A 60,948-nucleotide genomic window follows, 5' to 3' on the forward strand; every position below is an offset into this window, starting at 1 on the left:
GCCCTCTGTGCAACACGAAGATGTCCAAGATTTGTTCACCAACTGTGTTATTCCTATTTCCCTTGCCATATACGAGGGGGTGCTGATAAGTCTTTGGCTTTGTGTTCTTTTTTTGTTTCTATGGTAACGAATGTTACATTACATGAAAGCCTTATGTGTCTAATATAGGTTTTCAAAATGTTGTGTTTGTAGCTTATAGCAACAGTGATCTCGGCGCGCGGGAAAACAAAATGGCGGAGTCTAAGGCGATATTCACAGCAAATGAGAGCAGAGGAGGGATAAAATTCTTGTTTCTGCAAGGAAAGTCCGCGAGGGATCTTCATGGTGATATGTCGCAGACATTGGGGGATCAATGCCCTTCATATTCTACAGTTAAGAACTGGGTTGCCAAATTTAAAACGGGCCACTTCAGCACCAATGATGAGGAACGTCCTGGACGACCGAGAGAGGTGGTTGTTCCGGAGATCGTCGATGCTGCGCACAACCTCATACTGGAGAATCGGCCAATGTCAGCTAAAGGAATAGCAGACATCATGGGGATTTCTTGTGAACGTGTTTGTGTCATTATCCATGAACATCTGAACATGAAGAAGCTATCTGCAAAGTAGGTCCCCAAATGTTTGACAACAGATCAGAAAAGCATGTGAGTGAAAACTTCCCGGTCCATTTGTCAGCGTTTCCAGACTGATAAGAACTTCCTGGATCGACTGGTCACTTTGGAGGAGACCTGGATTTATTTGTATGACCCTGAAACCAAGGAGCAGTCAAAAGAGTGGAGGCGCAGTGGTTGTCCTCGCCCAAAGAAGTTCAGCCACTAAGGTGATGGCATCTGTGTTCTGGGATAAGGAGGGCATGCTGCTAGTGGACTACCTTCAAAATGGTTCCACCATCAATGCAGGGTATTACATTGAACTTTTGGACCAATTGAAGGCAGCTCTGAAGGCCAAAAGGCACGGCAAGCTGTCCAAAGGAATCTTGTTCCTGCAAGACAACGCCTCCGCTCACACTGCACAAGCGACCACGGCAAAACTGGTGGAGCTAGGCTTCCAGCTGGTTGACCACCCACCTTAATCACCAGATCTAGCTCCCTCCGACTATCATCTATTTCCAAACCTGAAGAAACATCTCAAGGGGACCAAACGCCACACCATTTCTAATGCCATGGCTGTTACGGATGATTGGTTTGAGGCACAACCGAAATCCTTCTATTGACAAGGCTTACAGAACTTGGAATACCGATATAAGAAGTGTGTTGGCATCAGTGGAGAGTATGTGGAATAAATATAAAGTTTCATCTTCCTATCTCATTTCTTTCTGGGTAAAGCCATCAGCAGCTCATACATGAGGAATCTTACAGCTCAATAGCTAAACAACATAACAACAGACACGTAATACCATATAAGAAGGGTTTTGACCTTTGGCTCTTGAGTATCTTACCAGAGGATTCCCAAATTTTGAGGTCATCTGATGTTATCTTGGAACCTTCTTTATTCCAATTTACACTCATTAATAGCAGGGCAGAAAAGTGGTTCATATGTCTGGCCCTAAAATTGGAGCTTTGGGTTCCAAACCTACCTAATGGAGTTTGTATGCCTGACTTGCCGTCACCTTGGTTTCCTCCCATTGAACTAGTTTTGCTTCTCATTAAGGAAACATATTCGCATGTTGACTTGTTTTGTGATCATATTGATCATTCTATATCTCTTTAATACAGATCTTTGAGTAGGGTTGTGCATAGAGGAGTGGCAGCCCATCAACCCAATAAGATCATCATACTATTCCTCTTCCTGGTTAAGGACCCAATTTCATATTCACTCACCCATCACATATCATTTGTAGAAATGAAGAATAGTGTGGCTATTGGACAGGTTTCCCACTTTGCCAACATTGTGATGGCTTTGGTGAGTAGGATTCTTGCAAAGTTCCACACTTCCCATGGTTCGAAGGTTTGAGACAAAAATGGACTCAACCATGGTGAGACAGTAGGACTAACAACTTGTTGCCGCCCCAATGAACCCATCTGCTGTAGTAGAGTAGGGTAGTAACAATTGTTGCACTCCTCACTTGGATGATGATTAAGGATGGTTGTAAAATGGACCAGGGGATCAGGAACACTCCTCAGTGAAGATTTTCAACTTGACTCTTACTTATCGAGATCTGATGTTTGATTTCAATGTTCCCTTAATTTTCTTAAGCGATGTACAAAGGTCAATGTCCTTGTAAGTTGATGGTCATAATTTGGTCATTTTCAGATTTGTGTTATTTTAGAAGATCTGAAGGCCATTTATCAGGCATATGATGACTACTATCAGTGATCAAGATCCGAGTCCATGAAATTTGATTGGGTGGAATAGAAATTTGTATTGAACATACCTTATGAGCCATTTAACGTCTACACGTTCCAGTACATAGCATAGTTTTAACTGCTTACTTGTCATCTACCCCATTGTCTCAACCCAATTCGATTGCCAGCTCTACAAGACCAGCTCATACCTGAGAACCAAATGTTTCATTTAGCTGAGAGCTCAGAATTCTTTGATGTTGATAGAATAACTTTCACAGGACACTGATTGATAAATTAGGATCGAGGTCAAAATTGTATCGATTTGTAATAACCTAGAGGGCATATCTGTAATTACTCTGTGATATTGTTAGAGGAGAATTGCTCTGGGGTCATGGTCACTTCATCTACAAGGACATATTTGACAAGACATTATCTTCACACATCAAGGCACATACCTCCAGAGATGATAGGAGGACTAACTGCATATTGGGATGAGTCAACATTACAACCTTTATAGTATATACTCAGAATATACCTCTCTCTTACCAGACGAGTCATTAGTATTTTGATGGTGAGCTTGGTGTGCCATGACTCACTTCTCACTTAACATTCTCTTCAATACATCAGAAATGGAAGAAGTATGTAAATAGGATGTGGTTAGCCTAACTAAAAGAGGAGTTGTACCTCTTAGTCCATAGGACAGGCAGAATTAAGCAATTTATAGCATTATAGGACTTGGTGCACATATAAACTATTTGAAGAGATCTGGAAATAGTAGGCTAAATTGACTTAAAGTGATGTTCTGGGAATTTACTTTTGATTGCCTATCCTCAAAATAGGTTCTCAATAGTTGGTTGGTGGAAGTCCTTTGCTTGGGATCCATACCGATCATCTGATCCTTGGGCTGGAAGTGTAATAGAAGGCATCCCTCCCATAGATTTTAATGACAGTGATGCCTTCTGTTACACTTCAATGTGGATGTCTGGCTTGGCAGCACTGACAGCGGGCCTAAGGACTACTGATGACCTATTCTGAGGATAGATCATCAATAGTAAATTTCCAGAAACACTCTTAAGTAACTTTTTGTCCTTCTAGTCATCTTTTTGTTTCAATCTAAATAGGTCCAATAATCTGTGTTAATTAAAATCGTAAAAGGAGTTGTCCCATGAAATGAAATTTTTCTCCTATCTGCTTGTTGGGGGCCAGCATGTTCGGACCACCATCAATTATGAGAATGGGGGTCCCAAAAAATCCTGAATGAGTGGAAGGGAGCAGTGGTCACACATGCCCAAAGGAAACTGTCGAGAGAGAGACGAGCACATGAACTCTTCAGCAGTCCTATTAAACTGAATGGAGCAGCAGTGCACATGCATGAGTGATGCTCAATTCATTTAGGTACCTTTAGGTCCTCCATTCTCATAATTGGTGTGGGTCCTACCAGTTGGACCCCCATCAATCGGATATCTATTTCCTATCCTGTAGGTAGTGAGTAACTTTATTTTGTTGGACAACCCCTTTAATATATCTTTCGAGTGGCTGGAGCTCCAAATCTCCTGCTTCAGCTTAGAATTATAAATTGAAATTTTGGCTACCTTCAGTTGCTCCCAAGGGCAGTAAACTCCTCTGCACCCCTAGTGGTGACTGCCAGACCTTTATGGTTCAATGCTATGCCAGTGCAGTCTCAGCCCTGACCAACTTAAGTGGTATTAAGAGGGTCAGTGGGTAATGTTCTTCCTGCCCCCGCCCCCCAACCAATTTCCTCATTTTACAGTTTAACCACTGAGGTCTACATGCTACAATTACCGGCACTAAGCCAGATTCCATGTTACTGGCCATTATTTTAATATACGTATTACATTTGCACCCAGTTATTGCATACAATTTGACAATATATTATGTTTTTGAGGGTTTAAATGCCAGGATGAAATACACAAAAAAGAAAATCCAAATGTTGATGAGACTATTTGTTATATGATGTCCTTGTTATTTCCTTGAAGGTCATCCATTACCATAAAAAATGCCTTATTCCTTCCATGCATTCTCGCCTATTACAGACTCGTATATTCCGAGATTCACACCGATCCCATTTTTTTTTTCACATCAAGGTTACTGACAAGTAATATATTCACTCTATTATGTTATTACAGAGATAAATAATTTGGATTCGCATTGAACTTCGACCCCTTACCTTTTCCCCCGTTAGACACATCGTTTGGCTACATTTAACTGGTCTGGCCTTTCCCTGGCACAATTCCATTAGGACCATGGCTCGTACTTGGCATCAGGCAATTTATTTATGGAGATGGGCAGGTGGAATATTAAAATTTAAGACCACAAAGGGAGGCGAATTAATGGTGCATTATTTATTAGCAAGAGGGACAAAAACGGTGAAGGCGAAAACTAAATAAAAAACAGAAGATGTAAAGACTCCATAAATAGTCCATAAGTGAAATGAAGATTTTATCATTATAGTCTTGGGTCGGATAGGGGATGTCTATGGAAGGGAAGTGACGGGAGAATTAAGAAGTGTAGGAAGGAATCTAACGATCCGATATAAAATACAGTATATTATAATCTGATGTCTTATAACGTAGATCTATGCAATTATGACCTAGGTTTTAATCCATCACCAATAAAATAGTGAATTTTAATTACAATTGCAGAATTCTTGGAAATTTTGACTCCTGATTGCTTCTTTTACTTCTGTTCCAGCAGTTTTCATCCATTTGTTTGGTAAGGACTGGGATTTCATTAATGGATATACAGCAGGGAGCATTAGTTTATTATGGACTCTGTTTAGAAAAAGTTCTGATACCCATCTATCAAAATGAGAAACTGTGAACCAGGCACCGAAAACTAAGCAGTTTATATACTACTGAACTCTAGGAACTGGGGCATTAGGTCGCTGGATTCTAGATACTGTCAGGATCAGTTGATGACTGCATCGGTCTGAAGCCCTCAACCACTAGACAACAGGGACTGAGGCACCTGACCGCTAGCCAATGGATACTACGCCATACAATGGCAGGCTATCCAGATCTTAAATCAGTTGGGATATAAAGGCCCTTTTACACACAAAGATGATCGCTCAAAAGATGGCTTAAACTACTACTTGGTACTAATGCCTATTAGTACCAATTAGTAGCGTGTGAGCCGCTGGGAGCTGTATTCAGAGAACAGACCACCCGCCGTTCTCTGAATAAATTCACTTTGTTCTGCCACAGGGCTGATAGCTGAGACAATGTTATCAGCACTCCCTGGACAGAACACAGCGTGCGGTCTGTTTTATCAGCTCTTCTGCCAAACGATGGATTTCATGCTGAACCGAAAATCATCATTCAACAGAAAAGTGGAAGATGGGCACATTTACACCCAATGATTATTGCTCAAAAGATGGCTTTTGATCAAATTTTGAGCGATAATCGTTGTGTGTAAAAGGACCTTTACTTCTGGTATCCCACTGATCATCAAAATGGATGACCACAGTATTCCAGCCTTCCGGTCATTCCTCTATGTTGGAGAGGAAATCTACCGGCCTAACGTTTTTCACCTATCCTGTGGACAGTAGATGCATGGTGATGGCTGGAATACCCTTTAAAGCTCAAAACCACACACACAACACCAAGGATGTTGCCAAGTGTTTTGAATTTGTGGGTGCCTAAAGTTTGTGTTCCACTACTTAATGTCAAGTATGACCTCCTCAGGCTTCTCACTGACCACATATAGATGCCCCTGTAAAATAAATAGCACATGTAGAACCCTATTTAATCCACTTTTAAAGGGAAAAGGACCTTAATTAATGAATAAGTAAGTGAACTGTCCCACGTCTTGGAACTGATGAGAAACTCCTAATATCCATAATTTCATCATGCAAAACTGCTGATCTATATAAGTGACTAACTTCAAGTCCGCTTATTTATAAGGGGGAGGCAACAGGGGGAGACGGCAATAAAACATCCATATGACCATTATTATTATTATTTTAATGCCATTTCCAATGTATTCAGTTATTTAGATAAGAGGACACTTAGTAAAATTAAAAAAGATGCATAGTATGATCTCACGGCCTAATTGAAAAGACTAATTTAACTTTGTATTAATGGACCTTGGCATTTGGAGATGGGTTGTCTGGTGGGCGACCAGTAAGAACTCTGTATTTAATAGCACAACATTTTTTTTTTCCTGGGTTTATTACAAAAAAATAAAATTGGGAAGGGCTACATGCATAATAAATACATATATAATTTTATAGGAACCGGGTATTTTTAATATTCCTGCATACCAAAATAAAAATATTAACCCATTTCAATAAAACTTGGACGTTAAAAAATGATTATCCTCGTTCCACTGAACAGCAATAAGATGATGACACGAGTCTAAATGCCCTTTACATGGGCCGACAGCAGCTGTTTAAACCAGTGCCAATCAACAAGACTGGCACTCATCTCTACATAGGCCAATGCCAGCTGTATGGGAGACAAATAATGGTTAATAGAATCATTTCTCTCCATTATACCGTAGTATCATCATTATCGGTACATTGCCTGTTCCCACAGGTATATCTGCTGCCAAGAACGATAATTTTTCTCTGCAGCCTAAACGGGACGATCAGTCAACTAACAGGCATTTGCTTGTTTGTCGGTTGATCGTTGGTACATTTGCATATCCCTACGATCTGGCAAATGAACACTTGGACCTGATCGTCGGCCCACGTAAAAGATTCTGCATGCACATTTACCCTGCAGCTGTCATATGTGTATGTGGAGGACTTTTTCTGCCCTGTGCATGAACATTATAGGGGTTGCCACCTCTTGACTATTGGTGGCCTATCCTCAGGATAAGTCATAAATAGTTGATTGTCGGTGGTCCGCCGCTCGGGATCCCCTCACTGGGCCACGGACACTGTGATCAGGCAGCAGATAGCCCCGTACACATTGCAGCAGCCCAAGTTGGTTATGCTGGCACTATTCCCATTGAATTCAATGGGAAAAGTGAGGATAGGTCATCAATAGTGAAGAGGTGGACAACCACTTAATGGTTTTCGCCTTGCGCATGATACTAAAGCAATTGCTTTTGATATAACCGGTATTGCCTTTGAAGGTCTTGCCTTTGATTTACTTTTAGAATAGTAGGATGTTATCCTTGTCGTATGAGAAAGTGCATTTGCATGGGGCATATTATTTAGAGTGTTGACCCCTTACGAAGCATTCCCTCTTTGGTGACCGCCATTGTATAAAGTATTAGAATGTTGGTCAGACTGGAGATACATTGACCATATAAAGTAAGAGGAATTAAGGCAAAGGCAATGTGTCTAGAGGGCACATAGCTTTTTATACATTAGGTTTATGTTGACCAAATCCACCAATTTTGGTGGGAATGGCTAACGATGGAGGCTTCCTGACTCTCCCTGGAATAGCAGATGTCAGGGGAGAGAAGTATCTGGCACTTGTATTTGTTCTCAGGAAGATAAGCCACCGCCAAAGGTATCTGGCAGCGGTTTATTTCCCTAGCTCCATTTACAACACATGCACGCTCAACCAGTCTTAGCACGCCTATGGGGTGGTTGGGAAACAGAGCTCTTGGCCAATTAAACCTTCAGCGAATAACTATCTATGGCCTGCTTAAGAAATGTTAAGGATCATTGATATTTTCTATAACCAATAGTCAACCTTCAAAAGATGGCAAGTGGAATTCTACAAACATCCTTCCTTCTCCTTTTTGCTCTTAATTGTTGAGCACCAAATATTGTCCTTTTTGACTTTTGGGTTCTTCAAAATATTGAAAGAGCCCCTCTCCAATCTTAAAGGCAACATTGATTAATCTCTTGATTGATAGGTCTGCTTCTGTGCCCTGCTGTCACACTTCATTCGCTTTTGTTTCTATACTGCATATAGAGCCTTTGTGAAATTAACCTACATAATGACTTCTCCTAATTCTGCCTTTTGTTCATATAATGAGCCCTTATAGGTGGGCAGTCCTTTTATGGCTCCAGGGACCTCCAGGGGTGGAATGGTATAGTATTGTGTTTAAAGTGACAGTACATGCAACACAACACAGGAACGCCGACTATTATCAGGCAAGCTCCCATCTCATTGTCACCTTTTTGAGATCACCAAAATCTCTTTTCCTTAAATTTATGGCCCAAGTTGTGTCATGGCCAGAATAATGCACTGCAGGGAACCCGGCATGTGGTTAACATCTATCTTGTAGACAAGACGCATTATTGCAGCATGGAATTATGTCTGTGTGATTTACTGAGGTTTTATTCTAGCTCAAATTTACATTTTCTACATCAGGGGCCATTGCATCCCAGTTGACCCCTTAATGTCGAAGCTATTTGTATAATGTCACTTTACTGGTTGGCTGAATGTCGTGCCTCCTATGCTCTGACCTTTCAACATATAAGTGGGGGTTAGGGTTTACAATGATGGGCTCAGTTTCAAAGTTTGATTATTAGTTTAATGTATGATAATATCTATATCCATACACTGAGACGTGTGACCAGTATATATTAGCACCCACCAAAGGCTTAACTTGAAGCTTCTGTAAAATCTGTGATGTCAGCCTTCCATCAACTACGTAACATTGATAATACTAATGTATTGTTATGTGGCAGAGGGGCCTTTGGGACTCTTCTAGCACCAGGATCTGATTACAATGGCTGACAATGCACCCTGTATAGTTATGGTCCTGATGCCTACCTAGAGAGCAAGTCAACTTCAACCCGACAGGTCATCCAACTGTTGCATCACCATGGTTGGGCTGGCCTAGCAGAGTACTGGACGCTCGTATGGTTGGCCCAGGTTGCGACAGAATAATGAGCCTCTAATATAACAAAGACCCAAAGATCTAGTGGAAAGTATCTCTTCTGAAAGTGACTACAGAGAGTCTAATTTGTATATGGGTTGATTTTAAAATTGCCTTCAAGACCATATTGATATGTCCAGACTCCAGATATTGATGACTTCCACAAAGACTGTATGGATGGAGTGTGGGCCCTAAGAATTATTTCCTATAGTAGGCCCAAGATGCCCTTGTCCGACACTGAATTTGGCCATAGGAATGCTCAATGTATATTAACCAATTCAGGCCATGCTGCTTGTTGCAACTTTTTGTACAATAGTTGGGACCGCATTGTGTGTCTTGTGGCAATTACTGTAGGTAACACCCTCAGCTATACCACCATACAGACATATCAAAAAATTGTATCTGAGGATCAAGTATTTATTGTTCTTGTTTCACCATCTGAGAAGTACCCATGTGTGTGCCTCGATCAACCTTCTGTAAAAACCCATGATGGCGAGGTTTTGCCTATAGCAACAGATTAGGCTCGTGTTGCTAGTGGATCTCCTAATATCTGACAAGGTTTTCTTTATTCCTAGTCCCTTTGATGGTATTCAAAAATGACATGACCAAATATGATAAGCGATACATTGTATCGAGGCCTCGTAGGAAAATGGTACGATACGAATCCGCCACCGCCGCCAATAATCTCCATTTTCTGCATTTCAAGTCAGCTTTCCCCATTCCTCATTTATCTTCCGCTAACCTCTTTGCCGTCTGTGTCTCTTTGTAGCGTGAAGCACAGCAGGGTAAAAGGGATCATGGCAAGTATCTCTTCAAGTGGACCCCAAACATTTGTAGGTCATCACCTTCTGTCTGCTGTGTCCATTCTTCATAGTGGGAGGTCTGCGCTGTCTCCCGCTGTTCAGGGAGCTGTGACTGGGCAATTCATTGTCTGTAAATAGCCTCACGACACAAGAGCGTCTTACGAGACATAAGTGTTGTTGAGACTTGAATAACACTGAAGAGATTACCCATACTGCTCATTGTGTGCCGTACAAAAACACGGACACTGCAATTTATTGCAATCCAAGAAGCTTGAGCCATGCACTGAATGGCTGATAGACTACAGGAACTGTTCAGAGATGATAGGAAATGGAGAATTAAGCTGCAGCTATCCATTGTTCTTTGTTGGTAGATTTACCCATTTTTAGTAGATTTTGCCAAAAATCTTATTTATGAGACATGCTTCTACTCATAAATGTGTCTTAGGGTAATAGCATAACTCAATCAATATCCTGTGAATATTTCCGAATAGCAACAGGCATCCATGAATGTCTGTTGGTAACAGCATAACTTCATGAATGTCTATGGGGAATAGCATTACCCCATGAATGGGTGCCTATAGCAACCAAACCTCATGTACCTACAAGTAGCAGCATGCCCCCTTGAGTGTCTACAAGTAGCAGCATGCGCCCGTGAGTGTGCGGGTAGGAGCACGCCCCCATGAATGTCTGTGGGTAGGAGCACGCCCCCATGAATGTCTGTGGGTAGGAGCACGCCCCTAAGAATGTCTGCATGTGACAGCACTCCCCCATGAATGTCTACGGGTGGCAGCACACCCGCATGAATGTCTACGTGTGACAGCACTCCCCCATGAATGTCTACGTGTGACAGCACTCCCCCATGAATGTCTACGTGTGACAGTACGCCCCCATGAATGTCTATGGATGGGAGCACGCCCCTATGAATGTCTACGGGTGGCAGCATGCCCCCATGAATGTCTACGGGTGGCAGCACGCCCCCATGAATGTCTACGGGTGGCAGCACGCCCCCATGAATGTCTACGGGTGGCAGCATGCCCCCATGAATGTCTACGGGTGGCAGCATGCCCCCATGAATGTCTACGGGTGGCAGCATGCCCCCCATGAATGTTTACGGGTGAAAGCACGCCCCCCATGAATTTTTACGTGTGACAGTATGCCCCCATGAATGTCTACGGGTGGCAGCACGCCCCTATGAATGTCTACGGGTGGCAGCGCGCCCCTATGAATGTCTACGGTTGGCAGCACGTCCCCATGAATGTCTATGGGTGGCAGCATGCCCCCATGAATGTCTACAGATGGTAGCATGCCCCCATGAATATCTAAGGGTGGCAACACACACCCATGAATGTCTACGGGTGGCAGCACGCCCCCATGAATGTCTACGGGTGGCAGCACGCCCCCATGAATGTCTACGGGTGGCAGCAGCCCCCATGAATGTCTACGGGTGGCAGCATGCCCTTATGAATTACTGTGGGTAGCAGAGTACCCATTTAAAAAAAAAAAAAGAAAAAATAATTAACTATGCTTGAATTTCTTTAATAACGATTCTCAGTTGTTTCCCTACTCAGCGGAGGGTCCACAGTTATTACGGCAGGATAAGGTTCATATCCAGTTCCTGGTGTAAAGCCAATTACTATGAAATCCGTGCCACAAGCCATGTAATCATATCCTCACGTTCCTCTGACCTTTTCTTTATATTGAAGAGCTTGTCTTTGGGCATCAGGTGATCAGTATTGGGTATATATGTGTCTGGGAAGAGGTGACTTTTAACCACCTGTCACCTGCAGGCTCTGCAAAATTTCTTTTGTTTACCCTTTTTAATTCAACTTTGTTGAGGAGTGTGAGACCTCCAAAATACTTCTAGAATATAAATTGTTACTATTTTGGACCCATTATCCAAATCCTGCCCTGCTAGATCCAGTGAGTTCTTCTCAAAACTTGCTTTGGGATGGGCTTTCCTGATTTCTTCACACATCGCATTAAACATGAAGCTTCATGTCCCAGAGGTTAATCTAGACAAGGCTAGACTAGAATCTTCAACCTACGAGCAAAGATCCAAGAAAGGGAGTCCATTGATTGTATTCTCTTTAATGGATCTGAGCTGCAATACCAGATACAACCTGCGAACTGGTGTGGCACCATGTTTCTCTAAACCTGTACAGCCCCTTTAATTTGATAAAACCTTATACAATTATGATTGGATAGTGGAATCGGTATACAATGACCATATAGAGAATAGTCTATGTCTTAGTGGATTACGGCAACCTGTTAGGGCGGTTGGAGTAGATGACCTGCAGGCGAACTACATGATTTAGATGTCATTGGTGTTTTTATGTCCGATCTCTGCATTTAACATTGAACTCTTAACACTGTCCAACCCATATGGCCCATCCAGGCTTAAGTATGTGCTTACAAAATAATTACAATCTCTGTCTCGCACCATGGTCCTGGTCTACGAGGGGTTGACATTTGCCTCGGGTCATGTGCGTTAATGTTATTCCTGATATGTAATGACCAGCCAACCCTGAACGCTTTGATAAGGGGGAAGGGGGAATAATAAAAACCATTTTCCGCAGACCACTGGCATAGTTGATAAATCACATCTGGATGACTGTTTATTCAAAGGCATTGACAGTCTACGATTGACGACATTCGGGGCAGTGTAATGTCAAGACTGTCTAATGAAAACCATCCCATCTAACACTCTCCGCTTCCAGCTGCCACCAGACATAATCTAGTGGCATATGGAAAAGACCATGCTAATCTCTACAAGGTCATTAACAAGGGGGCAAAATTACATGCAACCAGCAGATGTGATACCACCCCCCCCCCCGCCCCCCCGCAATGCCGCTATAATAAAACCGTATCAAGTGCACAGATATAAACTCTACACTCCGCTCATTGATTGTGGAGCTTCTTTTCTTCTCCGCTGCTCTAAGGATAGGACTTATGGATTATTTCATTACTTATACTCTAAGAACTTTATCCATCAGCAAAATGCCAATGCTTGTTACATCTGTTTAAAGGAGAGCTACAAACCTTGGTCGGTACATTTGGTGATAACACAAGTATTGAACTATTGCTTTTGTCAACCTTTATTTCTTTTTTTATGCAATCCCTCCTAAAAGGAACACTCCATGCAAAATTGATGTACTGTTACACCTTTTGCAGGGCTTGAGGGGGCGGAGCATGACACTAGCGTCCTCCTTTTTCTTTCGGTCATGGTCTGCCCACTTTGACCCTGCCACTGCTTGCTTCATGCTATGCCACCACTCTGAAGTCAATCATATTTGTAGTATGTGTTACTTACAGGGGCAAAATATGACACCGGTTATGGAGAAGCTTACCTCTATATATGTTCTTTGAAAATAAGTCTCCTTTGAAGTAACTTAGCCTTGCAGGAACTTCAGTTAACCAAATGACTAAATCTACCAACTAAAACATCACTGTCCCTTGAACAAATTAGCACAGGACCTTTGGGGAGGCTGTACAATGATTAAGTCAGAGTAATCCATTTTACTGGTGATGGGCCTGGGTAATGGTGCTCACACTTACATACCACCGCAACTTGAATATCCAGATACTGGCTCTTGGTCTACTAAGTCTCGCTGGTGGTCTCTCTCGCCGTGAAGGTTCAGTGCTTGTGTTTGGTAATTGCAGCTGACCTTTCCTTGGACAATTGACAGATCTCTTTCTGGCGCTTGCATTGCAACAGCGGGGTAGTGCCCATCCAGGAATCCGAGGTGCTCTCTCTTTCTGATACAGGAATGCCCAGCACTTCAGTAGTGCTGGGGCAGCTCACTCTTCACAAGATACTATGCTTTCTACAAAAAATACTGTTCCACCCTGGCTGCAGAATCTCACAAGTCCAGCTGCAGATCAGCTCTGCTGCAGCTCTCACTAGTAGAATCTCACTTCTCTGCACTCCCTGAAACTGCTGACTCACACCAGAGCCTGCCTTTTATACTTCGTCCATCAGCCAATCAGCAGGCATCTTAGGTCTTGTTACACCACATCAACAAAGTTTAGAGTGCAAAAGCAGTCATGTGACCTCTCTTTGAAGGTCCTGCAGGAAAATGAACTATAGCAGTAATATTCAAAGATATACACATGGGCATTTAACCCTTTTTAATATGCATTCAATATCATTCTTTTACAATCCTATACATATTTTTCCCCACAGCATAACCACCTTCTTTTTTTATATAGCTCTTGCTTGCCCAATGCTGCAAACCAGTCCGGCCCATTGCACCATCTTCAGTACTAATCAACCACAGTGTGAGCCATCCAATTTATTTTTCTTTCTCTACAGATCCATTGTGTTCCTTTCTATATCATTCTACTGTGACTAGTCATGTTGCACCTGTGAGTCATCACCTGTCATCAGTCAATACCTTCTTTCCATTTCTTGGACTCCATGTCTACCCCAAACTGTCACTGTCTGTTCCTATCATTCTCTTCTCTGCTGTCAGCCATGACATTCTCTTCAGTATTAGTCTTTAGTCTCCAGTACCTTCTCTTATAACCTGCACCACTATATAGCTCATATCATACCATATTACCTTTTCTAGGCTATTGTCTTAACCGCTAGTTCTATAAATATGTATGTGTGATACTGGGGATCTGACTGCTGGAACCCACAGGAATCGCCAGAATGTTGCACCCAAAGTCCCCTGAGTGAATGGAGCAGCAATGCGCATGTGTGTCTATGGAGAAAGCCAAGCACTGTGCCATTGATGTTAATGGAGCAATGGTCACACATGTGTACCACTATTCCATTTACTAGAGAGACTTGGGGACTGCTATTCTCATGGTCCCTAGATGTCCCAGCGATCATACATTTAGCACTTATCCATGTGCTGTGTCTGCTATTGCAGCTCGACTTCATTGAAGAGACTGTGGCTGAGCTGCAGTACTACACACAACCTGTGGACAGCTTTGGCACTGTTGCTGGAAGAAAGCAGCATGTTTTTCTACTCTTGTACAACCCTTATAATTGTCTACTCTTGTCCACCCCTCACATTCTCTCCCGTGCTCCGAAACTAATGCCTCCTATCTTAATATGTTGGCACACAACGTCCAAAGTGGATGTTGGTGCTATGGTAATTGTTGCGTCTTATGAACGCGCAACCTCAGTAAAAGAAAGGCACAACCGTGCAAAGAAAATACAAAATAAATGGGGAAATTCTCTCCCTATACTCCCCTAGCCCGGGAGGGAGCCCTGCCTGCTCGGCAGACCGACCGCGCTGAATAGTGCGAGCCTGCACTCGTGCCTGGGCCACTGATCAGTCCCTGTCTGGGAGCCCTAGCACAAAACAAAAGGATAAACAAAACCAAACCAAACAGCAAGCACTTAGCTGATACTGGAGAGCTTCCACCACGCTGTGTTGCTCCAACGCTGTCCAACATGGGACTGAAGTGATTGACCAGCACAGAGGTTAAAGCCAGCACAGTTTAAATAGGAGCTGAGCTGGTTAGCACCAGGTGTTGGATGAAATCACTCCTGCCACTACCACACCCCTCAGCTCCAGAAGAAGCAAGGGCACACCCAAAACCTGGTCTGGCTTGTAAGCCGGGTGCAGGCCTCAGAATGGCTGCAACAGTAATAGAGTTTGAACCTTCCCGCCAATATCCGGTAAATTTTGTTTCTGTTCAACAGATGGCAGCAGAAGGGCAGTCTGACAAAATGCTGCCTGGCAAGAAAGTGTCTATAAAGCAAAGGTGTGTCATTGCATTTCTCTATGTGGAAACAAATTGCACCAATTGACATTCTTCAACGCTTGCCGAACATTTACCGAACAGTGGATGTTAGCACAGCGAGGTGGAGGGTGGCGCGTGTCAACAATGGTGACAGCAACAAGAAACTCAAGCCACATTACGGACGGCCATGCACTGTTGTCACTCTATGAAATGAAGACCATCTTGATCAGCTCATCTACCCAAATCGGCAGATTTTGACCAAGGAACTGTGTAAGAAGATGAATTTCGACTTCACTCCATTGAAACCAATGATCCGCCAGAGGAATTCAATGACACGTCTTTGCTTTATGCACACTTTCACATCAGACACCATTTTGTCAGACTGCCCCTCTACTGCCATCTGTCGCACAGCAATCAAATTGACCAGATATTGGTGGGGGTACTCGTGTATCTTGACGCCACCGGAAGAGGTGGCTGGAGACTAGGGATAGTCTTCTTGACAGTCCCCTCTTTGATGAAGTCCCCTCTGGCCTGCTCATCCGCTCTATGTGTCCATGCTGTTCCATTGTTCCCTGGGTGCTCTGGTGCAGTATGTGTTGCCGGCGGGACTATGTCATTCGACGGTGTCAGGGCCCCTCAGCCGTCCACAAAACTTTACTTTTCTGATCAAATCCCCGGAGCCCTAATTGTGCCCTCCGGCATATCTGGCAGAACGATACCATCGTTGGCATCAGTGGCCCCTCCAGGCGGCAACAACAACTACCTTTCACTGCGGGGATTTTGCAATCTGCCGCCTGCTGCACTACCACTACATCACTACTGCCAGAGAGGTCGCTGGGAAACAGCAGAGATCAGGTGTCGGGGGACAGCACACTGTCAGCGACTGCACATCGTACAGTCACAGACACCAAGAAACAAACTCACGCCAGGAGCTGAGATGGAAGGCCACCGAAGGAAGTAGTGAGAACACAGCCATAGTGTTCTGCCTTCCCGTCTGCCGCAGCAAGCACGTCAGCCGGTCAATGTCCCCTGAAGCCGAAGGGGTGAGTGCAGCCAATCAGGCAGTGGGGGCATTGTCAAGCAGCCTTACACTTGTCTCCACCCACCACTTCCGGTGGCGTCAAGATACACCAGTACCATTGGTGAGGTTCAAACTCTACTGCCATACCGCCAACATCCACCTCTAACGTTGTGTGCCAACATAATAAAATAGGAGACATTAGTTTCGCAGCGACCCTTGTATTTTCTGCCAGGCCATTGCCCGCTATTTGTTTTCCATTATGTGCAGTTTTGTAAAATATGGTAAGTCACCATATTGCTCCAGTAGTATTTGAAATCCATTGGGTCACCATAAAAATAAGTCTTCCTGGCTAATAATTGTATATTCTTATCCGAACTTACTGTATGATTCCTTTTACGCAAGAATTTAAGACAAGTGGGAAAAACCTGAAAGCGCCAAGTCCACCAGCTGCGGCGACCAATCTCCGTCAGCTATAATTGTTAAAAATTACACTGTTCAACGCAAAAAAACATTCATTTCTGGAACTGTTAAGGGAAAAAAAAAACGAAGGCTCTTAAATCGCAGCGGGAGATAAATGAGGCTCACTAACAATACGACCTTTTACTGCGCCACCCTGACATTGAATAATTTTTAAATTATTTACATTTTAATTCTAATCTCCAAAGAGATGTTGGCAGCATTCTCATCCCGCTTGATGGATTCCCTGGAACACATATAGAGAATGAGTTGGTTCGGCCTGTTAACCCCACCGGTCCAATTCCTCTTTGTTCTCTCCCCTCCACATAAATAAGCGGCATTAGAATTAATGCGGTACTGGTGACTTCATAAAGAAAATGTCCATTAGTTTGGGGGAACTCGGCCCCCCTCATCCCTCTGGAAAGAATCTAATGTAATGAACCGTTATTTGTTATCATAAACATATTGTTCCTTGACTAATCGGCGTCTGGGCTTTTGCATTTATTGCCGCTGGTAACCTTAATGTTGTCTCTGCCTGCCGCACCTTAAAACGTCCAGAAAATATGTTAAGAGATACAATATTAATTGATCTAATAAGTCACCGTCCCGGACCATAAAACCATTCATTATTGGCCCATAACCATCCGCTGATCCCGCCTTTAAGGAATGGATATATATACATTTCTTCAGCGCATCGCACTTAAGGTATCCTCTAGACGACCCTAAGAGGGAATTTTTCATGTGGATGAGTTTTGCAATGTGTGACTACAGAGAGGATGGATTCTACTCTAAATAAATAGATGCGTACTTAAAGGGGTTCTCCGGGTTATTATAAATAAAGTTAATTAAAAATACGATCAAGCTAAAACATTCATATACTGTAATCTTGTGTTTGCTAGAAAGGAAGCACCTTAAAGGGGTTTTCTGAGCCCTTTTACACGGAACGATTATTGCTCCAATAATCATTCAACTGTGCAAAAATGAATGCTAGTTGTTCAGGGTAAAGACGGACGACGATTGAATGATAAGGGAATGAATTATTGTTCATCCATTTTATGCAGGTGTAGTGGCCCAGTACAACGGGGCCCCTCCTCAAAAGTGTGTATGCTCAATGTTGTTTTGTCAGCGTCCTTTGTGTTGTGTGATTGAGGTGTATTGCCTATCTGCAGGGGTTAACTGTCTGGTATGTGAGCTGACTGTCTGGAAAATGTATCCGTTTGTTTGACATGGGACATGGTGGGATATATGTGATTGCAAGGTGTGCAAGAGGGGGTTGTGTTCTGCTCTGGGGTTGCAAGAGGACCATACAGGCACCTTTAGCCTGTGCGGCCTAGAATGGAAGAGGTTGAAAGAAATACACTGTCTGCCCTGGGCCTGCTGTACCCAGGAGATATGAAAGGACTTCTTCCGTATTAAGAGAGAGAAAGTGAGGAACCGCCAGGCAGCATACCTTTTTTTTTACCAAATGTGAGTGTTGGAGAGAAAAGATTGTATTGCTGGGATCAGGGCCTACAGATAACAAGACTGTGGTCTCTCCTGTCCACCCGTGAGTCCTCTCTGTCACACCACTTTGCCGTTTTTGCACTGTTTTCCTGTTAGCATGTATTTTGAAGTTGTACTCAAGTTACCTCAAGTAAAACGACCAGTTGCCCGTCCATTTCTGGAGGCTGTGTTTTAAAAGAATCCCGTGTGTTTGTGGATTTACTCCGACAACTAGGAATTCCCCCACAGAGGACGCGCAGGGTGAGTTTACTCCGCCATCTAGGAATTCCCCCGCGGCAGAAGAAATGGTGGCTTCACGCGTGACACAAAACAGGACTAAGGTAATCCAGTATTTGGTTCCCCGTTTATTAACCTGCCCTCGGCCCTTGGACGTGTCACCGGTTACCCTCTGGGTGGGAGACGGTAGAGCCACTGTGACCAGGCCCAAACTCTACCCCGCTGTCTCCTAGGCCGTGTCCCACTCCTCGGGCGCTGCACAGATATAAAAACAATTGTTCGTCATTTACCAGTCATTGCATGTGAAAGGCAATCATTCAGTCATTCACAAGCCATTTCGAGGCGTTTCCAGATTCCCATGACAGACCAACGATGGACTGAAAAAGTGGCAAAAAAATGGAAACTATCTGCGCATGTAAATGGAAGTTGTTTGAAGGCAAATGGCACATTTGCCCGTTCCAACAATGAATTTCTCCATGTAAAAGGACCCTAAGATATTGATGACCTATCCTCACGCGGATCTGCCCAATGACAGATTGTTGGGGATCCGCCAGTGAAGACCTCCGCCGATCAGCAGTTTGAAGAGGCCACACTGCTTGCATGAACTCCACAGGCGCTTCAGTGCGTACCAGGCTCAGTGCCGTACGTTGGATCCATTCCACTTGAATGGGACTGAGCTGTTTTCAGGTCCTGTGACCAATGAATGTGACATCTTGTGCGTAAGAAGAGGCTGCTGCGCTCACACTGGCGTCATGGCTTCTTCAAACAGCTGATGAGCGGTGGTCTCAAGCAGCAGATCCCCACTGATCTGATATTGATGACCTATCCTCAGGGTACGTGCCCATACAATGCCTCAGCCCAGCTAGGCTAGATGTGTGAGATTTTGAGATTTTGACTTCTTTCCAGGCTACAAGAAGTGTTAAACAGTCTAAGGTTCCTTTGACACGGAGCAATTTGCTAGAGGATTGCTGATCAACAAGACCAGCCCTCATCTACCAGCCTTTTTACAGGCAGATTTAGATTCTATTAGGGAGCGAACAATGGTTCATACAATTCTTGGTCCCCATAGAGTTGCCATTGGTCGGCTGCAGATTTCCCTGTTTACGCGGAGACATGCGCAGCCAACCAGCGAATATTTGTATGCATTTGCTCTTTTGCCAAGTGATCAGGCAAATGAACGTTTGGGCAGATTTTCTCGCCTGAATTTCAGACTGTGTAAAAGGCCCTTAAAGGGTTTGTCCAAGTTAATTACAAAAAAATGCCAAGTATCCTTGTCTAAACATAATAAAAGCTCATATTCTCACCTCTCCTGGGTCCCCGCAGCTCCAATGCTGCATCCTCTGGTTTCCTGTACACCGCTATGTTTACAGGCTGCAGTCGGCCTGGGTGCAGAAGTCACAGGATACTACAGACAATTACAACATTTGAGCATTAAGGTCTGTGATTGCAGCCTCTGAAGTCCTGTAAACATGTTGACTGCAGTCTGTAAACACAGATCTGGCACAGAGAAGAGAGCTGTAGGGATCTGGGAGAGGTGAGTATACGATCTTTTATTGTTTTTAGGCAAATTAAAAGAAAAAAGAAAAAAAAAGACAACCTCTTTAAGACATGACTAAACGATTAACCAGCAATTTTACTTGCAGGGGGTGCAAGTTGACTGTAGACTTAAAGGGTTCTGTCATTAAAATAAAAATTGTATACTTACTCACCTATTCCTCCCCAGGCAGTCTACTTACCTCATCTTCTCCCTGCCAATCTTCTCCTGTCTTCTGCAATCCCAGGGAAGTCACCTCACCTCCAGCTGGCTGACTTTTCTGCTACCTGTGACGTTACGTACATTCACAGGCAGTCTCCTTCGTGCCTGGCAATGTACGCTACGTCACTAGTTCACAGCCTGGCAGACAGTACTGAGCTATTGCGCACGTGACCTTCACTGACCTGCAGGAAGAAGAATGCAAGGTATGCAGGCTTCATAACAAGCCAGCCAGCTTGTGAAGAGCTGATCTGAGGGACTGGAGAAGATCAGCGAGGAGAAGATACTAGAAGGAGTCTGCCTGAGGAGGAATAGGTGAGTATATATACATTTTTTTTTTTTTTAATGACAAAACACCCTTTAACTGGAGCAATCAATGCCAGTCAGCTGCTGCAAAAGCAAATAAAGTCTTGGGGTGCATTCAAAGAGGAATAGGGTCGAGGGGAGAGAACATTATTTTTCCACTGTACAAGGCCTCACATGGAATACTGTGTACAGTTCTGGACACCGATGCTCAGAAAAGACATTGGAGTATTTGAGGAGGTACAAAGATGGTCAATTAAATTAATAAACTTGAATGGAAGGACTGGAATATCCGGAGAGGGATTATTCACCCTGGAAAAAAGACGGTTAAGGGATGACCAAATAACTATGTATAAATATATTAGGGGATAATACAAGGATCTCTCCCATGATCTGTTTATACCCATGAATGTGACTAACCAGGGGGCGTGCTCTACAGATAGAGGAAAGAAGGTTTCTACACCAACATAGAAGGGGGTTCTTTACTGTAAGAGCAGTAAGGCCGACTGCAGACGGGCGGGTCGGATCCGGCGGGTCGGATTCTCGCCGCGGGACTTGACCCGAGCACCTGCAGGGAGGAGCGCGTACTTACCCACGCCCGGCGGCCCTGACTCTTTCATGTGCCGACTGCCGGGCAGCCGGCGCATGCGCAGACCGGAGCCGGCGGCCGGGTGAGTGACGTTTCTGTGCGAGGCTCTGCGAGCCCCGCACAGAAATAGGACATGCCGTGGTTTGTTTGCCGCGCGACATTGCGCACGGCCAAACCGCGGCTGTCTGCATAGGAGTGCGTATTGTTATGCACTCCTATGCAGGCTTTCAGTGGCAGAAATCCCGTGGATAATCCCACCGCGGGATTTCTGCCCGTGTGCAGGCGGCCTAAGAATGTAGAACTCTCTGCCTGAAGATGTGGTGATGGCAAAATCGATAGAGGGGTTTAAGAGGGAACTAGACGCCTTTTTAGAGCGCTATGACATTACAGGATATAGACATTAAATAACCATCTGGGTCTTGGAGTCAGGTAGGAACTTTCAAACGTTGATCCAGGGATTATTCTGACTCCCATTATGGAGTTGGGAAGAAATTTTTCCCCCAAATGGGCTAAATTGGCTTCTGCCTCATTGGGTTTTTTTTGCCTTCCTCTGGATCAACAAGGGGGATAGGCTGAACTAGATGGACACTGTCTTCTTTTAGCTGAACATACTATGTTACTTGAGCTTCAAAACTGGGAACGTGCCTTCTCCAAGCTTATCGGTCGGGGATTTGTAAGGGCTGGTTGAGTTGAACTGTCTGAAATCATGAACCTTACCAAGTTGTCACTACTAAGTGTTAATCTTGCTCTGGGAAAATAGAATTTGGTAAATGTGTTTTAAAGTGTTTTTTTACATGTTCTGATAGTTGAATATCTTTTAATATCCTCTTTGTATGGGCTGAATTGATGTCTATATTGGAGTTAGTGGCTGGAGGATTATAGAGTTTAATAGAGAGGGGCAGAACAGCCTCAGTTACTTACTGTTACTTAGTGTATTTATCCCACCTCCTAGCCCCTTAGCTCTAGAACCTTATTCCTGAGTCTGATGAAGGCACAAGGTGCCAGATACAATGTTGTAGGATTCTTTCCAGGGCCCCATTGAAAAACCTGGATAAGCAACACAGAGATTTGGTTATAAATAACGGTATCTCCAGTCGCCAACTCCTAAGCTCAATGTATGGGAACAGACTGTATTGAATGTCACCCTGTTTGCCACCTAAAACTACAATAAATGTAAGATTTGTTCTTAATCTCTTCCTGACTCCTGGAGCTCCTTTCCAATGTGGGACCTGCACCAAGTTACACTATAACATCAACCACAGGAGCAGAGACCAGCACATAATGCAGCGTCCGAGGAGCAGGCCCTCAGCCGAGGAGACAGCGGGGTAGAGATGTTCACCTTGTCACAGGGCTCTACCATCTCTTCCCTAAGGGTAACTCTGGACCCGGCCTCGTAACTGCTGGGATAGATCACAGGGACAGTAACTATTGTTACCTGAAGTACAATTTGTCACTCGTGACACCAACATTCCATCCTCTGCAGTGGATCTTTGGAGATGTAAAGTCCAGAGAAATAAAGTAGTCCACACGCAAAGTATACTTATCTGAACAGGAACCGGGAACGTTCAGTTCTGCTCATTTACTGAACAAGTATTAATGTTAACAGTCCAAACAGTTCTTACAATATTGATGCAGGGAGGATTCACGGGGTATTTTTATCTCTACAGTCTCCGTCATCTGTAGCCATTAACTTTCCCAGTAACTCTCCTTTACTCTTTCCTGCCAGTCACTCACACTTCTTGCTTGTTAGCAGTTCCTTTCCCTCTCTCTGGACTCAGGTAGTGTCCACACGTTTCTCTCAGTCCGGGTACATTCACTTCTTTGGAGATGGTGCTAAGGCTAGGCCCAGGCGGGAACAACGGACCACCTCTCTGATTCTTCCATGCTCCTTCTCTCAACTCTCTTGACTGCTCTCTCTCAGTGATTCTCCTTTCTCTTCCTCAGTGATTCTGATTCTGGACTTCTCATTCAACCACATACATTTAACATACATCATATGGTCAACAACCAATCCACGAACAGGCAAAGGTGGCTAAGGCTAGGCCCAGGCAGGAACAACGGACCACCTCTCAGACCACACAGAACATACCAGACATTAACCCTTTCATGCCTGCAGACATCCAATACACAGAAACCTGATGCATTCCACAAACAAGAGAGTGCACAAGACAAACATAGAACATTCTATGTAGTGCAGCCAGGTGGGAGTTATGGACTGTAGCCACTGTGATACTAGCCTCCTGCCTTGGCTCATTACACATCTGGTTTACCACTGTATGCTATGGCCACCTTTTACTTGCAGGTGTTGTACCCTTTTTACAATCCTCTGATGGTTATGCTGTTTGAGCATATTTACAGACCGGCACCTGGGTCATACCGTTTTTTTGTCACAGGTATTGGACAATGGAGCATGGCACTGCATGGGCTCCATTGAGGTCAGGGTCAGAGGCTATATTTGGAGTTGCTTTGCACACATCATGGTGCAATGTGACATACGTAGCACTTAAGGGTAACACAAATGTCAGGTGTAGTAGTGACTGGCAGCATGGGACTAATGGAGAAATGCAAGCATCAACCGGCCTGATCTGTGAAAGGGGGGGTGGGTCCAGGTAGCAAGCCCTGCTAGAACTGTTCTTCTTGAGATCCTCTAGGGTGGTAAGCAACCAACCTGCCCTTTTGATTTTTTTGGCCGTATTGAGACTGTTGGTCTGAGGAAGCCATTCAACAAGAAATTTCTGTGGAGTATTGCGGTGATTCCAGACCGCTGTCTGGAAAAAGAGAGACTACACTGTGGGCTCAGCAACAGCCCTGGGAACTACTGCTACGAACAAAAACTGTAGGGCTATGTTCACACGGAGCGAATTTGTAGCAGATTGTTCTGTGCAGACTGTCCACACAGAAAATCTCCAGAAGCAGCAAAGTGGATGAGATTTTAAAAAAAAATCTGTAAAACAAAATGTGCGCTAAATTGGTTTGGAATTTAAATCCGCAGCCGGTCAATTATAGCAGCGGATTTGCTGTGCAGATTACACCTGATCAAATGAGGGTTTGAAATCGGCACCTCAATCTGTGTCAATATCTGCACCAATTTCTGACGTGGATTTTGCGCTGCTGATTTGCTGCAGATTTTCCGCTGTGGAGGGTCTGCCACAAATTTACCCAGTGTGAACATAGCCTAGGAGTGCCAAACCAAGCTGCTCTGCTACGTTCGGCAACATGAAATGATTTTGGAGCCTGTTAATACTTAAACTGTTATGTTGTATGCCTTCTAGGAGGGACCGTAACTGATGCACTGCAGTCCCTTACTGAGGGTCTATGTAGATGCCATTAGTAACCACCAAGCTTTGTGCCTTTTAAGAGACTTTTACAACCACCAAGTCTTGTGCCTTGACTGTAGCCATTAAAGTAGCATTTGTGACTTTTACTATACCTATCCTTAGGATAGGTCATCAATGGCTGATTGGCAGGGATCTGTCGCTCTGGATCCCCACTGATTTAGCTGATCGTCTGGCCCGCTGTCGGCACAGTGGGCCTCAGATTGTCATCGGTGGTCAGGGCCAGAAGTGTAATAGATGGACTCTCCTCTATTGAAATCAATAGGAGCAATGCCTCCTATTACACTTCAGGGTGGCTGCTTATTGCCAGCAGGCCAGATGATCAGTGGGGATCCATAGTGGCAGACCCCCACCAATGTACTATTGAGGACCTATCCTGAGCATAGGTCATCAATAGTAAAAATCCAAGAACACCTCTTTCAGTCTTGCACCCCCGTTGTAATAAAGATGAATTCAAAGTTGGGCCGCTGCATGGCTGTCTCTTTACTGCTCCATCTACGACTGGGATCCCACAATAAGGGTCAAGAGCCCCACACAGAACTGACCCTCTTAAACACTCCTGTCAATTTCAAACTTGGGTCCAGGGGAAAAAGCATGGATGATAAGTTTTCCATATTTTTTCCCATAAGAAAAATAACAAAGACTTATAATTAGAGATGAACAAGTATACTCGCTAAAGGCAATTGCTCGAGCGAGCATTGCCTTTAGCGAGTACCTGCCTGCTTGAGACAAAAGGTTTGGGTGCCGGCGCAGGGGAGCGGTGAGTAGCGGCAGTCAGCAGGAGGGAGCGGGGGGGAGAGAGAGGGAGAGAGAGATCTTCCCTCCGTTCCGCCCCGCTCTCCCCCGCAGCTCCCTGCCCGCCGCCGGCACCCGATCCTTTTGTCTCAAGCGGGCAGGTACTCGCTAAAGGCAATGCTCACTCATCTCTACTTACAATGGCAATCACTTGTGCCAAATTCACAACATAGTGTGGGGCGCTGGATGTCCATTAAATAATGAGATCCGAGAAGGGATTAGTAACAACAGACCAACCAGGTCCAGGAATCAGTTGAAATTAACTTGTCCATAATGTTAGACATATACAAAATACATAACCAAATTATTCTAGTCTTCATAGTAAACACAAAACAAGGATTTCCTCCTCCATCTGGTCGGTAACCTGATGCATTGTGGACAGTGGACAACACAACAAGAGGAAATGAATGAATCAGGTGTCAAAAATGTAGATAATCCCTCCAGGCTCACACAATCAATGTCTAGCTCCAGGTAATTCTGAGGACACAAAACGGGACAAAAACCACACAAGGTGTCCACATCCATAGGGTTAAGGATTTTCTATAGCCAGTCCTAACAAACAGAGAACACAAATCCCCTTTTCTCTAGACCCACCAAGGACGTCAACTTTCTTGAGGTGGCTCTTGGTATACAAATATCCCCTTTGTCTCCACTGAAAGCTAACCAGCTGCTCAACGTTTTCTCAGTGCTATCTGGCTGTAGATAACTCGATTAGTCTGGAAGAATTAAATAAAATTATTTCAAGTTGAAGAATTCTTTAGTCTTCGAGTCATCAAGTTACCGTTTTCATCAGGAAAATTACCTTGTAGTAAAAAAATATCTCCTGTCGGTCCCTCCGACTTCCCTTCTACACCAGACTCAAAATTTCCCATTTCCTGTGTACTACTTTATAGCATTGGAACTGGCGGCCATGTTTGCTTGCAAATGTAAGGGGCAGATGTGGAGAAGGAGGGTAAACAATATATATTCTATTAACACCAAGATCAGTAGTGGGCAAAGGCAGGAGCCAAGGGTACATTATGATGGGGGGGGAGCAAAGTTTTGGAATAAGAATGAAGCAATGCTCTACTGCAAGTGCTAGGGGGTTTCCAGAGAAATCTTATTGATGATGTATCCTCAGGATAGGTCATCAACAGTTGATCGTTGGGGTTTGCTACCTGGCTGATTGGGTGCCCACTGTCAGCACTGCTACACACACTGGTACGGAGCAGAAGCTGTTGCACCGACCCTTGTCTAGTGGCCAGCACTTGTAACTGCAGGCTGGGATCCCATTGATTTTATTGAGAGCTACGCCTGCAGTTACAAGTGCCGGCCACTACACAGGGTTGGTTCAGCAGCTTCCGCTCTATAACCCTTGTGTGTTGCGGTGCTGTCAGTGGGCTCATGATCAACTAGCCAGCTGGGTGACCCCAGACGATCAAGTATTGATGACCCATGCTAAGGATAGGTCTTCAATAGTATTTCCCTAAAAAATCCCTATAAGACCTAGTTCCCATATACTCATCCATTTGGCTTTTTTTCCCCTTCAACAATGTAGTGAAATCTCAGGGGAAAACTGGTTCCAGAACTGATCTCATACCATAGATTTCTCTAGGACCGCTCAAGGTGTCCAGAACATCAGTTTTGATGCTGGATGTCTCCCAACGCCAGACAGAAAAAATGTTGCACGCAGGGTTTTTCTATCCAGCTATGCAAAAAGTACACCGAAAAGGCATCAGTTGTGTCTAGCTCTGGCCTGAAAATAATGGCTGAACTCAACCTATGAATGTGTTGAGGAGGAAGACATAATTAAATGAATTATGGTTCCCGAAGTTGAGTATGATAGCTGTCAGATAGACAAAGTGTGGTGGTGGGGGGGAGGGGAGATTCTGAAATCCCCTCCTTGGCTATTTGGAGAGTTTGTCTCACCCCTGCCAGCTCAATAACATAGAAGGTGATCTTCAAGATTGTGAAGACCAAGTCTGGTCAGAAGAAGAAGTAGGAGGCACAAAACAAGCTCTAGGTTATTAATTGGGCAATTTAAAGGCCTTGCAGTAAAATAAAGAAAAGTCCCTATATTTCAATTCCAATTGCACCCCGTATCACCAGGACATTTGTAGAAAATCTATGCAATGTATATGTGGCCAAATTCTCTGTCCTAGGGACTTCCTTGTAATTGATGATGAATACTCTTCTGCTGTCATTGTCCTGACTGAGGCCAACTGTACACACCACCCGTCTCTACTGCTGGGACTCAGATTCGCTTTTTTACTAAGAGGCTCATCAATGCCCCAGTCAGCTGGAATGGACTAAATTACGTGTGACAGCTACATCTCTGAAGAGCAGTTAGGATTAATGTAACCATTTAGTACTTAATGAAGCGACAACATGTAGGACCCCCAGGAGGGAGGCAGTGATGCCAGTTATGCCCCCAGGGGGCTTTGTAGTGTTAACATCAGCTGGTGTCTTGAATAATTCTAGAGAGAATTACCATTTGGATACAGAACATCCCATTAGCTGTATATAAACATCCCCGCCTATTATAACGACTCAGTCAGCTTTTCTTTTCTTAAGACAATGTTATTCAGGCCGGCCTGTGCAGCGCAGCTATATACAGAGTCTTTGTGTACCATTTTTATTGTATTTTTGAACCTAAATTTTAACAAAAGTTTTCTAATTTTTTTTTACATTTTGTTTCCATTTTTACATTTTTTTTAAATTATTTGGAAAATAAAAATGAAAGGTCTAAAAATTCAACATCAGTAAGAATTATTTACTAAAGCGATTCTTTTAAGGCGCCCATGAAAAATCGTTGTGACGATTTAATTTCTATCAATACAATCCTCATAGAAATGCCACGATTTCATCATGGGGGGATATACTTTGTAAAAGGGTTCCATCTCGTTCCGTCTGGGAACTCCACCATTTTACCGGAAAATATAGTTGCTATTTTTTCCGACCTTTAGGGCTCAGTCAGACGAGCGTGTTTTTTTTTTTGCGCACCTATGTGCGAACAAAACAACGCATCAACGGATGTGCAAAAAAGTGTGACCGAAGCTCCATGGCCATTGCTGTTGGCGGCTTCATTGAAAGCAATGGGAATGCAGGCAACCCCTGCAGTGATTTTTGGGGAAGAGCTTTAAATATAAGCCCTTCCCTGAAAAATCATCCCTATGTGTAGAAGAAAAAAAACATTACTCACCTAGCAGCGCTGTCTGAGCTCCGGCGCATCTTCTCTTTGGCATCCCCAGCAATGTTCTGAAGAACTTTCCCTGGGCGGGGATTTTAAAATCCCCTGCCCAAGGAAAGCGCTGTATTTGATTGGCTGATTGGTCACAGCACACAGCCAATCAGAGGCAGCGCTCTGCTGTCATTCAATGAATAGCTGAGCGCTGCCTGTGATTAGCCGAGCGCTCAGCCAATCAAACACAGCTCTTTCCCTGGGTGGAAGATTTTTAAATCCCCGCCCAGGGAAAGTGCTTCAGAGCAGTGTCAGGGATGCCAGAGAGAAGATGCGCCGGAGCCCGAACAGCTCTGCTAGGTGAGTAATATATATATTTTTTTCTTCTACAACTAGGCATGATATTCAAGGAAGGGCTTATACTTAAAGCCCTTCCCCAAAAATCACTGTGGGGGTTGCCTGCATCCCATTGCTTTCAAAGCACTGGGAGAACATCGTGTTCCTTTGCCACAGCTGTCACAGTATTCAGTGATGAGGGGACTTCTGGCGGGGAATCTTTACACGCAGCACGGACCTTCCCGGCGTGCAGATGTCCTATCTTTTGCAGGTGTGCAAATTTGGGCACCTGTAAAAAACGGACATGTGAACACACCATAGGGAACCAATAGTTCTATCAGATGCGCTTTTTTTGCGCAGATAGGCACATGCAAAAAAATGCTCATCTGACTTTGCCCTTATGATGGAACTCCTGGACAGAACAGACGGAAGTGAGAACAAACTCCTAGGACCACTCGGACACTAACAAATTGTAACGAGTGTTGCTACATGTTAACATGGCTTAAAGCAACCCTCCGCTCCTGGAGAAACAAAGATGGCCACATTGCTATTCTGAGTGTGCATTAGTATGCATCATTATTCTACACCTGCTTTAATTGGCCAGTCACAGCACCATTTAGTGTCCTAGACTACCAACGCATGCTAATTCAGTGTGCATCAGGTAGTTGGAGAAGTGGTTTGGTCATCTTTGTTCATGACTGGAGGGTTGCTTTAACATGACATCCATAGAAGTCTATAGTGCCCTACTGTACCTCAGAACGTCTCTGCTTTTACAGAGGCACATGGAAGTTTTCGGCAGTACTGTGTGACCATAGGGACCCCACATGCTGCAGAACAGGCTTCACGCACTTGGTTCTGCTATGTGCATGAAATCTTAAGCTGTGCTTTGTTTTTAGCCCAATGTCCTATGAAGATATGGTGAAGTAAAGTGCTGGAAATCTGCATTTTCTCTTCCATAATTTGCAGTTCCAGAAATCAAAGCATAATAGTGACATGGCGTTCTATAGGCAAAGGCGTAACTTGAAGCTGCTGGACCCCAATGCAAGTCTGTGGCGGCCCTCACCCCAGCTATAATTGTTTATTTGCAGTACTTGCCCTCTTATATGGGGAAAGGCGCTTCATGGGCCCCCTAAGGCTCCAGGACTTAGATGCCACTACATCCTCTGCACCCACTATAGTTACTCCCCTGTCTGTAAGGTTAGTTGCCCCATTTTCGGTAGAGTTTCCAAAACTTGATATTTGCCTTGTCTATACTCATTACTAGAGATGAGCGAGTATACTCGCTAAGGCACATTACTCGAGTGAGTAGTGCCTTAGCCGAGTATCTCCCCGCTCGTCTCTAAAGATGCGGGGAGGAACGGAGGGAAGATCTCTCTCTCCCTCTCTCCTCCCCGCTCCCCGCCGGCCCCCCGAATCTTTAGAGATGAGCGGGGAGATACTCGGCTAAGGCACAACTCGCTCGAGTAATGTGCTTTAGCGAGTATACTCACTCATCTCTACTCATTACTAGAGATGAGCGAGCACGCTCGGATAAGTCAGTTAATCGAGCGAGCCTCGATCTTCTCGAGTAACTGCATTCTTGTCCAAGTGTGCTCGGGGGGGGGGGAGGCATGGGTAGCGGTGGGGGAGAGAGAGATCTCTCTCACTCTTTCCCCCGCTACTCCCCGCTATTCCCCGCCGCCCCCGCCACCCCCCCCAAGCACGCTCGGACAAGAATGCAGTTACTCAAGAAGAGCGAGGCTTGCTCGAGTAACGGACTTATCCCAGCGTGCTCTCTCATCTCTACTCTCTATGTCTCAAAGGACTGTCATGTGAGTTATTTTAGACTTAAAGGGATTTTCGAGGGCTAAAAAAGCAAAGCTGCCACACCAGTCCGTGGGTTGTGTCTGGTATCCAGCTTGGTTCCACTGAATTGAAGGTGGCTGAGCTGCAATATCACACACAACCCATGGGCAGGGGAAGAACTGTTTTTGGAAGAAAGCAAGCATAGTTTTTTTTTTGTTTGATTTGAAATCATTAACAACCCCTTTAAGGAAAATCTAACATTTTCAACAGCACAAAAAATTGCAGTAATTTTTATATTTATACATTTTCTCCATGACCGCGGTGAGATGTGAGTTCTTGGGAAAACAAGACTATGATTTTCCTGATAACTCAGGATGATGAGGTTGATATTCCAGCAGAGCTATGACGATGAGTAAAGTGCATATGGCCCCTACTCTACCGAAGTCCCTCGGGCCCTACAGTGGAGCGTGCCATCCATAAGGGCTTTCATGCTAGGACAGGATTATAAAGTGTTAAGAGTCCCTTGAGGACCCTAAGTATGTGCAGATAAGATCAAGCTCTCCTTCTTTCCAGGTGGCATTTGAGCTACCAGAATATCTCAATTAATTTAGTAATCATTCTTGTATGAGCCTCGGTGGAAAGTAACATATCAGGAGAGTATTGGTAATGAGTCGTTTTATAATACAAGCTATTAAATTGTGCTCAAGTGGTGCCTGGGGAGGCTGGATTTTATGTATGCTTCTGGATGGATTTAATTAATATCATGGTTGTCTGGTAGCAGCTGAAAGGGCAGGTTACAGGTTATAGGCAGCACTACCATGTAAAAATGTCTCCCTTTTTGAAAATTTGTGCAAAATGTTCTGTGGACCTAATCACATTGAGAAATACTAAATCTTGTAGGCCTTTTGATTACATTCTCAAGCCTAGGAGGCGTCTTATGGAAATGTCCTGTAGACAAATATAAAATGTTTGCCTTATACATTAGATATGTCTGATTAACCCGCCAATTTTGCCAAGATCTGTCAAGAATCTAAGTGTGGGGTCTTCTGAATGTCCTACAATGGCAGATGTCAGAAGGAAGAAGGATCAGGCAAACTAATAACCATGTAATACTTAGTGATAAGTACTAAATTTCCCAGAGGAACAATGCATAGCCTATAGATATCCCTACAACTACGTGGCACTGTCCTCAAGAAGACACAGTCACAGGCCTCTCACCTAGCCAGCAAGAAACCTACTTTGCGCTATTGAGGGACAAGAAGTCTGAATCGGTTGTCTATAGATGGGTGTATTTGCCTTATGGAGAAGACTCTGGTTTGGCTTATATCCTTAATAGAGTTGAGCGAACGTACTCTGTCGAGCTTGATGCTCGTTCGAGTATTACCGTACTCGATGGTGCTCGTTACTCGAACGAGCATCAAATCGTGTTCGACCCCGCCCTAGCTTTTGGCTCCTCCCCACTGTGACATGCCTGTTCTGGCCCCTCCCCGCTGTGACGCAGTGCGCGTCATTCGAAAATTTTTGGTCTGGCAGGAAGGGGAAGATGGGGAGAGAGAGAGAGAGAAACACACGAACCAAGAAAAAAAAAAAAAAAAGCTCGGGACCCGGCGTCCCACATACAAAAATGCTTGAGTCTCCCATTGTAGTCAATGGGGTTCATTACTCGAGTAGAGCTCTCGAATTTTGCGAAAAGCTCGACTCGAATAACACAGACCCAAGCAGTTGAGTGCTCGTTAGAGATGAGCGAACGTACTCGGTTCGGGTGTTTTTGCACTCGAGCACCGCTTTTTCCGAGTAACTGACTACTCGGACGAAAAGATTCAGGGGGCGCCGGGGGTGAGCGGGGGGTTGCAAAGGGGAGTGGGGGGGAGAGAGAGAGCTCCCCCCTGTTCCCCACTGCTACCCCCCGCTCCACCACGCCGCCCCCCGGCGCCCCCTGAATCTTTTCGTCCGAGTAGTCAGTTACTCGGAAAAAGCGGTGCTCGAGTGCAAAAACACACCGAAACGAGTACGTTCGCTCATCTCTAGTGCTCGCTCATCTCTAATCCTTAGCCATGTTGAAGATTTTGTACCAGCTTTTAACGTTATTCCCTATCCTCAGGATAGGGGAATACTTTGGTAGGGGTCCAACTGCTGGGACACCCACGGATCCCAAAAACAAGGGTTCCAAAAGTTCCTCACATGAATGCAGTAGAGGTTGGTCATGTGTGCCACTGCTCATTCATTTCAATGGGAGCACTGGAGATTGCCGAGCATTTATACTTATGATACCTTCATTGATATAAATGGAGTGGCAGTGCACATGCATGACTTCCATTCATGCGAAAACTTTTGGGAACCTGTTCTCAGGACCCATGGTGGTTTCAAGTGTTGGACCCTTACTGATCATAAAGTTATCTCCTATTCTGTGGATAGGGAATAACTTTATAACTTGAAACAACCTCTTTAAAAGCTTGGGCAATTTAACAATTTCTTTACTTTTTAAGTTTTCAAAAAACATTTTTAAAAAATGTGACTATATATGTGATATTTAAAGGGCTTATCCAGAAATTTATAGCCTATCCACAGAATAGGCTATCAAAATCTAACCAGCAGAGGTCTGCCACTCGGGACCCCGCCAATCAGTTGACTGATAAGTGCTGCGCCTGCAATTACAAGCTGCGGCCACTACATGGGTTGGAGCTAACTGCTTCTGCCCTATACTCCTTTGTGTTGTGGTGTTGACAGCGGGCGCCCAATCAGCTGTTTGGCCAGGATCCCAAGTGGTGAACCCCAGCCGATCAACTATTAGTGACCTATCCTGAGTATAGGTCATCAATAGTATTTGACCAGAAAACCCATGTAACTTGTCATAATAAGTTCAGATGAGAATATCAAAAATTAATCAAATTGGATGTAAAAACCCTCTACATTGTAGGATTTTATTAGTATGAGGCCACTTGGTAACGTACATCATATTCAACCCAATTCTAACTTAGGTAAAAATAACTTTTTGATATTTTTTTGCTTTATTATGAGACCCAGATTCTTCCTCTGCACATCTGTTTCCACTTGAAATGCGAAAAAATGAAATAAAAATATCTACATCTACTGATTTGTTTTTGGACACTTCAAAATTCGGAAATATAATTAAAAATAATTAAATATTTTAGAATCTTTTTAGGGGCCGCAAACTGTATTTTCTAAGAAGCCATTAAATAATTTGCGCTCAGTAAATTTTAGCCAGACGGAATTAGCATTTTTTGCTGACAAATTTATTCAATGTCTTGAAATGTTTGATCATTAAGGAGTAAATAAATAATACACATTGACATACACATATTCCACAGCATTCGGCATACGAGGGACAATTTACATACTGTTTTTTGTTTTTTTTTAACCAATAAACCAAATTGCTTTTATTTGCTGTATTTAAAGAAAGTGACATAAAATGGTACAACAGAACCGTCAACATAAAAATGAGAATATAAAGTCAATAATAACTTAATAAAAAAAACCACCGGCTGTTAATCTGAGAATAGAATGACTTAAAATCTTAGAATATATTTTAATTTGGCAACAGATTTAAGTGCAATTTTACATTTTACTGTAGTGCGAAACAGTCATATCTTACAATGAATATGTCATATCCACCCATGGCCATCTACAGAAGGCAGTGCAGTATCTGCATTGACAGAAAGGAGCAGTGATGCCTTAAGAAATGTGAAGATGGTTTCTGCCATTTTTTGCATATTTGACAAGTGCTAATTTAGTTTTTAATCTGACCCATTTTTAAAATGTTCCGAGAATTTCTCAGTAGGGTGTGCCCAATGCGCCCTATAGGAGTGCATTCATGGATGCCCAAAGGTCAATTTTTAGGTCTGTAGCTTAAAGCGTTTGGGCTTCAATGCTAATTTTGCTCCTACCCAACTGCCATGTGGTACCGTTCTTACACAAGGGCCTGGGTGCAACTGCTGCTTCTTCTGCTTCCCCTATAGTTATGCCCTTGACTTTGAGGACAATTGCCACTAAGGTCCATAACATCGCTGGTGGGTCATCATGAAGATATGGCATAGAGTTTTTAGGACATCAACACTACATTCTGTTGGTGTTACATGATCATAAAAATTAGAGATTTGTAGGTGGAGTCTGATCTTGTTAGGGGGATTTATATTCGATTTTGTCTCACCACCTCTCATCTCTCCACCACATTCAGCTTGGCTTCTTTTAATGAGAGAATTAGCCAATTTTTGATATTCGTTCTTGGCAAATTAATAATTAGATGAATCAACCATTGTTGCCAGCATTACATAGCCCTGACTAGCCATAAAACTGCAAAACAAAAAGGTTAAAAACAATGTTTTCGAAAGGTCATAACTGCTTAGGTGAAGACAATCCGTAAGAATGACTTGCTTTCTAAGATCAATGGCAAATTAGTAAGTCATGCCAAATTAGACAGAGAAAAACACCTCTTTCCGTGTTTTGTGTATTTTAGGTTCTAGAAATACATGAAAATAAGACAAAATGTGTGTGTTCCGATACAGTGCAGAAGATGGTGTAGAAGATGATTGGTACCATAAAGCACAAGGAGAAAGGTGCAGAAGAAAGTCACTGAGATTTGTAATAGATACATAGAAGTCTCTCTTAGTCCAATATGTTAAAGTTATTATGACAACACAAATCAGACACTGAAGTCCTCAATGAATATGTCCAGTGTTCTCCAAAGTCCTTGCAGTCAAGTTATCCATCCATGGATTCCTTGTCCAGGCTTTACGATTGCATTATGCTCTAATTGTCATCCATTTCCAGTGTAAAAGTTTTAACCCATCCAAGCTTAATTCACAAATGGGAGCTTGGTTCATGTCTCATATCAAAACTGAGCATGGTCAACTTCGTCTAACCAAGAAGCAGGACTGGCAGGAAAATCTGGGTATCCACCACTACTACCAGTGGAGAGATCGGAACTTGGTCCATTTGCTCCTAATACCCTCATGGAAGGTGGTACTCCTTGTCCACCTTGAGCCATTATACCCAATCCAGCATCTGGGAATGCCAAGCTTGAAATCAATGGCTGGTGGCCTGGCATTGGCTGTAACGACGCTGGAGACTGAGGTATTCCATAGGGGCTATTGGATCTTAGGTCATGATACTGGTCTGAAGTTGGAATGCCACCATGTTCCAAAGAGAAGGCACCATTGCTTCCAGCCTGTCTACCCAAAACTGGAGACGCCTCATTTAAACTGTTATAAATCCCATTGGAATGGTTCATTTCTGAGATGGTGGGCTCATCTGAAAGGAAAACAAAGAGTATGCTTCATATTTCAGTTCAACATAAGTATTACTCATCATCTTAAGGATATATAGTAAGGAGATTTTATAATGGTGTCAAAATAGTATAGGGGATACAACAAGTAAAAGTATATGCTGGGCCTTAGGGTTTGAGAATGACCCAAGTCCCATTGTGCCTCGAATTATCACATTACATTACTACTGTATGCTCCAAAATATCTATACAATGCCCCAATCACCGGGGGCCAGAGCTATAGGGCTTTCAGAGGTAGCAATTTCACCTGGTGCCTGTGTGGGCCAAATTCCCTTCTGCCAAAGAAGAAGACACCAGGTTATAAATGGCACATTGTGGGTGGGAGTTTAATCTTCACTTGATCAGTTTATCTTGTATATTTGGCCATAGCTGGTTGACTATACTGACAATTACCTATCTATGATTCAACAAGTCCTTACCTGTAAAAGAAACTTCTGCATCACTGTCCGGACCTTCTTCCTGGATACTGTCCTTATCAGATTTCGAATTTCCTCTTGACCTTTTCATGTTTCTGAAATATTGCCCCCATCTTTGTCTCCCAGCATCTTTTTTTAATCTTTTCTCTTTCGCTCTTCTATTCTGGAACCAAACCTATCAATATAGTAACATTACAAAATAGTAGAAAATATTATTGGTGATTTTTACAAATTTTTTGTATTATACAACAAAACAATTACGTTAAAGACAATTAATGAAAAGTATTAAGATAGTTAAATAGTTAAAAATACGGATTATTGTACAATAAGATGCCAAATGTGTGATAAAATAATTAAATGTTGTAAATAAATACCTCAATTACTAAAATAAAATCTTTGTACATCACATGGTCTTCATTGCATGTTTTTAGTGAAAAATTAAATACTAAAATATGTGTAAAATCATATAAATCCGTTCCGTCAAACCGGAGTGTAAAGTTCTGTCTTACATTTCTTTTTATTGTCATTTATGGCTTTTGGCCTGCGCATTGAATTTCAATTACATTGATGATATCATTGTAATCCGACTAAAGTATAGCGAATTTCTAAAAATGGGCAATGTCCTCCAATAAAGTTTTCCTACTAACGGCCCCATCGAATAATTATGAAACGATTATAGTGTAAAATGACTTTATACGCGGTAATATTTCAGACGCTTCTCGCATGATAATGACATTCATAGCCATTAACAAAAATATTTTTTTAATTAAAAAGTTAAATACTAAATTGAAAAATACACATCATGAAATTTTTAATTTCATGCCATTGAATAAAGGTGCAATTAAAAAAAAAACAAAAAAACTTCAACTATTAGTAATGTAGTATAAATAATTGCACCGGTGCGGTTTGCCGTAATACATGCAAGGAGTTTTTTCTCCCCCCCCCCCCCCCATACAATTAGTATACATTTCCCTTTTAACATGCGGATCATTCCTTACCTGCACCACTCTCATATCCAGGCCTGTCTCCGATGACAGCTGCTCTCTGACGTGTCTGGCAGGTTTTGGGGAGTTGTTATAGGCATTTTTCAGTGTCTCCAGCTGCTTTGCCGTAATGGTCGTCCTTGGCCTTTTGGCTGTTGATTCTGCTTCTGTAATATATTGTGGGGGAAAGATGATGAGACGCCGATATTCAGTATCATGTTTGTAATTTTAATGTCGGATACGCATTAAGTCTTATCGTGGAAATTCTACTTATTTTCCACACAATTTCCTTAAAATTAAATTTGGAATTTTTTTTCGGATGTATAAAATTGTTTTAAAAAATTACCTTAATTTTATTTGAATTTGCTAAAGAAATTTTTGGATCTGGAGATTATTTTTGTCTTCTTCATCATATAAAATGAACATTAAATGAAAGAGGAAATACCTGACTCATGTTTGTGTTTTATTCATCAGTATCTTAAGAATTCTGGGATTGTGTTTTATGTAAGTCGGGTTTAAATCATGCCAAATAATTTTTTAGCACAGTTTACAGTTTTTTATGCAACAAAGTGAAATCTAAAAATTACATTATAGCCGAAATGAAGAAAAAAAATAAAATTACATTATAGACTATTAGTTGTCACACAATGACTCAATTTATCCGTATGGATATATATATTTTTTTTTTATATATATTTTTTTATTTTATTTTATTTTTTTTTTATTACAGAACTGTGAATTTTAAAATTCATTTTTTCTATGTTATGTTATTTACACAAGATTTGCTAAGTGTTACAATATTACGCTGTATTTATCCTCTAATGAGAATTAATAGTGGGATTAGAATGGCTTATTATGGTCATTTAGTGGACTGGGGTGTCTGAAGGATTTCTAAACAATAAAAGGGGGAATTGATCATCAAGGTAATTTTTACGCCATTTTTATGGCAGCTTTTTTCCCCTTCTCCAGTTTAATATACAATGCATGTATCAATTGATAAATGTGGTGCATCTTTAAATATGTCTACAGATGTGCAGTAACTTTGTACGTCATGTAGCTACTGGAGTGAGGTTGCAACAAATTTCTTGACTTTTTCAAAAAGTTGCAATTCTTAAATCTGTCAAAAAAATCTTCATTCCACTCAAACCCCGCCCATTTTTTAAAGACGCTTTTTGAAAAGTGGAGTGATAGGCGGAACATCTGTTCTAACTCATAAATGAAGTATTTTTTTCATATTAGGAGACACAAACTGCTACCAAGTGTGATCTTGGTTTAGGCCATATTTATGGGTGATTTCCCCATGCGATTGCGATATGAACAGAACTTGCATGAGAAAATGACCCACTATGTGTTTATACACATAAGTGATTAACATCGTAACAAAAAAGTCCACATGGCGCGTCTCAGTTTAAAGGGACATTAAACCTTGCACCCCGTTATCAGCCATTTTAGACATTTAGGCGGCTACAGTGCTCTTCTTGCAATTTCAGATGGGAAATCCCAATAGATCCCTACACCCATTATCATGCATAAATGTGAAGGATTTAGGGATGTCAGTTAAATGAGCTGTATGTCTAAGGCTGTAGTACTTAACCCCGTCCTAACTGCATATGCCTTACGCGGTTAGGACGTATATAGATGTCCACAACACATGCTTTGTATGCAGCGGGCTTGGGAGCCAAGCAGGATCCATACATGGCGGGTATCGGATGTTTTTCACTGCCGACACTCACCCACAACAGCTGCGATTGGAGATGATTCAAATTGCGGATGTCAACCCTTTAAATGCTGCTGACAGGTCTGAAATGTTATGTTTTAAATGTCCCAATTGATCAGGGTTTAAATATCCCAAATGGCCCCGGCCTGAAGCCTCCCAAGGCTGCCATGATTGTTCACCTATTAAGATGTGCCTGTGGCACGTCGTTAATAGCCTGTTAAAATGCAGTATAATACCACAATATTGCATTAGGCTGTATAAGCAATCAAAGAATCGCAAGTTCAAGTCCCCTATGAGGACTAAAAAAAAAACAAAAAGTAAAATAAAGATTTTTTAAATATTACAAAAAATATTACATTTTTAGTAATAGCCCTTTTTCCCAGTTGTAGAGTCAAAATAAAAAATTTAAAAAATTGGTATAGCTGCAACCATAAAAGTCCATTGTTTAAAAATATCACATTATTAATCCTGGACGTTGAACGCCATCAGAAAATACACAATGCCAGAAATGCACTTTTTGACCACCCCATCTTGAAGAAAAAATTGAATAAAAAAAGCGATCAAAAAATATTGTGAACGAACTACAGTTTTTTCAACACTTTATCTTGAATGTTAAATGCTACCATTGAAAAATACATTTCATCCCACAAAAAACATCCCCCTAGTTTTTTATGTTTCCGGTGACATATGTCACCGTAAAAAAAAAAGAACTGTGATTTTTGAAAGTGGAGACACCAGAAATACAGAATATGACCTGGATATAGGAGCATCAATAAACCTTGGTCATGAAGGGGTTAAATACCACTGTTAAACCATTGGAGGGCATTGCCACTTGCAGGGTGCACAGTTCCTTACCTCTCTGCTTGGCCGTTTCATAGTCAGCCTTGCAGACCAGCCTGCTGTCCTCCATTAGGTAAAACTCATCGCCAGTCGCTAGCTGTCTTTTACACACTATGCAGGAAAAGCAGTGCAGGTGGTATACAAACTCCTGGGCACGCCTCACCACCTGGGTGGGGGGGATTCCTTGTTGGCAGGCTGCACATTTTGTCCCAAACCTCCTAAAGAAAAAAAATAGAAATAAACATACATATAATAGAAGATATATCAGATTTAATTGTGTAGATTTGTCTTACAAAATATAGGGTGTACCTAGAGAAGGTAAACAAAAATAATTGGGGACTCTTTTGGGGTTGATGTACGCCAACTATCTCACCCAATCTCAAAAACAAGAAGGCCTACCATTCCTTATAAGAGAGAAAGACTCTAAGGGCCTCAGTCAAGTTTTTTAAGCACTTGTCGATTATGTTCTCCACACGTAATGGAGAGGGATCTCTGTAAAGGGTCTCCATTAGGGAAAGGAGATCGGAGCAACCAAAGCAGGAATCCGTACTCTACGATGTCTGCATGCACTCCATAGCAGCCCCAGGGATACTTCTATTGTACATACTAAGTAGATTTACAATGGTCTGGGTCCCTGGATAATAAGGAATATTGTCTTCCTGTGGGCGGATTGTTATGTTCTCCACAATTAATAGAGAGGGATCTCAGGGAAGGGTCAAGCCTCCATTTAGGGTTAAAGATAGGGGTAACAGGAGCCTCTACTCTACTATCTGTGCCCCATGGTAGCTCCAGGGGATACTCTATTGTACATATTAAGGAGTAGATTTAGAGTCCTACATGGAGGCCCCCTGTTCGTCCACGGCATTCATGGGTGCAACAGATAGGCAACGGTATCTCCTTTGACATCAACACCAAATGGAACAATGCTGTAGGTCATGGTTATTCTAGATCGGTGCTACAGACCCTCATCATCCAAACGAGATTACTAACTAACTAGATTTAGAGTGGTGTGGGCCCCTAGATAATAAGGAATATCACCTTCCTTTGGGAGGATTGCTATGTTCTCCACAATTAATAGAGAGGGATCTATGGGAAGGGTCAAGCCTCCATTAGGGGTAAGAGATAGGGGTAACAGGAGCCTCTACTTTACTATGTGTGCCCCATGGTAGCTCCAGGGGATACTCTATTGTACATACTAAGGAGTAGATTTACAATGGTCTGGGCCCCAAAGATAATAAGGAATATTGCCTTCCTTTGGGCGGATTGTTATGTTCTCCACAATTAATAGAGAGGGATGTCTGTGAAGGGTCTCACTTTTGTTAGGGAAGAGAGATAGAGGTAACAGGAGCCTCTGCTCTACTTCCTGTGCCCCATGGTAGCTCCAGGGGATACTCTATTGTACATACTAAGGAGTAGATTTATAGTGGTCTGGGCCCCTAGATAATAATGATCGTGGGCTTCCTTATGGGCTCATTGTTATGTTCTCCACAATTAATAGAGAGGGATCTCTTTGAAGGGTCTCACCTTCATTAGGAGAAGGAGATAGCAGCAACCACAGCAGGAACCCCTACTCTACTATGTTTGCTTTATAGCAACCCCAGGGGATACTTCTTTTGTACATACTTAGGGGCAAATATAGAGTGATCTGAATAATAATAAACATGGGCTTCCATATGGACCACCAAAGTTATAACACATTTGAGATTGAGTTAAGCAAATGCCTTTGAGGTGCATTTAAAGGGGTTACGATAGCTAATAAACGTATGATAACTGTAGTTCGACTGCGGGGACCCCCAGGAATCACGAGAACAGTGCACCCATATGCCCATTTAGTGAATGGAACAGCAGTATGCATGCATGGCCACCACTTGATTCACGTCTATGGGACTGATGCTGATAGCCAAGCACATCGCTTGCCTATCTTCAAACATAGTGGAGTGGTGATCACACATGCACACCACAGTCCTTTCACCTCGGGGACTTGTGGACCGCCATTCTCGTGATCCCTGGGTGCCCCACCCCTAGAGATCAAACATTTATCACCAATCCTATGGATAGATGAGAGATGATAAAACCCTTTAACTAATGAGTGTCTATTTTGTTTTTGTTGTTTTATGCATCTGACTCTATAACTATGCAGTATTTGGTCATGGCTGTAAGGTCGGTCTACCCATGTTGTGGTATACAAAAACATTCTCCCTTTAGTTAGCCCTATACTATATTTTTTAATACTTCAATTGCAGGAGTGGGGGAGTTGGAATCCACAAAATCAGATAAAGAGTGGCAGCCATACACTGCGCCACTACCAGTGTATGCCGTATAGTCATGATGGTGGCGTAGCTGCTAGCGGATGACTCTAGACGATGGATTGGCCCTTTACCTACCCCGTCATAATGACATTGATCACTACATTATGTTAAATTAGGAAGAAATTTCCTATATTTTACATATTTTTGTATATCTCTGTGCCGTATGCCTACCTGTGTATTAACACATCTTAATAGCGGTAGTGACACTTACTTGAAGAAGTCATCCTTGCAGTAGACGCTGTCCCCTCTGCTGAAGCACTTCTCGGCCAGCTGGATCTGACAGTCATTGCACTTGAGACATTTACTGTGCCAGTGTCTGTCCAACACTTTGAGAATAAACCTGTCCATGATGTGTTGATTGCAGCCGGCACACAAAGGGATTTCTGCAATAGGAAAACGCAGGCGTCAATTCTCCATTGGAAGTGTAGAAGTAGCAGTCAGACTTGGGCCCTGCTGTCTGGGGGGTCCAAAGGCCCCCCTGTCATATAAAACACCATCAGTATTGTAAGTTACACATGGAGGGGGGCTGTTACACATTTTACATCAGTGACCAGACGCTTCAGCTTATGTCCCTGCTGAGGAAACGAAACAAGCATCTATGTATAATAGTATAGTTAAATACATATGCTCACAAATCCCTAAAGCGACCCCCCGATCCTGGACCAACAAAGATGGCCGCATCGCTTCTCTGACTACCTGATACAGACTGTGCATTAGTATGCATCATTAGTCACTACTTGCTGCTTTGATTGGCCAATGTTGCTGACATGAGCAGTGCTGTCCGGTCAGATCAGCATGTTGTGACATAGACTATTAATGTATATTAATGCACAGTGTATATCAGGTGGAGAAGCGGTGCGGCCATCTTTGTTTTTCCAGGACCGGAGCTTCGCTTTAAAATAAATTCCTACAAGTGAACCTTGTGTCTTGTTCAGATTCACTTCTGTTCTGATCAATTTTTCAGTCTGTCTTTATAGCCATCAGATATCACATTTTCCTATATGGAGCTCGAAATCTCCAGCATAACTGCTAAACTTCTAGCTGCCTGCAGCCACCACTAGGGGGCACTTAAACATGTGAAGATTCCAATTTTAGTCCTATATTGCATATCCACAGAATATGCCATAAGTGAAATTGGGGATTTTCCACCTCTGGAAGCCACACCTGTCTCTAGTTTTGGCCCCACCATCCCCAGGTGACCTGGACAAAGTGGCCACGGGTGGCTGGAATTAGGCAAACAGCTGGGCATTACGTTATTTCTGTAATTTCCCTACAGTAGAAGTCAATAGGAGTTGTGCAACTGTTTCCATAACACCTGAGTTGCAGAAACAGAGTAGCTTGCTATACTACGCAGGTTGCGTAACTCCCATTGACTTCTATTGGAGTTACCGAAACAGCGTAGCCCAGCTGCTTCTATGGAGTGGTGTTTTCATGATGGTGATGTGTATAGTCAAGATGGGAACATCCCTTTAATGTATACTACAGTGTTTCCCTGAAATAAGACCCTGTCTTATATTAAGAGACACTAGGTCTTATTTTCGGGGGATGTCTTATTATACTTACCTAGCAGGCTTGGTCCAGGTCCCTCCTGCTGCTCTCCGGAGCTCTGACACGCTTCTTGTAGTCCTCGGCGATGCAGAGAAGATCACTTCCTGGTTATGTGATTAAGAAATCCTACCTCCAGGAAGTGATGTCTCTGATTGGTTCTTGAATGCTGCTCAGCCAATTAATGTTGCGCTCAATGAACCAATGAGAGGGCTGTGATTGGTTCATCATTGCTCTGAAGAGCAGCGGGAGGGACCTGGACCAAGCCTGCTATGTAATGTATTCTTCTTTTTAATGTAATGCATCTAGGGCTTATTTTCAGGGTAGGGCTTATATTTCAAGAATCCCCCAAAAAATCCTTTAAAATCTGAGTAGGGCTTATTTTCAGGGTAGGACTTATTTTCAGGGAAACAGTGTATTTTAATACTGAGTACCATATATGAACAGTATTCAGTAAGTTACTATGCTCCCCCTAGTGGCTGCTACAGGCAGCCAGCAAATTGTCATTTAACTCAGTATAAGCAGAGATTTAGAACATTGATCTCTATTTGGAGCTACTGAGATATGTGTAAGCGTCCTTTTACACAAACTGATTGTTGAGTGCCTAAGGGCCCAACAGTTGTCCTAGTGCTGATCGTTCCTGTGCTTTCATACAAGAGCGATAAATATTCATTGAATGGAGGCAGAGCGGTCAGGAGATCACTTCCTGTTACCGATCTCTATTCATAGTAAGCAAGCAGTCGTTCATAGATGAGCAACTGCCTATTTACACGGGCCGATGGTCGTTTGATTTTTACACCTACAGAAGGTGAATGAAGAATGATAAGCGAACAAATGATCATTTATCATCAAATATTGAATGAACAGGTTATCATGACATGCATTATGCTATCCTTCCTCCATCTGATTCATAATAGTAAAATAATTAGATCATGTTGATCTGTACTTAAGGATGATGAGAATATAAGGACTACTATTACTTATCTCCAAAACATTACTGATAATAAATATATAAAGACAGAAATAATACAAAAAGTAACAAAATACATATTGGGAAATGACTAATAGTGGTAATCTCCTGACTGTGTGGCTCCTAGTCACAGACCTCTCCCTCAGCGTTCCTAAATACAGACAATAACTATGTCTATTGTCTGGACACCTCTGGTCTCTCCCTGTGACCAATGAGAACAATATCCTGCCTAATGAGAACACAATGGAGAGTAGCTATACCTCATCATGGATATAGGACCACACAGGAGCAATGCTGCCTCCATATACTACAGAGTTCTCGCATGTCAGTAATAATCAGTAATTATAGAGGTGGCAAATGTCATCACACCTGAATATAAAAGGTGGTGGATTCTGAAGGCATATATGTGGGATGGATATAGAGGTAGATATACCAGAGCTGTACACATTACAGACGTCTGAAGGTAGATATGAGATGGATATAGAGGTAGCGTTCTATAGATAGATGAATGTATAGATAAATATTAGCTAAGTATTAGATGGCTATAGAGATAGATATATACTAGATGTATACAGAAGAGAGAGATCTATAGCTAAATAGATAGGAGATTGATATAGAGATAGCTATTTCATAGATTGATGTTAGATAAATGTATAGATAGATATTAGATGGATATCGAGGTAGATATATCATAGATGTACAGAGAGGAGAGATGTATAGATAGAGGTGAGATGTATATAGGGGTACATATTTGATAGATAGATGATAAATATTAGGTATCAGATGGATACTAAATGGATACAAGGTGTATATATAATAGATGCACACATGAAAGAGTGATCTATAGATGGCTACCTATATATCCATCTCATATCTAACTATAGAAATCTTTTTCATGTGTATATCTATGATAATTCTACCTCTATATCATCTCATATCTATCATCTATCTATTGAATAGCTACCTCTATATCGATCTTATATCTATTTATTTCATGAATATACACACGTGAGATGAATATATAGATAATGATATAAGTTAGATGGATATACATATATGATAGATATGAGATCGATATTAGATATATATTAGATTGATAGTAGATAGATATGAGATTGATATTAGGTATGAGATTGATGATAGATAGATATAGATAAGAGATTGATCATGGATAGATAGATAGATAGATAGATAGATAGATAGATAGAAGGTTGAGATTGGTAGTTATAAATAATAAATTGATGGATATTACATATATGTGTGATCAAGACAGGGAATATCTAGCTAATAGCTATAAAATATTTTGTTATCTATCTCAGATCAATCTATCTGTTTCACATCTATCTAATCTATCTCAGTATCTATCTTGTAATCACTGTGTATGACATGACTATGTGTTGGTAAATACTCCTACATATTTCAAAACTGGTACTATATAACTATTTTAAGGGATTCCGTTCATTCATCTAGTAAGAGGCATTTTAAAACAATGTATTAGATTAAAATAGATTAGATAGATGATGATAGATACTTGATTGTGATAGTTGATACAAGACAGATACAGATAGAGAGATATGGCATAGACAGTTATGTGATAGATATTTAGAAAGGTGGACAATTGGTAGGAGGATATGAGCTAATCACTACAGACAAAGTATTCAGACAGACATGTAGTATCCAGATAAAGCTACAATGTTGGAAACCTGTTTTATCTGATGTTCAGATATCAATGTCCGATCTGGTTTATAACTGTGACACATTGTCACTTTACTACAACATACCTGCACTGATACTACACTGCACAACATATTCTTTATTTACCCTGGATATAATTAGTGAGACGTTGTTAATGAAGAGACCAATAACTGTGTTTATAATGTCATTTAAAAACATAGATATTAAATAGATATAGATATTAGACAGATATGATAGATAATATAGATTTAAAAATATCATATATTTATGTATATAGATATAGAGTCTATATATAATCTTTTACAATCCTATATAATGAGCTAAAGAATGTGATATATTATAGAATAAATAGATCATGACATAAATTATAGAGATATTAGGTTGATGTTGGATTGCATTGATAGAGAGATATTATAATATAGATTATAGAGTTAAACCATAAATGTCTGCTTAAATTTAAGATAGATAATAGAATAAATAGATAATGAGATGGCTATAAAATTCTATATTATGTCCATGACTAATATTAGAAAGCTAGATAATAGATAGATACTAGAAGGATATTAGGTAGATGATAGATATTGGGTATTATAGAATAGATTGAAAATGAGATAAACAACCAATGAAGATACGGGTAGTTATTAGATTACATCTATAATAAAAAGATGGATAAATCTATCTATCCATCCATCCATCCATCCATCTATATAGACATATATATATATATATATATATATATATATATATATATATATATATATATATATGAGAGAGATAGATAGATATAGATAATATAAACATGATTACTGTATCCTGCAGTATGTTACCTTGCTTCTATCTATCTCATATCCATCCATCCATCCTCTAGGTACCTGGGAAGTCTTCCTGCTAATCCCTGCTGAGTGCAGGTGCAGGGAGGCAGCTTCTCTTCTGTACCATTAATTATGGATCTGCCTTTATTCTATCACATGGCGGCAGTGACTCTTGTCTTTTGTCTAGGAGATGTCTGATGAAATTTTAATGCTGTCTTTACTGTATGTCTCTGTACTCTTTTATTCTTAGTTTTTTTGTTTGCTATTTAGATGCTATATTTATGCTATAACGTAAAAAAAATGCAATTTAGGTTTCAGGTATAAAACCAAACACTTGTTGGATCAGTTTTTTTTAAAGCCCGGCATTTAAGTAATACACAGTATACAGGGCAGGTACGTTATAGGTGTGTTATACAATGATGTTACTAAACCACTCACAGCTACTGCTAAAATGTGTATTTTTTATGTGAAGAATAATGAAATTAGAGCTGGACTGCTAGTGAATAATTTGATAATTATTAAAAGTTACTACATGCCTGATGATGATTGCCGCATATATTAATTAAATTCTCATGACTAAAAAAAACACATTTCAGCACAGGCACTCCTGTAATGTATTATATTTAACGTGATACTCAGATATACAGACAGCTGCATCTATCATAGAACGAATTAGTTATTTAGATTTGTTTCCAAAATTCTACAATTACCTTTCCTACTTGAGCAAAAAAAAAATCCAAACACTAAACAAAGCAACAAAAACAACCCAAGAAAACAAAATTATGAGACCACATTTAATTGGAATCGATATATTTGTAGATCGGATAATACCGTTTTCCAGTGCAGGAAGCGACAGTGTAATAATAGGCAGAAATGGAGTAACATGATGAAAGCGCTGAAATTGGGGGCTTCGTGTGTATTTACGGAGGAATAGGGTTAATATTGTGGTGATTATTACAAGGATCCCTTAATATTACACCATGGTCATAATAAAGACGGGTGTATAAGGGTGACTGGAATTCACAACGATGTTTAGGATCCTGTAAACGATAGTAAAAGTACTGTATACAAGGACATATACTAATTGTAAGGTAACTGTATGGAGATGCAATATAATGTCATAATAAAGAAAAGGATAGAATATAAAGTAATCATGGAGAGTTTAACTATTTATAGTATACAGTATAATACTGGGATGGAAGATAACAAATTTGATACAATGCAGAATATAATAACTAGAGTATTTAAATAAAGCAGACTATGATATGTAAAATAGTAATAAAGAAAAGTATAATATCTGTAAAGCAGAAGGACAGAACATGATTTTAAAAAGTACAAACAGGAACCGTATAAAGTGGAATCGAATACATAATAGAATATAACGATGTGAACATGTATTTAGGAGAGCATAGCAAAGGTAAAATACAACATAACTACTACTACCATAGAATTTTCCCCATCTGTTGATGAATATTATAATAGAGAAGTGTATGGCTTAAATTGTTCATATCGTAATATATATATACATGGCCATAACAACCTAATAAGTGTAAATCTCTTATAATATCTAGAAAAAAACCCTACTGATATAGAAAAATACTAAATTGGTAAAAATGGTTATTTGGGCGTTTATAAATTTATAATAAATGTAAAGGAATATAATATAATATTATATATATATATATATATATATATATATATATATATATGGCACATAAATATAGAATATATATATTATATATATATATATATATATATATATATATATATATATATATATATATATTAGTAATAAATAGCAGAGTAATATATAGTATAGTAAAGTAAATAGTAGTATAGTAATAATATAGTAATAAATATATATGGCACATAAATATAGAATATATATTTTATACTGTTGTATGGAATATAATACACAATATAATCACCTACTAGAATTTTTTTTATTCATACAGATTATTGTAACGACTTTTGCACTATAATATACAACGATATAACAGCTGTATAACCGTCTACAATTCTAAAGGTAATGAATTTCTTTATATAATACATAGACCAATCCTAATATACAGACTAATCCTTATACCTCCATTGCATATATTTAACTATCACCCGGTCTTGTGGATTTTACCAGCTTTGTCCCGGGTGATTATTACGGTCTATACGGGTGTATTATATAGGATGGTATAATAGATGGAGAAAGTATTGTATAGATGATTTAGATGAAGGGTTCTAATAATGAGAGCTGGATAGGATTATCTGGCTAGTCATATATGTGGTCTAAGGAGGGGTATACAAATATATTAGAACAGGGATATATAATAATCCGAGTAGTATTCTGGAGCCGTGTCCATGGTGCTGATGATGATATAATAGGTGCTATATGTACTATATACCCCTGATCCTACTATAAAGCTGTGTGTCATTATGTTATTACACTGGATGTAGGGATCACCCATCAGGAGGGTCACCTACCTTTCCTCAGGTCTTCATTCTGAGCCAGAAGAGCAAACAACATGTCAGCACTGGCAGACTCCTTGCTGGGTGTTATCTCCTTTAGAGCATGATCCATCTCTCATCCCTTCCCCACAGCTGGGCTTCACCCCCTTCCTCCCCTAATCCGTAAAGGACCCCAATCTCCAGCAGCAGTTTTGGGGTACAGGCTCTTGGACAGTCAATCAGTGTGGAGCTTGGAGCTTGCAGAGCTGCTCTGAGCTCCCGCAGAAAGACAAGTGCTGCCGGCTGAGTGTGCAGGAGGCTGCTGTGCGATTGTCAGACACCAGGGGGAGTGTGTGAGCTGCATACACCTGATGGCTGCAACACCCAATATGCAAGGGAGAGATGCAATCTGATAGTCAGCCCACTCCAGGACCCTCTCCTTACCACCTCTGCTATCTGTCATTTTTATGTGGCTAGAAAATACATGAATAATGGAGATTGTCTCAGGCAGAAGCCAGGCTCTAATTATTCTACCTGATGTCTCCAAGAAAACAAAACACATTTATTTTTCTTCTACTTCATATTTCCATTTTCCTTTTACACCAGTGGGGGTTTAACTTGAAGATGTCTCCTATGTGATTGAATTTTCTTAATATGTATCAATCCATCCTAACTACTATATACAGGCAGATAGATAGATAGATAGATAGATAGATAGATAGATAGATAGATAGATAGATAGATAGATAGATAGATATAGCAGACCTAATGGTACCCTTACCCTTTGCCAATGGTTGCCAAAATAATTGGTCAAACAAGCAATTACAGGCGACTGTACACATGGCCCCCGACAGCTCACTGAAACAGAACGACTACTGAGTGACTTCTTGCTCAGTGTGAACAGGAGTCGCTCAGTCTCCAAATGACTGCCTGTTTACTGTGAATGGAGGCAGGCGGCCAGAAGAAATCTCCAGCCCGCTCCACCTCCATTATCTGACAGACTATCACTCCTGTGTCACTCAGTAGTAGTAGTTGCTGGGCTGGCTGTCATCTTGAACAGTTCATCATGGCTATGTTCTCTTTCACCCATGGCAAAGATTCAGTTCACTGCCCTAACCCTGTATCAATACCCTTGCCAAGGTAAAATGGCTTGCTGGCACCCAATAGTAACTCTTAGGGCCCTTTCCCATGGGTCAATAATCGTTCAGATTCTTGCCGGATCACGGAAATCTCAAGGTAATCATTCAGTGTAAATGCCGGCAGCAACTCAACGATGAACGATAATTCATTTGTTCGATTTCTGCAAGCATAAAAAACGGCCCGTGTAAACAGGTAGTGGCTCATCTATGGATGACGGCCTGTTTACTGTGAGCGGAGGCGGCCAGCCGGAAGTGATCTACATCCCACCCCGCCTGCATTCACAATGCGATCCTCGCTCCTATGTGAAGGCACTGGAGCAATTATCACTGGGATGACTATCAGGCGCTGAAGCGCTCAACAAATTTTCCATGTAAAAGGACCCCTACTCAGGAAACATGCCCAGCTACTTCCCTCACCTCAGCTATGCCCCATATGGTAGCAGTATGCATTTATATGTGGCTATCGATAGGACTGCTGCTAAATCGTTTTTGTTTTTTGTTTAATCTAGGGGCACAAAGAAAAAAGTTGCATAACAAACTCAGCTCTACTACATCTACTCAGTACTAGAAGGACATTGTTAATCTAATTAAGATTATACATGGCAAGTACTAAAAACGCTGCTACATTTTTATGTGTTGGATAGTTCAGTGGGCCAGGGTAATTCTATAATCACTATTAGTCCTCATCTTAATTGGGGGGATGCAAATCTGTAAGAACAAAACTCTATTAAAGCAGTAGGATGATGGCACCGGGTTGGCATCAGTACCTTGGTTCATTGGGCTTTGGCGTCCCATGATTATCTCTGTAAACATACTCCCTCCTTGTTAAGCTTGGTGTGAAGCAGTCCACTATGTGACTCAAGGTCCCACTACACCTGGTGCCAATCCAGGGTTTACATATAGTTCTATGGATGTTACATCAATTGTAATTAAAGGGGTTATCCAGTTGTCAACTATTGATGGCTTATCCACAGGATTGGCCATCAATAGTAGATCAGTGGTGGTCCAACAAACAGCACCCCCTTTGATGAGCTATTTGCACTCATGGGCTGAGCTGATTTGCGCAGGAAGTAGACAGCTCTGTTCTCATTACAGTGGCCAGTATTGGTATTACAGGCAAAGTTCCCATTCACTTCAGTGGGAACTTTGCCTGTAATACCAACCCTGGCCACTGCAATGGAAACGGAGCTGTCTGCTTCCTGCACAAAGCAGCCCATCCCAGAGAACTACTGGGAACTCTCACTGAAAATGGGCCATCAATAGTTTAAAAACCTGGCCAGAGGCCTGACAATCTTTATGTGATGCTTTGTTATTTTTATGTGTTTATCCTAATCGTAAAGATAAATTATCATTAAGGATTTGGATGGTTCGGTCCAGTCTTTTTGCTATCATACATTCCCCATCACCGATGCTCCTCAAAGGCTGTAATGGACAAAACATCTTTAGGTCTACAGGCAGATTTCAATAACTTACAAAGCAAATGGAACATCCCTAGATTGAAATCTTCCTTACAGATGAAGCATTGTGTATAGACTGAGCCTCATGCTGACCGTAGACATGTAGATGGTGAGCTCAAGGTCTGTAGAAGACCCTAAGCAAACATTTTGGGGGCCCTGTGTCCTTGTGCTGCATATATAACTTAAAGGGGTTGTTCAGGATTAGAAAAACATTGCTGCTTTCTTCCAGAAACAGCGCCACACCTGTCCACGAGTGGTATTGCAGCTCAGCTCTATTGAAGTGAATGTGACTACGTTACAACACCGCACACACTTGTGTACAGGGGTGGTGCTGTTTTTGGAAGAAAGCAGCCATGCTTTTATAATCCAGGACAAGGCCTTTAATACTATCTAGCTACAAGGTATTATAATAACACCATCACTGGGCCATTATTGCCCTTCACAAACATCCATATAAGGCCAGACGTACAAGGGCGAGTGTGATATCAGCCCGAGAAACTCGGACCAATACCGTGCGTGTAAACCTGCCATTTTTCCCATAGTAGTGTGATAGAGAGTCCCAATAACATAGAGAACCCAAATAATACCGCCTTACCCATCTCTAATATCAGCCCGGTTCCACGGAACATATACTACTACATGCTGGATAAAGTATACCGCCATACACTGCCAAAATAATAGTGCCATACAGTGCAGCAGGAACTGTACTGAGCAGGTGCGTGCCTCTCTTATACATCCCTGGCCATAGGTGTATATAGTCCTCCACCGCTCAAGGCCTTGGATTGGGATAGGGCAGGTTTGGTAAGAGTTAAGTCTCGGCGGCCCAGGCTCTGGAATAACAGTTTACCCTGGAAGCTGTGGGCAGCTCGATAAAAGCTCAGTTAGTCAGAACCCTGATAAATTTTATTGACACTGATCTTTGGAGTAAAAAGGCGTCTGGGGAAATCAAGTCTAGTGCTGAGGTGTATGCTGAGGATGAATTCAAAATCAATGTCCCATTTGCCTACATTTTGTGAGTATATGAAACACATTTTGGTGAAAGGTGGGAGATGTTTCACCGTTATATCCAACTTTTAGTCTTTAATAATAATTTTACACCTTATTGATCTGGCAGTTTTGAAGGAGTCGGACGACACTAATACCATAAAATGAGGATGATGGTGATTAATGAGGGAGGAGGGGGGTGCTGGGGGGATGCTGTACAATAGACAACTCTTCATCTCCTCCTTATATTGCCACTGCTGTAGAGGGAAAGGGTTAATCGTTTTCAGCAGCTGACCCCAGCTCCTCACAAGTCTATTAAAGGTTAATGGTATCTGGTCCAGCAAGGTGTATGTGTGTATGTGCAGGTATCTTATAGTACACCAGCAAATACAATGTATGCAAATGCTTATACTGCAACATTAGCAACAAAAATATCTATTTAACTTCCAATCTCCTGGAGATGGCCGGACAAACAGGCGGACAGAGGGGCATGAACTATAAGATAAGCTGACATACAGAAATTTACTTTCTCACCAGTTTACTTACAGGTAGTTGATATAATAATGATTATTATAATAAGTAGTTTATAATTTTGATGATTTAGACTCTATCTATCTCTCTCATATCTATTTAGCGCATATCTAATATCTATCTATTTAATATCTATCTACCTATCTATCGCATATCTATCTCATATCTATCAATCTTATATCCATGTATTGCATATTTATCTATATCTATCTATTATCTCTCTATCTAATATCTATTATCTATTATCTAGCTATCTAATATCTATCTATCTATCTCTGTCTTATATCCATGTATCGCATATTCATATATATCTATCTAACATCTATCTATTATCTCTCTATCTAATATCTTTATCTATTATCTAATATCTATCTAATATCTATTTAATATCTATCTATTATCTATCTCTCTCATGTCTATCTGTCTATCATATCCATCTATATCTATTTATCTGTCTAATATCTATCTATCTCATATCTATCTCTCTATCTCATATTCAACTCTATCTCATATCAGTCTATCTCACATCTGTCTCTCTGTCTTATATCCATCTATCTCATATTCATCGATATCTATTTATATATGTATCTTTCAGTTATTTCTCAAACTAATATTATCTATTATCTAATATCTACCTATCTAATATCTATCTATTTAATATCTATCATTCACATATCTGTTTATCTATCTTATATCCATCTATCTCATATTCATCTGTATCTATCTCTCTATTATCTCTCTCTATTTATCTACTTATTATCTAATATCTATCTAATATATTGCTATCTATCTATATATAATCTAATATCTATCTATTATCTATCTCCTATCTATCTTATATCCATCTGTCTTATATTCATCTATATCTATCATATCTATCTAATATCTAGCTATCTAGCTCATATTTATCTATATCTATTAACTAATTATCTATCAATCTAATATCTGTTTATCTATCTTCTATTAATTTAATATCTGTCAATCTATCTCATATCTATCTTATATCCATCTATATCATATTCAACTATATCTATTATCTCTCTAACATCTATTTATCTATTTTCTCTCTATCTAATATATCTAGTTATATATCTAATATCTATCATCTATTATCTAATATCTATCATCTATCTATCTTATATTCATCTCATATGCATTTATCTATCTATCTAATATTAATCTATCTGATATTCATCTATATATATGTATCTATCTATCTGATATTCATCTATGTCTATCTGATATCCATCTCATATCCATTTATCTATGTCATATCTATCTATCTGATATTCATCTCTATCTATTTATCTATATCTATCTCATATCCATCTATCTGTCTCTCTCATATCTATCTATCAGTCTATCTTATGTCTGTATCTATTTATCAATCTATCTGTCTGTCTACTTATCTGTCTGTAAGTCTATCTTATCTATCTATCTATGTAACTCTCCCATTTCTATTGTTCTAATTTTAGCCTATTAACTTTATTTTATATATTTTATCCTATCAAAAATATCTATCTATCCATCTATGTCATATCTATCTATCTATCTCATATCTATCTATCTATCTATCGCCTATTTATCTATCTATCTATCTATCTATCTATCTATCTATCTCTATCTCATATCTATCTATCTATCTCATATCTATCTATCTATCTATTCATCTCATATCTATCTATCTATCTATCTATCTCATATCTATCTATCTATCTATCTATCTATCTCTCATATCTATCTCTCATATCTATCTATCTATCTATCTATCTATCTATCTCATATCTATCTATCTATCCATCCATCTATGTCATATCTATCTCTCTATCTATCTTATATCCATCTATTTATCCATCCATCGATCTATCTCATATCCAAATATCTTTCTCTCTATCTATCTCATATCCAGATATATATTGATATGAGATAGAGAGATATAGATATGAGATAGATTTGACATAGATGGATGGATGGATAGATAGATAAATTTGATAAGATAAAATGTATATATAGAATAATGTCAATAGGCTGGAATTAGATAGAATGATAGGTATGTGTGAGTTACATATGTGATAGATGGATAAATAGATAGATAAATATGAGCTAAATATCCATCTATCTGTTTCATATCTATCTATCACATATCTAACTCTCACATATCTATTGTTCTATCTAATTCCAGCTTATTGACATTATTCCATATATCTATTTTATCCTATCAAATTTATTTATCTATCCATCTATGTCATATCTATCTCGTATCCATCTATCTACCGTATATCATATCCATATCTATCTGTCTATCTATCTGCCTGCCTGCATGTCTGTCTGCCTGTCTATTTCATACCTATCTATCTATATATCTCTGAGAAAGTGTTAGATAAATAGATAGATAGATAGATAGATAGATAGATATTAGATAGATAGACATGAGCGAGATAATGGGATATGTGATAGATATTAAATAAATAGATAAATTGATCTCATATCCTGGGGTGTAAGTATAGGGGGTGCAGAGAGTGCAGTCGCACCTGGGCCCAGGAGCCCTAGGGGGCCCATAAAGTCTCTCTTCCTCATATTGCAAACCAATACTATCAATGAAGCTTTATAGTTGGGGGCCCATTCCCAGATTCTGCACTGGGCCCAGCAGCTTCAAGTTGTGCCTCTGCATATCCATCTATCAATCTCATATCTCTCTATCTTAAATCCATCTATCGCTCTATCTATTTCATGTATCACATCTGTTTCATATATATCACATATCTCATTATCTATTTATCATCTGTCTCATATATATCTATCTCATATCTGCCATAGACACATATGAGAGATATGTAAGAGAAAGAGATATTAGATAGAGAAATATTAGATAGATATTAGAGAGCTACTAGAGAAATATGAGGGAGAGATATCAGATAGATATCAGAGCAAGAGATATTAGATTGATTGATTGACAGATAGATAGATTGACAGTTATTAGCTGGATATGATGGTAAGAAACAGTATTTGGGCCAGGTAAGTAATTTATTTTGAGTGCAAAGGTAGAATATCTATCTACTTTATTCTAGCCTATTCACATTATTCTATCTATCTATCTATCTTATCCTAGCCTATCAATCTAATATCATTATCTCTAGATCATAAGTATCTATGCATCTATGTATATAGACAGTGCAGTAGGAGTATATTCCACTCCATTTGTATATGATACATATCTCATTATTTAAGTTGAAATTTTATTTTCTGTTACGATCTATTGTAATTTGGTTTATTTGCCCCTCATGAAATGCTATAATCAGATTATGTTCTTAAAGCAGACAATAGATAGGGATAGATAGATAGATAGATAGATAGATAGATAGATAGATAGATAGATAGATAGATAGGAGATAGATAGATATGAGATAGATAGATAGATAGGAGATAGATAGATAGATAGATATGAGATAGATAGATAGATAGATAGATAGATAGATAGATAGGAGATAGATAGATAGATAGATAGATAGATAGATAAGCATCAATCTTTCCACCATCCATCCATGCTATATTCAATTTTTATTAACATATTTTTCAGTCAATAAGTATTGTATATATATATATTGGATGGTTGATAGATATAATACATATGAAAAGATATGAGCTAGATAACCATCCATCTATCCAGTATCAATCCAATATTTACCTTTCTAACATCCATCCATCCAATATTTATTGATGTATTTTTCTACCAATAAGAGATAGATAGATAGATAGATAAATAGATAGATAGATAGATAGATAGATAGATAGATAGATAGATAGATAGATAGATATGAGATAGATAGATATGAGATAGATAGATAGATAGATAGATAGATAGATAGATAGATAGATAGATAGGAGATAGATAGATATGAGATAGATAGATATGAGATAGATAGATAGGAGATAGATAGATAGATATGAGATAGATAGATAGATAGATAGATAGATAGATAGATAGATAGGAGATAGATAGATAGATAGATAGCAGATAGATAGATAGCAGATAGATAGATAGGAGATAGATAGATAGATAGGAGATAGATAGATAGATAGATAGATAGATAGATAGATAGATAGATAGATAGATAGATAGATAGAGCTGGATAAGATAGACTGATTGGTTGACAGATATTAGCTGGATGTCATGGAAACAAACAGTATATGGGCCAGGTAAGTAATTTTTGTTTTAGTACAAAGGTAGATGATCTATCTTTCTGATATCTATTTACCTATCTGCTTTATTCTAACCTATCACATATCTACCTATCTATTGATCGACCTCATATCTATCACATATATATATATATATAATACTTATTGCTAGAAAGATACATAATAAATATTGGATGGATGAATGTTAGAAAGATAAATATTGGATCGATACTGAAAGGATGGCTGATTATCTAATTCATGTATTTTATCTGTGTTATATTTATCATCCATCCAATATATATATACAATACTTATTGACAGAAAAATATGTCAATAAATTTTGGAGAGAGCATAGATGGATGGATAGTGGGAAGATGGATATTTATCTCCTATCTATCTATCTTATAATATTGATATTAAAAACTACTTACTATAATAATCATTGGTATATGAACTGCATGCCAAAATACTGCTGGGAAATGTAAGGTTATCTAAGAGTCTCATATCTATCTATCTATCTATCTATCTATCTCTCATATCTATCTATCTATCTATCTATCTATCTATCTCATATCTACCTAATTATCTGTCTATTTAAATTATGTTATTATATATATATCTAACTTGTTTATCCACAATAGTTTATGTATCTTCGTCTAGCTTATCTCTCTTATTATCTAATCTATCTATCTATCTATCTATCTATCTATCTATCTATCCATCCACCCACCTACGATTGTCTATCTATTTAGCCTATTCACATTATTCTATCAATTTAGCGATTGATTTTACAAGATAGATGGATATTAGCTATGCATAAGAGAGAGAAATAAATAGATATGAGGTAGATAGTTATAAGAAAGATGAAAGGATGGACTGTTATCCTAATGGGTATACTTACATTCAGTGCATATAACAGACTATTATAATAAGTAGTTTATAATATTGATATTATGGACCTATTTGCTGCCTCCAGAATAACGCTGTGCTGACAGCTGTGTGCAGTGTCCTATAATGTGCGGCATTGTGAGGCAGCAGGGGACAGCTGTATAGCGCCCGACCGTTCTCCCTGCAGCAGACCCCACTACCACAATGTACCACAAGACCCCCTCCCCACAGTGTGCTCCTCTCCTGCCACAATAACCGGCTACACTGCTGTAAACTGACAACACCAGCTGACACCACACAGCAACAAGAGGCATAGAATGTAACTAATAATAAATACCGCTCGATACAAATAGTGTCCTCAATTTATAAAATAGATGATTTCATATTATTATGGGTAGTTATGAATATAAAAAAATATAAAACTAAAAAACATAACAAAAATGACAAAATAAATGACAATAATAAAATAACAAAATAACTACCACCAAGGTAACAGAATGTCTGTAATTCTCATGATTCAATATATTCTGTAATGGAGACTTCTGATGGTTGGAACCTTGATCTGCCGATTATTTGGGTATCTGATATATAGATGATTAATATATCTCTAGCTTTCTCTATATTCTTGTATCGGCATTCATATAACATTTAAGCTTAGAAAAACCATTCTAAATCCTAAGAGGAACATAAAAATACATCATAAACAACACATAAAAATGTAGTAAACGAAAAATGCTAAATGAAAATAATAATAAAATAAAAAAATATTGATTATCGAGTAGTTTTAGCTACTTTTAAATATATAAAAACGAATTAAGGCATGGTGTTTTTTAATTTTGTTTTTATAAAGTAAAGGGGTAACCAGCAAAAGGAAATGCAAGAATAAGCAAACGTTTTCTAATGGGCAGCCTGCAAGTTCAGCTGAAACAATGAGTTACAAGAACAAGGGCTTCCCGGAGTCCTGCGGCTTTAACAATAAGGAGCAATTTCATGCTCAGCATTACATTAGAGGGGGCAATTTGTAAAATGCAACAGAAGTGACAGGAGCAGAGCCACTTACCTGCAGTGCCTTGGAAGCCACACATGTCTGAAGACTTCTGGCTGCTGGATCTCACCCTCTCCAGCAGCATGGTGCCCACTGTGCCAGGGATGACCACCTATTGTCTCAAACAACTAATACAGCAGCCAAAACGTATTGTGCGCCTCTAATGGCAGCCAGGGAGCAACATTCCCCCTTGTAGTCAGGTGAGCAGTTATCTTGTACTGTGTAACGGAAGAGCTGCCTCAAGTGTCACTGAGATCCTGGGCTGGAGGCTTGGTGAAGGTGATAGTGACAGGTGGAGCAGTTGCCTTGCAGAGCAGTGATATTGTTGCCTTGGTGGTCACTTTTCTGCTGGAACAGTGATATAGTGTCCCAGCTTTGCACAGGGTGGAGCAGTGATGTCAAGGTATTGGAGAGAGAGGACCAAAAATGGTCACCTGCTTGGTGGGATAGTGATGGGTGGGACAATGATGGATAAGTAGTCACTTGTTGGCTGAGGCTATTAGTATCCAGGATGCTGCTCCCCTGCTGTCCCAGTGCAGAGTGATGCTGCAGGAGTAGTAGCCTGGAGCATGGATGGGCGAGCAGGGGACTGGCATCAGGTGACCTCTCTTTGCCTCCAGTAAGCTCTTTAGCATAATAAAGCAGTGGTGGTCTCCTCCAGAATGAGGACATACCCATACACGTGTCTGCTCTGCACTGCACACAATAGCCTCACAGGGACCCAGCGTCCTTCTTATTGTCCTCATGCAAATGTCACCCTGTCGTTGAGATTCTATTCTTTTGTCCAATGAACAGAAGTAACAGAGGCCGGTATTGTCCCCCAACTACTCAGCCCCCAGCCCCATTCACTT

General features: G+C 40.7%; 1 protein-coding gene across 1 annotated transcript; it reads right to left on the reverse strand.

Moving 5' to 3' along the window:
• Positions 1-34,138: 34,138 nt before the first annotated feature.
• On the reverse strand, positions 34,139-60,552 carry LHX3 (LIM homeobox 3). The gene is made up of 6 exons (XM_066579758.1): positions 60,113-60,552; positions 42,625-42,796; positions 40,120-40,322; positions 37,563-37,714; positions 36,568-36,739; positions 34,139-36,114 (listed from the first exon to the last, which is right to left on the reverse strand). The coding sequence occupies exons 1-6, from the start codon at positions 60,180-60,182 to the stop codon at positions 35,696-35,698; spliced, it is 1,188 nt and encodes a 395-aa protein (XP_066435855.1). The 5' UTR covers positions 60,183-60,552; the 3' UTR covers positions 34,139-35,695.
• Positions 60,553-60,948: the final 396 nt, after the last annotated feature.

The sequence above is a fragment of the Eleutherodactylus coqui genome, chromosome 10 (genome assembly GCF_035609145.1).
Source record: "Eleutherodactylus coqui strain aEleCoq1 chromosome 10, aEleCoq1.hap1, whole genome shotgun sequence".
Taxonomy (NCBI): domain Eukaryota; kingdom Metazoa; phylum Chordata; class Amphibia; order Anura; family Eleutherodactylidae; genus Eleutherodactylus; species Eleutherodactylus coqui.

Coding starts and splice junctions, on each gene's coding strand:
- LHX3 (XM_066579758.1), bottom strand. CDS start 60,182: ATGCTGCTGGAGAGGGTGAGATCCAGCAGCCAGAAGTCTTCAGACATG. Junction 37,715..40,119: donor TGAAACGGCCAAGCAGAGAG/GTAAGGAACTGT, acceptor AATATATTACAG/AAGCAGAATCAACAGCCAAA. Junction 36,740..37,562: donor TGGATATGAGAGTGGTGCAG/GTAAGGAATGAT, acceptor CTATATTGATAG/GTTTGGTTCCAGAATAGAAG.